The sequence below is a fragment of the Mus musculus genome, chromosome 2, assembly GCF_000001635.26.
Source record: "Mus musculus strain C57BL/6J chromosome 2, GRCm38.p6 C57BL/6J".
Lineage (NCBI taxonomy): Eukaryota > Metazoa > Chordata > Mammalia > Rodentia > Muridae > Mus > Mus musculus.
Genome location: NC_000068.7, coordinates 146,793,796 through 146,854,743, shown reverse-complemented (window position 1 = coordinate 146,854,743; position 60,948 = coordinate 146,793,796). Strand labels below are relative to the sequence as shown.

The 60,948-nt window shown below is 42.4% G+C and overlaps 2 long non-coding RNA genes across 11 annotated transcripts; one reads left to right on the top strand and one right to left on the bottom strand.

The window, feature by feature from the left end:
* Nucleotides 1-14,173: 14,173 nt before the first annotated feature.
* Nucleotides 14,174-27,532, top strand: Gm14114. Of its 6 annotated transcripts, none has more exons than XR_003953935.1 (5): nucleotides 14,174-14,394; nucleotides 14,590-14,700; nucleotides 15,117-15,262; nucleotides 17,556-17,642; nucleotides 26,382-27,532. It is a non-coding gene; the product is annotated as a predicted gene 14114 (long non-coding RNA). The 6 variants fall into 6 exon arrangements; XR_375065.4 differs by adding an exon at nucleotides 18,037-18,864 and having other exon boundaries at nucleotides 14,175-14,394; nucleotides 14,590-15,262; XR_003953936.1 differs by having other exon boundaries at nucleotides 14,590-15,262; nucleotides 17,196-17,642.
* Gm34978 lies at nucleotides 14,564-20,904 on the bottom strand. Of its 5 annotated transcripts, none has more exons than XR_003953939.1 (3): nucleotides 19,316-20,904; nucleotides 15,876-18,374; nucleotides 14,564-15,777 (listed from the first exon to the last, which is right to left on the bottom strand). It is a non-coding gene; the product is annotated as a predicted gene, 34978 (long non-coding RNA). The 5 variants fall into 5 exon arrangements; XR_003953940.1 differs by having other exon boundaries at nucleotides 19,398-20,904; XR_003953938.1 differs by having other exon boundaries at nucleotides 20,025-20,902.
* Nucleotides 27,533-60,948: the final 33,416 nt, after the last annotated feature.

Below are 60,948 nucleotides of genomic sequence, written 5' to 3'. Positions count from 1 at the left end.
AGTTCAGCAACAGTAAACCGTTCCTGAATGTGTAATGACCAAAACTCAATTGAAAAATCAAGGCATAATAAATCTAAGCTGCTTCTGACGGCATGTGTCCGTGTCTTGTCCCACTATAACATGCTCACTATACACTGCACATGTCCATTGCGCTCTGACTTATAGTACCATACTGGCATTAGGGGAAGCAACGAAATGGTCAAGTCAGCAACCCTAAATTATGATTTTGCCTATCCTTCCTTCCTCATACTGTCTGCCTAAATGCTGAAAGGTAGAATATATCCATGTAATCTCAGGACTCAAGGGGACAGGCAGGAGGATCTCTAATTCCAGGCGGGCCTGACCGACCTTGGCTTAAAAACAAAAACATGTGGACCAGACGATGGCCCAGCAAATGAAACATGCTTTCTTTGCAGGTATGGCAATCTGAGTTTGATTTGATTCCCAAGAGTTGTTCTCTAACCTCTACTTGTACACTCTAACACACATGCATACACACACACACACACACACAAACATGCACACGTGTGCGCTTCATTGAATTAAAATGTCATAAATCAGCATAATGGGCTATAAGCAAAATAGGGTCTCTGCTCCTGCCTTGACCAATATACCTTTTTAAGAACATGGAAATACAGTCCATGTTCCTAAATATGTGGAATTTAGTTCTCTGATTCTTTCCTAATCCACCCCCTAATTTTCCACCCTAATTAAATTAATAATTCCCTAATTTCAGGGTTGCATGATGAGACACACCTCACTCACAGTAGGGATCCATGTGCCCGGCCTTCTCCCCATTCGACCAATCCCATCTGTATCCATATGTTTGTCTCAGCCTCCTTTTGGCCTAAAGCTAAATACTAGTGATGGTTCCTTATAAGAACGGCCCAGGAAAGAGATCTTTGAAGACTCTGGAGAGCAGTCTGGGACCCTCTGAGTTGGAAATGCCTGGATTCTGGGTACCTGGGACTGTGTTCTAGGAGTTGTGTGTGAACTGCCATGGGCATCCACTCGACCTCACATTAAGTGGTCAGGAAGGGACAAGAGCAGGCCTGTAATATGCAGATCTAGTGCAGGACCCTCTTGCCCAGTTGTAAGGTTAGCACTGATATGGCTTTTAGTTACTCTGTCAACTCATTCTATCACACTGATGTAGTGCTAGTGTACTGAGGTTAATTTACAGCCTGTAGTGTGATGCCTAATCATCATCTGCTTCATTGGATTTGGAATCACCTAGGAGACTCATGCCTTGGTTGAGGGTATTTCCAGAGAGATTTAAAGGAAGACAAAGATCCATCCTGAATGTAGCCTGCAGCATCCCAGGGGCTGTAAGGTCCAGGTGGAATAGAGACCGAGTCAACAAGAGAGCGTCAGAATTCCCTGTTCCTTGTTTCCTGTGTCTACCCAGATGTGAGGAGTTTCAGCTACACACGTTTGCTATAGTGAACTCTGACATCCCTTTCCTACCATGGCAGACTGTTCCCTCTTAACCCACAAACCAGAACGAATCCACCTTAAGGTGCTTCTGTTAGCATTTGATCACAGCAGTGAGAAAAGCAACCTATACATATCTAACTAAAGTTTTACTACAGTACTTTGGTAAGTCCTTCAAGGCCTGTAGATGACCAGGCCCCAACCCCAACCCCCAGACTATTCTAATCTAAGTAAGGGCATGGCTTTTGAGAATATGTTGAGATTAAAATTTTACCTTTTAAAAAAATCATGTTCTTTAAAAAAAATTAAATTGAGCCTTGTGCATGTTAGGTATTCCACAAAGCTTTCTGTAGGATCCATCAAATCAAAGGACAATATGAAATGTTATGTTTAAAATGGCTCGAGTCAAAGCTGACCACCGCACAACACTTTTGCACCTGCATATGAGATCATTATGGTTTTTGTGTTTTTGTTTTTCCTTTATAAGCTGACATAAAAAGGCACTCAATGCCATGACTCCACCCCTGAATTCTGATGTATGATCCTGATCAATCAGTATTACCACATGCATTCAATAAACCATACCCATCTGACTCAGGTCAGCATTTGTGTGGTTTGGGGGATGACGCCTGGATCCCAACAGTTTTCTTAGATGTGTTTAATGTTTAAATAAGAAGAGTTTGAGTAAAGCAGATGGCCTCTGTTGGTTTATTTTCTATGCTATAACAAAGTGTATGAGGCTTGGAACTTTATAAATGAAAAGGGTTTATTAGCTTATATTTTGGAAGGCCATAAGACCAAGGTCAAATGACCCCTTGCTTGGGTCTCAGCGAGGGCCTAATAGCAGATGACATTAGAATGGTGAAGCAGCTATGACAGAGATCACATGGTGACACAGGAAGCCAGAAAGTTTTAGTAGTTTCAGGGTTCAGGCAATTTTAACAGCATCATACTCCAAGGAGAACAGCCTGAGGTCCCACAAGAGCTGTCAATCTGAAAGAAGCACCTACAGAGGCAATGTAATTACTCTGCATTGAGTGTCAACTGGGAAACATGTTACCATTTCAAGACCAAGACCATGATGAAGACTTAGCTCCCAGAACATGAACACTTGGGGGAGTACATTGAAATCATATCTAAGTCACAGCATCTCTGTATCTAGATGTGTCAGATCTACTCAAAGGACTTAGGAAATAAGACTGCTATCTCCTGTAGTCTGGCAAGCCAGTTTCCACCCTATTCCCCAAGTATTGCCTGGTTGTTCTGTTTCTCTGTAAACCTGGACTAATATGGAAAGGTATGGAATTGCTCAGAGACACTGAGACAGTAAGATATCGGTGGGCCAATAAAAGGACAGAGAATTCATGTTTGAAGTCCTGGTTTCAATTCTGGCAACATTAGTAAGTAAATAAATGAAAATGTCAATAAATAAATGTTCTTGTTTTGTTTCAAATCAGAAAAACCTACAACTACTAAAAGAGTGTCTAGGATACTTGAGCTACCAGAAAGCCAAATAAGAGCCAAAATACACTACAAGGGTAGTAGCAGAAGAATGAACTGTTAGAGGCATTCCTTAATGAGACGGACTCACTGTGTCTCGACATCCTTGTCCACCTACAACTAAGTCTTTGAATCATCGCCCCTGAGTTCTTCAGGACTGTGCCTCTGTAGGAGCCCTCTGACAGGCTAGCCCTAAAGCAACAAATCCTTGTACACTTTGCTCTCTGAGGAGCTGGACCATGGCTCTGTGCACCGGCAGGGACAGGTCTGCAGCCCTGAGTGTGTGAGGGGCAGATTATAGATGGTGACAACCCATGTGAATTGATCTTACAATGCCAAGATTCTCCTCAAAAATCATTTGGTGGATTTCATAATTGTTTGCCACTTGCATGCACTTCTCATCAGGGTTCAACAAGTACTCCTAACTACAAGGGTTGGGAACAAAGAGACACTCCAAGCTTCTCTCACGATGGTGCGATCACAGGCAGGTTGAAACTAAAGAGTTTTGCATAATAAACGCCATTTAATTTGATAGCTATGTGTTCATGTTAGGAGGCACCAGTGGAGAATGTTACACTCCTCATCATGTTCAATTATCCATGAGTCTTTGTAGAAATGTAGGCTTCATTTATTCTTGGGGCACCTCAATGGTGAAGCCATGGAGAACCGTTCTCCCTACTCCAAGTACTTACACTGTGTCCTTGAGAGTGGTTGAACAGAGGTTGAGAATTTTGACTCAGCACATCATTGATGTGCTAAACTGTTGCCTGCTCTTACAAAGTGTGTGCTTTGGGCAGAATGCTTATCTTTGCTGTGTCCCAAAGCTTCACTTATACAGGGGTGGCAGTATCAGTGCCCTCATCTCTCAAGGCTGTTGAGAAGATTAAATGTGGTAAAGTGTGTGCTATTTTATTTTATTTTCAACTGTGCCTGGTAGAGTTATTCCAATCAACACAAGCTGGCATTGTTTCTTTGGAAGGTGAGAAAACAGCCCTGCAGGAGGCAGAGTGGGGTCAAAAGGCTGGGCCTTGCTTATCTTATGTTACTGCACCAAGCAATGGCCTAGGTTTTTTGGTTTCGCTTTTTTGCTTTTTTTATGGAGGCTAGTTTGTAGGAGTTCCCATTTCTCATTATTGTATCAGAGGCAATAATCATGCAAATTCAGGTGTAAAAAATATATTGTGAAAAATACCCTCTCATCTCTGCCAGCAATCCTCCAGTTTCCTCTCCTGTTTTCTTAATGTGGTCTTCTTGAGCAACTGAAGCGTGTGTCTCTCTGTGTCTATAGGTGGATATGATACTACTTTAAATATATTTTTTAATTTAAGTCTTTTTTTTTTGAGGGTTGAGGGGACACATGCTACAGTATGCCTGTGGAAGTCAGATGACAACTTTTGGGTTCTTTCTTTCTACCACATGGGGTCCTGGCCATCAAGACCAGGTTATCAGTCTTGGTGGCAAGGTCCTTACCTTATGAGCCATCTGGACAGCTCCACTAACTACTTCTTACTCGCTGTTTTGTGTTTTGACCAGTGTGTCTTGGAGAGATATATAGGCATCTACATATTTACATCAAGATTTATTTTACCTTTTATTATCTTATGTGCATATGTGTGCACTGGGGTGTATGTGTGTGCACCATAGGCAGGTGCTTGAGGGGGGCCAAAAGAGGGTGTTGGATAGAACTGAAGTTGCCGATGGCTGTGAGCCACCTGATGTGGGTGCTAGGAGCTGAAGCCATGTCCTCTCTACAAGAGCAGCAAGTGCCATATCTGGAGGCCCATACCTCAAGATTTTAAATAGCTGTGAGGCATTACCTGTTGTGGGTACTACCTGACACAATTCATCTAATTAGCCCTCCTTTGATAAGATTATTTTTGTTTCATATACTGTGACAGTGATGTGCTGTTTAATGCAGTAACTTCTATTTTTTTAAATTCAACTTTGAAATGTCACCAGGGTCGACATCTTTATAAAATATCACAGACCCATCCATGATTTCACCACTCAAGAGGTCATTTTTCAGCCATGCTCAAGTGTATGTGACAATGTGATCATTGTGGCAGGAGCAAAAGTATTCTTTCTTAACGTTTATTTATTTATTTTCTGTATATGAGTACACTGCTGCTGTCTTCAAACACACCAGAAGAAGGCATCGGAACCCATGACCGATGGTTGTGAGCCACCATGTGGTTACTAGGAATTGAACTCAGGACCTCTGGAAGTGTCATCAGTGCTCTTAACTGCTGAGCCATCTCCACAGCCCTAACAAAAATGTTCTAAGGAGAGATATTTGTCTCTTTCCCTTTAGCACTCATACTATTAAATCATTGGACCCCAAGAAGTTGAAATTTCCCCACAAATCTTACACCGGGAGGAAGAAAAGGCTTAAGCCTGGTGCCAACCAGAGGGACAGCTCTGACATGTTAGACTGCCCTTCAGGAGAGACAATAATGGGTCAGTAATGGGCAGGACCACAGCTTGACGGGGACTACTTAGTTATACATACTACTTAGTTATACATACCTCTTGCCCTCTATCTGATCCTGAACCTTATGCCAGTGCCCCAAAGATGGACTTGAGGATGTCGGGTCTGTCCCACTTCCATGTGGCCACATGAAATAAGTCCCTTTCCTCCCCTTTCCCATTACCTGTCTTCTTCTTGAGCACAAGTCACCAAGCCTAGCTTGCTAAGGCTGCCAGGTCCCAAGATCTGACCCTAACAACTCCAGTAACACGAGCATGTATTCCAGGAAATGCTACTGACCAATACCTCTTGTTTTTTCTGAAACCTGTAGCATTATACCATGCATACAGATGTGCTCTACTGCTGAAAGCCCCTCCATTTCCATGGGATTGTTTTTAGCACCCGATACCATCTTTACTCCTCTATCTTTGAGATAGTATCCTTAAGTGGCTTTTGAGACCTAAACCCTAATCTTTTCTTGGATTGCCAACTGTTTGGGGCCACTGGAAGCCACTTACAGTGAGACACATAAGGCCCGACAAAGTTAGTGCTGCACTGTTAGTGTCAACCATAGATCTCTGAACATGGTGTCCTGGATGACCTGAATGCACCATTCCACTTAAGGGATGGCTAAAAGACATAATATAGAGTCTGAAGACCTGTGTTTCTGTGGTGGTTTGAATATGCTCAACCCATGGGGTGGTACTATTGGTAAGTGTGGCCTTGCTGGAGTAGGTGTGGTCTTGTTGGAGGCAGTGGTCACAGTGGGGTGGTCTTTGAGACCCTCTTTCTATCCATGTGGGAGACAGTCTTCTGTTTGCCTTCAGAACAAGGTATAGAACTCTCAGCTCCCCTAGCACCATGCCTGGACGCTGCCATGCTTCCAACCATAATAATAACGGACTGAACCTCAGAACCAGTAAGCCAGCCTCAAAGAAATGTCCTGTAAAAGGGTTGCCTTGGTCATGGTGTCTCTTTATAGCAATGGGAACCCTAACTAAGAGAGTTCCTATCTTAGCTTTACTATTAATCACAATTTTCCTAAATACCTGTTTTTATTTCAGATCTCCAAAATGTAGCCGAAGTGTTTGGGGGGCATGACTCATTTATTTAGGTGGAGGGCCCAGGAAGTAGTTGAGAGAGAAATGATGTGAAACCCAAGGGAAGACAGCAGATATTAGGAACCTTACTGGGCAAATGATCACTACAGGCAGCTATGGCTCAGCCTCTAAAGAACCTTGCAGGAACAAACAGAATCATCTTGACTGAAGATTGAGGAAGTAGGCTCTTGCTTCACCTTTTTGGGAAATCCAGGTCCTTTGCATGCTAAGCATTTGCTCTGTCGCTGAGCTACATACCCAACTGTAAGCAGGGTTTTCAGTCTACCTGCCCACCCTCCTTACTCACTGAGGGTCATTTGCTCCTGGGAAAATTTCTCAGCTATGGTCTTCTTATTTGTGTCCCTCCAAAGCTAACAGATTGAAATACAGTCTTCAGGACAGCACTGGATGTGGTAGTCCAGGTCTATAACCCCAGCACTCAAGAAACCAAGACAGAATTATTGCTCTGAGTATGAGGCTAGCCTGGGCTATGATTCAGTCACTAGCTATGTTCTTAAAATACAGGACCCCACGGTTAGTACTACAATGCCACAAGGTCTGCATTTCTTTTCCTAACACTCAGAGTTTATACTCTTGTTCAAGTGTCATAGGAGGCAGAGAAATAGAGGCTAACCCTTTATAATCTGCATTACATTTCCAGGGAAACAGTACTTGCCATGAAGGCCTCATGATCTGAGCTCAATCCCCAAAGCTTTCTTTAGAGAGACCAATTCCTGAAAGTTGTCGTCTGACCTCTGCATGAGTGCTGTGGTATGCATGCTTATACACACACACACACACACACAGAGAGAGAGAGAGAGAGAGAGAGAGAGAGAGAGAGAGAGAGAGAGAGAGAGAACAAAATTTAAAATATTAGGCTACAGATTTATGGGGAACACGAAAACCAAGCGATATCATTCCAGTTTCTCCTAACTTGCTGAGAACATGGGGGAATGAAGAGCAATGTACAAACCCAATTGTATTTTTATATAACAGGAAGAAGCAATCAGAGGTTGAAAGGTTTTAAATACCACTGTTTTAGCCAAGCTTCCATCTCCCTAACAGGTCCTGGAGAGAGCTTAGAAGGAGGACAGATGTCTCTTGGATCACAGTTTCCGTACAGCTTGCCTCATGGAAGCAAAGGAGAGTCCCTGTGTTAGTGGGATTCTTCCTTTAGCTTTAATTCCATTTTGGCATCCAGCCTATCCGGTGGTGCCACCCATATTCAAAGTGAATCTTTCTCCCTTAGCATCCATCGTGGGAACTGCTCTTGCAGGTAAGTCCAAAAGTATGCTTTACTAACCTTCTCAAGCCAATTATCTTGACAGTTAAAGCTGATCATCACAGCCAAATAGTGATGGCGCTCACATTTAATCCCAGAATTCAGGAGGCAGAGGCAGATAGAACTCTATGGCTTACAGGCCAGCCTAGGTCTACAGAGCAAGTTTCAGGACAGCCAGGACTGCACAGAGAAATCCTGTCTTGAAAAGACAAACAAAAACCAACCAAACCAGAACAAACCAAAACAAAAAACTGATCATCATACTAGTTACACTATGCTCTTATTTGAAAATCTCCCAAACTCATATTATCATTTAGCTCTTCAGGGTGACAGTGTTGAGGACTATACGACCTTTAACAGGTGACTGGCATTGGTAGACTCTCAACAGTGAGTGGGTTGTCATGAAATGAGACCACTCTGTGTTGTGAGTTGTCATAAAATGAGTCCACTCTGTGTTATCCTTTTCCCAACACACCTGCTTGACCTCTGCTTGTCCCCAGGTAGAATGAGGCCCTCATCAGACACAGCTGATTACTCTTAGATTGCCAGCATCCAGAACCACGAGACAAATAAAATTCTTCTGTTTATAAATAACTCAGTCTCTGTTATAACAACACAAGATAGGGTAAGATATGATAAGCATTTTAAAATATGAGCTATCTCAAGGATAAACCTGGTGTAAAATGTGAAAATCCTATATGCTGAAAACTGGGAGACCTGCTGAGAGAAGCTGAAGAATTTGTAAGTAGCCTGGTGGCACATGCCTTTAATCCCAGCACTTGGGAAGCAGAAGCAGAAGCAGAAGCAAACAGGCAGAGGCAGAGGCAGAGGCAGAGGCAGAGGCAGAGGCAGAGGCAGAGGCAGAGGCAGAGGCAGAGGCAGAGGCAGAGGCAGAGGCAGAGGCAGAGGCAGAGGCAGAGGCAGAGGCAGAGGCAGAGGCAGAGGCAGAGGCAGAGGCAGAGGCAGAGGCAGAGGCAGAGGCAGAGGCAGAGGCAGAGGCAGAGGCAGAGGCAGAGGCAGAGGCAGAGGCAGAGGCAGAGGCAGAGGCAGAGGCAGAGGCAGAGGCAGAGGCAGAGGCAGAGGCAGAGGCAGAGGCAGAGGCAGAGGCAGAGGCAGAGGCAGAGGCAGAGGCAGAGGCAGAGGCAGAGGCAGAGGCAGAGGCAGAGGCAGAGGCAGGTGGATTTCAGTGAGTTCAAGGCCAGCCTGGTCTAGAGAGTGAGTTCCAGAACAGCTAAGCCAAGGCTACACAGAGAAACCCTGTCTTGAAAAAAAAAGTATTTTTATTTTTGTAAGTTGAGAACAAGACTGGTGAGTACATTCAACATGGCAGAGGGAGCAGAAATCCCCAGGTTAAACGAAATAGTCAACGGAATCCCAGTAAAATTCCCAGCAGTTTTTTTTTTTTTTTTTTTTTGATAAAATACAGAGATCCAGAAAAGAAACAAACCGGGTGTGGTGGCACACGCCTTTAATCCCAGCACTCGGGAGGCAGAGGCAGGCGGATTTCTGAGTTCGAGACCAGCCTGGTCTACAAAGTGAGTTCCAGGACAGCCAGGGCTACACAGAGAAACCCTGTCTCGGAAAACCAAAAAAAAAAAAAAAAAAAAAAAAAAAAAGAAACAAAAACTCACCAAGACAAACTTTAAAAAAGAAAGAAATCAGACTATTTTCAAATTTATTATGGGGGCTAGAGAGATGGCCAGCAGGCAAAAGCACTGACTATTTTTGCAGAGGACTCCGGTTCCGTTCCCAAAACCCACGTGGAAGCTGGCTGTCATCTGTAACTGTCGTGTCTGACAGGACAAAGTCAGATTCTTCTCAACAGCCTTTATTGCAGGAACGCCTCAATGTTTCTAGGGGGACCCTGGGTGCCCAGGGAGCCCTGCTTATATGCACTCAGCCCCCATCTGCTCATGTCACCTCACCAGGCCATGTCACCAGGCCATGTCACCTCACCAGGCCCGCAGCTTCAGCCAATCAGGGCGGCAGGGGCATGTCTCCACCAAATATGGACTTGTTTATACCACCAGCATCATGGTGCACCTGCACAGCTCTCACAATGGTCGTGGCTTATTTTCAGGTGTATGAGGAAGTCAGGTGCAAGTCATAAGACTTAGCTGCAGTCCCGGGCGCCATCTTGGGACTGCTGCCACACCTGATCCTCACATGTAACTCCAGTTCTAAGGTATCCTGAGCCTTCTTGCCTCAGCAGACACATGGCGCACAAAACATGCAGGCAAAACACACATATGCAGAAAATAAAAATAAATATTTTTAAAAGGCTTATTGTGGGGTTTCTATAATTTATTGCTGTAATACCAGGTGTTCTCCACATCCAGGATTTGTACTGAGGAAGTTAATGGACACATGCTGGACACTGGAGGGAGGACTTTGGACGTGAGCAGCACGTGCTAATCTGTGCCAGCCTTGTGTTTGCCCTCCCATGGCTTCAAAAGATGTCACAGATCTGCTGAATTTCTGGCTTAAAATCAGAAATAATACTCTTTGCAGCTCTCTTCTTCAGACTAAAATGTATGAACTTAAAGCAAGAAGCGGAAGGAAGCTGAGCACAGTGGCACAGGCCTGTGATCCTAGTACTTGGGAGGATGAGGAAGTAGGAGGATCAGGAGTTAGGGCCATCCTTGGCTATGTAATGGGTTTGAGGCCAGCCTGAGCTACATGAGAATCCACCCCACCCCAAGAAAAAGAAAAGAAAAGAAAAGAAAAGAAAAGAAAAGAAAAGAAAAGAAAAGAAAAAAGAAAAAGTAGATGAAGTAAATGAGACAAAATAATTTTATACTCTGGAAGTACTGATACAGAATGAGGGAAACTCAGGCCAACTAGTTATTGAAAAGCATATAAAACATGTTCACTCTCTAGAAAATGCTAGGACAGTAACTCAGTGGTCTCTTATGTTTCAGTTCCTTCTCCCTCCTTCCTCCCTCCTTCCTCCCTCCTTCCCTTCCTTCCTCTGTCTACCTTCGTCTTTTCCCTTCTTCTTTCTTTCCTTCCTTCCTCCCTTCCTTTCTTCTTCCCACCCTCTCCCTCCCTCCTCCTTCCTTCTTCCCTCTCCCCTCCCTCCTTTCCTTTTCCTTTCTTCTTTCTCTAATACTGAGAACTGAAGTTAGGAACTCTCACATGCTAGCTAAGTTCTCTATCACTGAGCTACTACCCTAGCCTTTTATTTATTTATTTTTAATTAATTATGTTTTTAAATTTACATCCCAAATGTTGCCTCCTGACACTCACCGTTTAAAAATCTTTTTATCTTGAGACAAATTTTTGCTCAATGTCACAATTTTCCAAAAGCATCAACAAAAACTATCATAAAACCACAGAGTATTTTGAGGTTTATTTAAGCAACCTGATCACGAAACAAAATAAACTCACCTTAATTCAACAACTGTTTTGTTTAACTTTATAACCTCTTCAGGCCCTATTTATTAATAATTCAAAATCTTTCCATATTGTCTTATGTGGGTTTTATTCATTATTATTTACTTATTATTTTGTATTTTTCTTGTCTTGGCAAGAACAAAACACACATTATAAATTTAAGGATTGTGAAATCACTTGTAAATGATCCTTGGGAATCTGAGAACAATAATGTTTGGGGAGAGCTGAAAGTTAAGTGTAGGAAAAATCACTATGGTGACAGGAGATGGAGGTAAAGGGTGCAGGATGTGGTAGCCAACATCGTTTTCCTTCTGATTTCTGACAAAGGTTGGTCATTGGTTCTTGTGTTCAGCTAAATGGTTTTGCCCATGGCCCTTATCAGAGTTCTTATCAGATCAGAGAAGCAATCATTTTGTTTTATTTTGTTTGTTTGTTTTGATTTGGGTTTTTGTTTCTTTGAGACAAGTTTTCTCTGTGTAGCTTGGTTGTCCTAGAACTTACTCTGTAGATCCAAGCTTCTGCCTCCTATGTCCTGGGACTAAGGGCATGCATCACCACGCCATGCCAGAGAAGCAACCTTCAACACACACACACACACACACACACACACCTGGAGGTGGGGGCGAGAGGGGAAAGGGGGAGGGGAAGGAGGAGAGAGAGAGAGTCATCCCTCTGAATCTTTGGGTTTTACATTACATTATGGTTTAGCCAACTGAGAATAGAAGACTAGAAATCATTCATTCATTATTGTGTTTATTCCTACACGGGGGAGGTCAGAGGACAAACTTGTAGAGTGAGTTCTTTTCTTTTACCTCTACCTGAGTTCAGGGGATAGAGCTCAGGTTTCCAGGCTTGGGGAGCAAGTACCTTTATCTGCTGAATCTCTGTGTATTTTTGTAAAAATGTCACACCTTTGCTGGTGTGTTTAGTTGGGCCAACAAAAATGGCATCGGTATTGAACATGCATAGACTTGTTTTTCTTTTCCTCAACCCCCAAAGGAGTACAATGTAACAACTACTTAAATGCTTGCTACTTAAGTATTTAAGTACTTAAATGTATAAGTACATAAGTATATAAATACAACTACCTAACAGTTTTGCTAGTGCTGATTTACGATATAGGCCAGAAGCTGGGCTTGGAGTTACACTGGTGCATTTCTAGCACTCAGGTGTCAGGCAGGACAGTCACTGTAAGTTCAAGGCCAGCCTGGCCTACGTGACAAATTCCAAGTCAGTTAGAACCACATACTAAAGCCCTTTCTCACAAATAAATACACAGAATAAAGTATATGAGGAAGGCGTGTTCTGATTATATGTAAATATGATGACTATTCACACAGGAGTCGAACACCCATGGATTTTTTTCTTTGAGTCTTCGGATGGTCTAAGGATAAAGATCTAAGGGGTATTAAAGAATGATTGTGTGTGAGTACGCATATATATTTAGATGTGTTGGTGCCTGGGAATGCAAGGCTTGACAAATCTGAAACCTACAGGCCGTTAGGAACTCAGGTAGGAATTGATTTGAGGCACAACTAACTGTTCCAGGACATCTGCTTTTACTGGGACAGCGGTTAGCAGGTTGGCTGTGGCCACTCACATTAGTGAGGCTACTTACTTCCTGGTAGATTTTATGTTCTGAAAGAGGGTCAGAAAACAAAAGTGGTTGATGGAGAAAGTTTTCAAAACAGAACTGATTAAAATTTTACAACTAGGTTTCAGAAACTGAGTTAGGAAGTAAGAAATGTGAAGGCCTGCTTTGGCTGTAAATTAGGAACAAGCTCCATAAAGCCCCCGTATTTAGCTCATATTCCATAAACACACCTCTAGTATCCCAGGAGCAGTCGGTAATGTGTACAAAAGCAGCCATAGAAACTGGCATGGTGGTACAGACTTTTAATTCCAGGACCAGAGGGGTAGACAGATCATTAATTTTTGGCCAACCTGGGCTACTTAGTGAAGCCTTGCCTCAAAAAGTCAAAAACAAAGCAGAAAAAAAAATGGTAATATGAACAAATAAATGGAATCATTTTCCCCATGTTTAGGCTTCCAGTCAACTAAACTTTGTGTTTCTATTGTTTTGAAGGCATTTCATGTAGTGTAGTTCCTCAATCCACATTTCAGATGAGGACAGAACCAAGCCCTCTAATTCAGATTATGTTCAAAGTGTCCATGTTTAGAACAAAGTCTTCAGATACAGGCATTTGCCAACAGCCCTCTTTAACTCCTAGGATACAGAGTGATCTCTCGGTCCCTGACAACACATGTCCCTGTCATTTGGAACAGAAGCAACAGACACAGGCATGACTGCCTGGATAAAGAGAGTGAAGGTTTCTTTTCCCTCCATTGGCTTACAAAAAAAAAAAAAAAAAAAAAAACCTACCATATTATGTTTTCTCTCCTCCTGCACTAGGCTTTATGAATTTCAGCTAGCAGTGCATGTGTGTGTGTTCAGTTTTGATACCTATCTATCTCTTTGTGTGTTAGTGAGTAGGATAGAAAAAATGCAGACAACAGAGTAACAGAAAAGAAAATATCTTATGAATAGTCTTAGACACAGTTAATATTATTGATGATATTCTGTAATAAAGTGGAACCACAGGACCAGGGTTTGTATAGTTACTTGCTTAGTGAACTGGCCCCATGTGCCAGGAGAAAAATGAAATCTATTTTAGCTTCTAAGGATTTTGAGCATATCCTGGTTTGTTATTTGTTTTATCTTATATTTTTATTTATTGGTTTATTTTTTAAGTGGGTCTATTTTTTTCAAGGTCTTCTGTAGGTCACACTGACCTCCAGCTCGCTTTTCAACTAAGAGTGAGCTGGAACTCTTGATTCTTTGATCTCTACCTCCCAAGTGCTGGATTACAGGCAAGCACCACAGCATCTGGCCTATTTCATATTTTAAAAGAGAGTACAAGTTGGCTGGATCTAAGATTTGTGCAGAAAACTTTAACTACTACCTAGCTTCACTGTAGTCTCTGTCGACAGAGACTGGCCCCTCCTGGCCCTCCAGGCTCATTTTAGGGAAACTGGATATGAGAATTAGATTCCTTCTAAAACTGAATTTGACAATAGTTTAGAATATCTACATCGGTTGACAGATTGGTATTCCTTCCCAAGATAGGGATGGCTTCCTTTTTTTGTCTATTCTTTCTGCAGGCCTATGAGCCTAAATGCTGAGGGCTGGCTCCAGTGCTCTGCACCAAGATAAGGTTTGCTACACACTTGTTTCTTATATGTATAATTAAATTATAATGTAACATTGATTGGTTTGTTCATTTTAAAAGATCCAGCTAGTAAAAATAGAAAAAGGGGGAAGCATGAAAATAAAATAAGTTTATGGTTTACAAATAAACCCCCCAAATAGGTATTTAACAGCAAACATTTATTTTTTTTTTCTTTATTAGTACTTGTGGTGTGCAGAAAAACAGGACAGCCTCATTGCACTGGAGTTAAGAAAACCATCCTTGGAAATGTCTTCACCGACCTGGCTCCATCTGTATTTCACACTATCCACAGTGAGTAAAGAAGACACAGGGATTCGGTCAAATCCACCCTCCAGAAAAACTGCAGAAAAAGGATACTAGCAGTTGAAGTCGACTGTCGTCTATGTAATTCCCTCAATTAAAATCTAGATTTTAAGAAAATGGGAGATGTGTATGGGCTTCCAACAAACTCTCCGCTGAACTCTAAAGCTGGGACTACGCTTTCCCAAAAAAATTTTCCTAAGCAAGAGGTCCCATCAATCCGCGTGGGGCTTGCGTGTCTCTTAAGAGTGGTTAGAGAGCCCCCATCCCCCAAATCTAGACGCACCGGCGCTGGGTGAACCATTCTGGGCTGTCAAAACACAAGGCGCCGTGCTCAGTCTCAATAACTCCAGTGATGATTAATGAGCGGCTTGATCATTTAATATCTCATGTGATTAAATTATAAGGCGTGGGGGAAGGGAGCTCCGCACACTCCCGGCCGCGGTGGGGGACACGGACCAGCCAGCGGGTACCGGCAGCGCTCGAGCCTTACACTCCAGCTTCGAAGGTTGCCTGGAGAGGCTCCGCCACCGTGGGTCCGCGCCTTCCCAAGGTCAGTGGGTCTGCGGAGAGGGAGGGAGGAAGAACCCGGGTGGGGGAAGGGGTCGCTTTCCGAGAGGAGGTGAGGGGAGGGGAGGTGTGGACCCTGGGTAGCATCGGTCAACGCTGCCCACTCTTCTCATGGCAAAGTAGCTAGCTGGTCACAGGAAAACAGTCGCAGGCAGGGAACTGTCAGATCTTAAATCTCCTTCCCTCTGCCGCAGTCTAGGATGTTTCTGAGGCTAAAAACGCCCTTGGAAAGAAGGAACCGGGGGGCTTGGAGTTTGTGCGTCTCCACCCGGCCCCCGCCCCCACTCATCTTGACCTTGAATGGCTTTTCCTATACTCACCTGGTGACCGTCGGGTAGGACCACCCGAAGCCACTCTTCCAGAGGCCGCAGTTCCTGGCCCAATCTTGGGCTGACCTGTGTTCACGCCAGCCCAGGGTTCAACCTGGAAGGTGTGTGCAGCCGCCCCATCAAACCGATGTGCTGGAACTGCAGAAGCCTCAGCAAAACTAGGGGTTTCCTAGTTGTTTGGGGGAACGGAACCAGAACCGTGAGGAAACGGGTTCCTTTGCATTTTAAAAGGGGTTCAGCTGAGATTCGGGTGTGACCACCTCTTACCTCCCAAGAAGAGAGCTCAGGGCCGCGCAGAGTAAAAGCGCGGAGGCTGGACGCTCCGCAGAGGCTGTAGCTACACAGTTCTGCCTCCGGCGAGGCAGGTGGCTAGCGGCCTTTGCAGTTCAATAGGGCTAAGATTCCCCGCTGGGGACAGAAGCCTCAGAGGGGTCCTGAGAGGCAGCTGGTGGGACCCGGGGAACGCCACCTCTTATTTCACGACCCTATTTTTAGGCTTTACCATTTAGCCAGAGGTGAGCAGGCCCTCCTGGAGCAGACCCTAAGAAACTGCATCCCAGAGATATGTTGAGAGCCAAAGTAGAAGGATAAAAATCAAAATACCATGTCCAGAATTGCAGAAGGCCCCTAGCTAGGCTGAACTTTTAGCTCAGAAATGGTCACGGGTGGGGGTGGGGGCTCGAGAGCTAGGGGAACCGCGGGTGGAAACCAGGATGCCTCCTTTCTTTTAACCAGGAATAAAAGGGTAAGGGTCTGAGAATAGCGCGTTGGTGTTCGGTGCTTTGGGCTGTAGATGTGGCTATGCCTCCGTCAGAGAAATGATTGCAAGCTTCCTAAGGCAGCTACTTGGATAGAGAAAAATGACACCCTTCCCACCTAATTTCATTTGAAAATAGCACCACTATTTTCAAATAGTGGAGGGAAGAAAACCACTAATAACTAAGTATACCTGTAAATATGCCGTGATATAGAAAAATGTGCCATAAGCACGTATGTATATGTATGTATCTTATTGTGCATGCAAATGTATATATGACACATTATATATGCCCAAAGAAAATGAAAAGAAACCTACCCATCTAGAGCAGAAACAAACCCTATACACAGAGGTTTGGCCTGAAATGACTCCAAGTTAACAGATGTAAACTCACAAGAATTTCAGGATATTCTTCCTCCAGGGAGAAAAAAATTCTGAAGGGGGAGGAGGTGGTTGGTAGAAGGGAAAATTGTGAAGGGTGGGGAAGTGAAGGGGCCTGGAAGGTGAAGGGCCTGGAAGCTGCTTTGGTCCTTGGCCTTAAGTGTTGTGGCTTAAAACCTGGACAGACCTGCATTCTAAGGCTGCTCTTCTGTCCGGGGCTCAGGCTCTAAAGAGGCCACTCCCCTCAAGGTGTTAGAGAGGGTTTAAGGTCAAAGCTGTTGTCTCAGTAGATAAAGCAGAAGTTTGAAGAAAGGCAGGCCCAGAATATTGCCTTTGTGACTCTGGGGTACTGACATGCCCCAAGGCTAACATGTAGTTTCCGGTGGGACACTTTTGTTCCAGTAACTAAACCCATCCTTTCGTTTGTCTTTCATCTGTGCTTTACTCAGACACTGCTGGCCCCATATCGGGTTCTGCCAGAAACTGGCTTGGATCTACAGAGAATCAATTTTAAAGTCCTGTGTGAACCCTTCTCTTCCTACCATACACACCAAATTGCTGTCTGGTGCAGGCAACTCCTTATACAAGATCTAATGTGGGCTCCGAGGAGACCAGACAGGGAAAAGCCTAGAGAGTGTGTCTTGGAAAGAACTACTGTGTTCTCAATATTAACTTGGGATAAGGAGGTGGGAGCATGGCCAAACTGGGTTTTACTATCTTGGTTATCTGTTGGCTCAACAATGCGGCCAAGATACTAAGGATTCCTAAAGTTTCGAAAAGAGAGTCAGTTTTATTCTCTTATTCCCAAGATCACTTCAGTTTGATGATGTCGGAGATCTGCAGAATAGCATCCAAATCGGTGATGCAATCGGCCGCATTGTGCGCTAGACTTGTGGGTAAGCGATCTAGAGGGACCTTTTCTTCCTCCGGAGCCCGAGTTGCGTGCTTTGATTTCACCCCTCACTCTCCGCCCTGCCGCCCAGCATCATTTAGGCCAAGATCGGGTATAATGGGAAACACCATCAGCAGACAATTACCCTTTCAGAGGATTCACTTCTCCTCACAGACACTGTTATTTGAGAAATAGGATCATTTGATTTCATATTGCACTAAATAACACCCAGCCGGTTCAAATTGCCAGCTTCTTAAAAACCGCCCATTGGAATAAATTGCAGCGGCCTCTTTTGCTTTTCTGGCCAATACTGTGGGTACCGGGCAGAACTTGCAAAAATAACTATAAAGCCAACTCTGAGCAGTCTCCATCGTGTTTCCCTCTCCCAACTTTGACAGGGCTCAATCACTTGACTTTGGAATTAAAATGCACAGCTTTGGTCGCCCCAGGAAGCGCTTCGAACCACAGGTGCATAAGCATTCATCAGAGAAAGACAGTGCGGGGCAGAAGACATAGAGTTCTCTGTCCAGCTAGGTCGCCTTGAAGAGTTAGTGTGCTCGAGGACTGCTACAGGTCTGGGCTTCACTAGCGGTGTCTCGCCCTTCCGGTCCCAGGTCTCTCCTCCTCAGAGCCTTGTCACTACCGCCACCGCCAGCAAAACTTCACGCTCTCCAGCAAGGCTTTTTCTTCTCTAGCGGCTAGAGCCAGTCTGGGATCCACGACCCCAAGGGTCCACCTAGACAGCCAAAGGAGAAAGCTGCATTGGGGCATCAGGCCCTAGTGGAATGGGAAGGAGGAGAAGACTAGAAGCGAGCAGAGAACATTAGTTCACTGAACACGCACCACCATAGACATTTTAGAAAAAAAAAATTTAAGCCCTCTGAAGTTGACCGTTTTGCTCTGGTTTAATTGACGCTGTTCAACTGAGTGACAATTGTTCTGCGGATGGGGCCATCCATCCCCACCCCCGCACTCAAAAAAAAAAATAGTCTTTGCTTCTTGGTTCCTTCATGCCAAGGGGCAAAGTGTGTTTAAGACAGTTTTGGCAAACATGTCCTTTGGAGCTTTGCTTTGTTAGATTTGTGTTTATGTACTTCGGGGAAGGTGGATTAGATTCTTCCTCTCCAAGATAAACTGAAGGCGGGATCCTGGTGCCTTTCCCTGGCGCACCCCCATTGCTGGCAGGAGCAAGAAGGAATCTTTTGGTGGGCCAGTTATACTAGGAGGTTAGTGACCTACTGGGGAGCTTTCCCCTTTTGGTGGGTCTGGGAGGAGCAAGGGAGAAGGGAGCTATGGGTCTGGGCCTTTTGGTAAGGTTCCAAGAGCCTCAAATTCCTCTGTATTGGGCTGGCGCTTGGGGCAGAGTCGGTGGAGTCTGGGAAGACATGGGCTGTCCAGCTACTATGGGTTGTTGGGGAAGCAGAGGATTTCACTGGGCATTTGGCCTCGTTCTGAGAACCCTTAGCCTCCGAGCTCCATAGGACAGCTTTTCTTCCTCATCAATAAAAGTCTATCCAAGAGCCCCAGTGTACCACCACCCCCCACCCCCAATACAAATCTGGGCTGTGAGCCTTGGATGCTGTCCTCTGGAACTGAGGAGAAAAACGTAGGACTCGACTTCCCAAACCTCCAGATCTGGCCTTGCGTATCCGGATCCAGGGCAAGTCTGGGACTGACCTCTGCATCCCTCTGGCGCCAGCTCCAGGCGGTCCTTAACACTAAGGCGATCGTGCAGTCCCTGGCGCCGCACTTAGCTCACCTCGAGAGCCTCCAGGCGGGTCATCCTCAATTGGAGTGCCCCCTTTCAACTCCCCACCTCTTCCGGGTGGACTGCAGACCCCCCCCCGCACCCCTCTTTCTGCCAAGTGCTAAGGCCACAAGGGCAGCTTTTCTAAGAGGTTGGAACCAAGCGGTTAAATTCCGCGGTTCAGGAAAAGCGGTCTTAAGGCGATCCAAAGTTCACTGCCTGTGCAAACCGAACCTCAGAGTTTCTGGTTGAAGAGCCGTGCGCCCTAGCAACGGACTTGGGGCCGCTGCAGAGGCTGCTGAGTAGTAGACTACGCTCCAGGAGCCACCGAGGGGACTCCCCGGAGGATGTGGGAGGACCTTTCCCTTCTCACAAGCCTTGACACTCTTCTCCCCGGCCGGAGTCGGGAGAGTGTAAATTAGGGCGGACCTCCAACATCAGCTGGGGAAGTCATGCCCGCCCGGGCTAGGCCTAGAAGCCTAGGTGGGACAGCTGTTACAGCTCCTGTCGCTTTGGGGAGTGGCTAAGTAGGTCAGCCACTTTGCCCACTATTACCGCCCCCCACGGTCGCTCGCGTGTCAGTGCCGGTCCCCGCGCCACCCTCGCTAGCGCGTTGTCCCTTCAGGTCGCCGCGTTTACCAGCGCGTTTTGTTCCGCAGTTGGATTCCAAGCTGAGGGGCTGTAACCGTGCTCTCCTCCGACGGACGCTAATCAAGTAATTTCCCCATCCCAGTCCCATCAAATTGCTCTTTAGCTGTTGAACCACGGAGTTTTGCTCGTCTTTTCACATGCTAATCACGCCCATTCAACGGCTCTCGGTGGGGCTGTTTGTCGCGGGATAAATCTCCTTGTTTGCCCGCTGCATGATTAATTGATATTGTTGTCTGGCTTTTGTGGGGACCGCCAGGAGCTGAAAGGCGACGCGTTGTGGCTGCGCCGGGGGCCGCTGGAGACATCTTCGGGCTGCGGAGGTCCCCGCAAGGTCGGGCCAGGGCTGATGACATTATGCGCCCGATTTGGTTTTCCTTATTAGAACGATGATGAAAGACTTGGAGACCCCAGTCTTTACAGCTCACCACCCGGGCGCAGAAAGCACACAGCATTTAAGCCACAAGCGCAGACAAAGCCCTGGCATTTGCTCAATTCAGGGAAATGAGTTGGGTGTCCAAACAGGAGACAATTACATCTTCTTTCGGCCCACCCGGGATTTCAGTGGAGCTGAATGTGGAAATACCAAGTAGAGGTTTGGATTTTCAAACAAAGATTTTTTTTAAAAATTGTTTTTTGATTGAGGACGCTAAAGATGAGAAAAACAGTTAAAGAACCAGCAAAGGGAGCCATCGCTGCTGCAAACAGCGGTCCAGCAGACGCCTTGCAAAGGCGCCTAGGCACTGGACACTGCTTGTCAATTTGCAGAAGTGCGCTGTTCTGCTAACCGGCTTGCTAGCCACCACCAAAGTCCGCCCAAATGAGGACTAAGGCCCCAGTCACCCTGCAAATTCCCATTTTATTTAACGGCATCGTTCCCTACTCGATGCTGTATTTTTCTGTAGTGCAACCAAACCTCCAAATTCCTTTGCCCTTCTCCCGCCCCCCCCCCGGCCCCCGCACCCCTCTTCTGCACCCTGGGGTTTTATCCTCCACGGACATCCCTAAAACTAGGAGATTCAATTAAACAATTCCAGTTACGCAGAGCTCCTACGGTCTGCTTATTGCAAATATTTCCTTTTTCGAGTTCTTAAAAGAAAAAAAAAGGCAAAGCAAAGAAAAGAAACTGTCGCCTTCGCTTTCACTGCGCGCGGGGTAATTGATAGGCGCCATCAGAGGTCAGAATTTGCATAAGAATTAAGAGCAGTAAATTAATTTAATATTCCGTGCACATCTCCAATTATTCCTGGAGACCTTTGTCTCCGCGGCTGCCAGAGAGGGGATTCAGCTGCTCTTCAACCAAACAACATCTGTGCGGTTAATAATTTGATAAACAGCTCATACAAATAGTTTCTGAATTATCTGGCTGCCCAATGACTATTCAGTTTGGAAACGTTTTGGCAGGGTCTCCCTGAGTCCTCTGAGGGTCTCGGGCTCCCGCCCTGACATCAGCAGAAGACAATGTGTAAAATAAGTCATTATCATTGAGTAATAATCCTAACCCTTAAAAAAAAAAGCCACAGCCTGGGTGTACAGGGTTAGAGCAGGTCATCTGTTAGAGATTTCGCCTGTGATGAATAAACAGGCTGGGGCTGGGCAGAATGTAGAGCACACTGTGTATAGGAAAGCCTTGGGGTGCTGAGGAGAGTGCAGAGATGTGCAGCTAGACCTCAGAGAAGAGTCTTGTGGAATGATGAACTAGAAGAAAACCAAGGTGTGGGAGAGGAGCCGATGGAGATGAAGTTTTCACTATGTTGCTTCTGTATCTTTCATTTTTCTCTCTACACATGTGTTATTTTAAAACAAATAATGCACACAAAAAGTCACAGGCCCAGAGAGTAGGTAAGCTATGTTGGCCCCTGTGGGCTTTGACTCATTTGTTTCTATGCTCCTCTTGGAACATACCTCCTCCTTTCCACCATGACTCACCCACCAGTGTCCTGAAAACAGCTTCTCACAAAGCTCAGGTGAGAACAAGGCAGATGGAGAGGGCCCCCCAAAAGCTTTAAGTTGGCCCAAATAGAGAACCAGCCATTATAAGATGATGCTGTCCTATCTCAAACGCAGTCCCAATTTAGACACAAACCCCTCACTGTTACTGTCTGTAACACACCGAAGATGTCATGACTGTCATTGTGCTCTTTTATCTTCCTGCCGCCCTCAGCAAAGCCTCTTCCTGACAGAAAGTCTAGAAAGGAACCATTTGATCTTGAATGAGACTCAGACTGCTCTAATTCTTGCAACCTGTGCATTGCAGCTGTTTACAACATATATGCGTTTATCCTGGAATTGTTCTGCAGTGACTTCAATGTAACAGGGGTTCCACAAGAGTCTTTATCTCTGTCTATACATTTCCAGGCGTTTGATGTACACACCTCATACAGTCAGTATTTGACTTTCTATTTCCCACATTGCTCACAATCTAAGCACTTGAAGGCACTGAAAACTACCCAGAAGTTCCGAGGAGTGTGGAGCCAGTAATATGATAGTAATGAGCCCCTGGTAGCACTGAGCTTGAAAGGCAGGCAAACCCTTCAGGCTCTAGGTCTAAACACACAACATTACAATGAATACAATGCTTGCCTGGGCTCAATTGAAGGATTCCGTTTCCAGAAAACAAGTCATCATGTCATTCGAATAGGACAATAGTATTTCTACTAGGCACATCCATTTCTATTTTTAACATTTTCTTCTTGCATTTCATTAAGTTTCTTTCACAGAACTGTAGATACAGTGGGGCCTTGAAGGCTTTTATATGCATACAAATCGTCTCTGTTATTGATTGGGAGGATATCTGTATATTATTACTACTACTACTACTACTACTACTACTACTACTACTACTACTACTACTACTACTACTACTACTTTATTCAGACTTCTTTAGTCACTCCAAATGACTTGAAAACATTTATCTTCTTAAATGGAGCATTATCAATTCTTTGGGGAGACATTCTAATTTTAAACACCGACATATTCAATTGCTTAATCTCCAGCTCTGATGTTACTTGTTTTCATGCTTAAACTCTACCCCTTTAGGTTCTTTTACACTCTATATTTATCTTCCCTAAATGTTTGACTTTTTTTTTTCTTTAAAGCAGCAAGGGCAGAAAGGAGGTTAGTAAATAAGAAGGCAGATGACATTACATTTTTGACTCCGTGAGAAAAGACACAAATCATGAAAAGTTGAGATTCTTCTCTTACTCTGTTCAGACAAGCTTTCTGCACACTATTCACGTTAGTAAGTTTGGAAAGGTTGCCTTTATGAATGCTCGGCTCTTTGGTGAGGAAACGTATTGCCAATGCAGTCTACTACGTCAGGCATATCTTTGGAAGGAGGTTTGAGCATAACCAGAAATTGGTCCATTGTGTTTGTGAAGGTAGCCACCTTCTTGTGTGGAGTTCAAATAAGAAGTAACCCTTCCTCTTCATGCTCATGAGCACTTCAAAATATTCGGGGCCATTGTAATGATCATTTGGTGATATAAAGGATAAAAGTCTTAGGGTCCACTATGGCTCAGCAGCAGGTAAAGGCACTTGTCACGAGCTTGCCAATCTGAATTCCAATTCTCTAGCCACATGCGGTAGAAAGAGAGAACTGACTCCCACAAATTGTCCTCTGACCTCCATACAAATGCCATGGCACGTGTGGTGTCTTTTTTTCTCTAGATGAATGAATGAATATAGTTTTAAATTTAAGAACCTCCCCCCAACACAGAAACTTTGATAATTTCTCACTAAAGTTGAAAAATAAAACACATACCTATGTCTTGGGGAAAATTTAAATGCCAAGAGATAGAATGAGGATTTAAAGATTCAGTGTGTTCTTTATTAAAATAAAGAATTTTTCCCCCTTCCAGGCTGGGAAGCAAACCGAAGCTCTTTAAGATCATCCGACTAGGATGTTTTCTTTTCTTGAAAGGAACAATTAGTGCATAGCCACAAAAGTCTTCCTATAAACAAATTCTTCTGACTTATTTACTTCGGTTGATCTGAACAAATACATTCTTTTACATATGTGGTCAACTTAATACTTAAAATTTATACACACACACACACATATGTATATAAAGGAATATGAAAAAAGGATAGCTTCCTCAACATGGCATTTGAGACTTTCTATAGCACGGCTGGAATCAAAGTGAAGCACAAAGGAAAAGTTGTGGGCAGAAAAGCTAATGGTTCCTCTTGTGTCTTCACTTAGCTGCAGGCAGTTGAGTAATTGCCTAATTTCCAATGTCACAGACAATAGTCTGCCACTTTTCATCAATTTATTTTCTTCTTGTATTATATACATGGCTGTCCATCTGAACTGCGTTTCTTCACCTCCTTTGCAGCTGTATATGGCCCCTGGGACTACATTCTCACCAAAGGGACACAAGCAGATTGGTGTGCAGACTCTCTTCCTTCTTGCTGTCTGGGACCATGCTAATGGAAGCTCTGGGGTCCCACGATGTCCTCCTGGATCAGAATCATCTCTCTTACTGGGGAGAAATGAATTTCTATTTTAATTTAAAACTTTCATAGTTTCATTCAATTTTTTAATGGCATTTATCTGAAGCAATCTTCCTAGCTTTGATTTTCTTAACTATGGAATGAGAATATGATAGTTTGGACTTCTTCAAAAGCAAGCAGTGTTTTAAAGGATGGTCCCAGAAAACACCATTAGTTGAGAGATGGGAAGAAAGGCAACTTTCTGGTATCAGGGAAGGGGAATTCCACCACAGTATGTTCTAAAGTAAATTATTATAGTGGGCGACTAGAATGCAATTCTTTGGAAGAGCTAGGGAGACTGTGAGCCTGTATGAATTGGAGTATTCACGCTCTGGCCACTCTGTTATTAGCTGAAGGTTATTCTTTGTGTGTATGACTTTCCAAACACTCTGTTCTATTACATAGGCAAAGTTAGCTTCTGAAGGGAAAACCAAGGTGCTGGTGGTTTGGACATTAAACTGGTACACGCTGATGTATAAAAGAGAAGTAACTATAGACAGGACACTGGGTAGCACTTACCAGAGGAGTTTAAAATAGGTGGCCTTAAGATATACTTCCTGTATTAAAAAGTTATTAGGGTTCAATATTAATATGTATTCTTCTAGCTGATATCTGAAATGCCTACTCCAGCTGAATTGGTTTACAAACTTAAGAGTTTCTCAAGTATCATATGCATTTGTTCTTATTTTCCTTCTGTCTTTTCATGGGGAAATCAGTTACTTACTCTTGGATTCCCTTCATTAATGCTGAATCATTTATCTATTGCTCTTTAAGCAACCACCCTGGGACTTTACAGCTTAAAGCAACACTTTCTGTGGGTCAGAAGTCCAGGCAGAGATTGCTGGGCACTTATTCATGGAGGCTCAGCATTTATGGAGAAATTCTAAGATGACTGCTCATCCCCTAGAACCTACATTCACATGACCTCTCATCATTCTATGGCCTAACACCTGCACAACAGTTGGACTGTAAGAGAAAGACTGTGGACAATACTGGTCTATTAAAAGCTGAGACATTCTAGGATCCAGGAAATGTCCTTCTGGTCTCATTCTATAGGTCAAAACAGTCACAAAAGTCGGACTAGGTTCAATGGAAATTGGCTCCTCTCCCTGATGATAGGAGTGTTGTTAGATGGGAGGAACTTGGGTACTGTCCATCCTGCCCACAAAACCCTCTTTCCACGTATTCCAATCCCCAGGACACATTTCTATCCTCCATCATGTAGGAAGCCATTCCCACCATGCTAGCCCATAAGGGTCTTCTACTCTATTGTTAGAGCATTTATCAGCTGTACTTATTAAATTTTCCTTAATTACTTATTGTCTTGTGAAATTCTTTGTGGCAGCTTATTGTTGGATCTTCCAGGACAGAAAATAGAAGATGGAGTTCCAAGATCCTCTCGAACAGTTTGGAGCAGGTGGTGGATTCTTAGTTCATGCTCATGCCCACACGAAGGACAGAGCCGTGAAGGCCAGGCAGAGAGAGTGACCAACATATATGCTCTTATATTAACACCTAGAGTAGTAAAACTCATTACTAGTGTCTTATTCTAGAGTATTCAACTATACATTCTGAAAATTAATATTTTTAAAAAATCCTCCTAGCATACATGAGACCTGCCTGGATAACACCCATACATCTACACTCAGAAATTCTTGTGAATGTAATGAGTCACCTGGAATGCCCAAACAGCTTTCTCTTCCCAGATGCTAGAAGCTCCACCATAATGTTCTAGCCTCCTGGTTAAGCAATAACTGCTGGTGATAAAATTGGTACAGGAAGGGTATAAATTTGAATATCTGTGTCTTGGTGTAAAGTAACTGATGAGAACAATGTTTCTTTTTTCTCTTACAGAAGAAAGCACAGCAGAATGAGTTTTCTGGACGATCAGAGGTTCCTGGTGCTGAGGAATGGAGACATGAGAATGAGGTATTCCCACGGACGGATCATCTCCCTTCACTTCAGCCAGGCTTGTGGGCCAGGAGACAGACCAAATTATGTGTTATCCTGGGCAGTAGGAAGTAGCACACATGTCCATGCAAAGCAGAGAGACATGAAAACATGGAACCAAGGGAAAATTTCAGAACAAATAGAAAAAGTTTGTATGGCTTGGTAGTCAGTTGATGGATAGTCCTCAAGTCTCTGGACTCTAGTCTCCGAGGCTGTGACTCTACTCTTAATCCTTAGGTTTCCAAAGGCAGAAGAAGCCTGTGGGAGAATGGGCCATCATGTCCCTATGTCCCTCAGATACACACAGGTTCTCTCTCTCTCTCTCTCTCTCTCTCTCTCTCTCTCTCTCTCTCTCTCTCTCTCTTTCTCTCTCTCTCCCCTCTGTCCTTCCTCCGCCTCCCTCTTCTTTCTTCTCTCTCCTCCCTTCCTTCCTTTTCTTCCTCCTCCTTATTCTTTGCTCCTTCTTTTGGTACAATCACCAAAAGAAGCTCTGTAGACAATTGGAATGACCAGAAGACTGACAAGACTTCCTCAGTTGATCCTACTGACCAGGGTGGGGAGTGTTTATGTAACTTCTTCAACATGTTCTTTCTGCAAATCTTACCCCCCACCCCACCTCCTAAGTAACTGGCTTGAATGATCATTTCATATCAAAAGATTACTGTATCATCTAAAGACTTCTTGCCTCAGCTGTCCCCCTGGCTATGGGTATCAGGCGAGTCCAGGAGGTTTCTTCACGCTCATTGCCATGGTTAGCACCATTTCGTGTACTGATAACTGGCGTGCAGAAACTGTGTTCTTTGGGGGTTCTTGGAGGTTTGTAGTGGCTATTCTCTGCTCCAAGGAGGTAGAATAGAACACATGGATCACACCTAGGTTTAAATTGCTCTGTCAGTAGCTGCATGATTGTGGGCACATTGGAATACCTCTTTTAGATATATGAAGACATTTCCTCATCTGTAAAGTGAGGGTAGCCACACTCAACTCACAGGATTGTTGGGAGTAGTATATAAGTAAGTACACACTGATTCTAATAAATAACTTTTAAAACAAGAGTCTTTTTGTCATTTGTTCTCTGATCATTTCACTATGTCACCATGATGCACACTCTGCATATACAGGTCCCACCAGTAGACTTACACGTAAGTACCTGAGACACATAAAGATAGAAAAGAATGCCAGAGTAGGTAGACTTCTGTCCCTCCTGTTAATTGAGGAGAAACTTCTGGTGCCAACTTGGGGGAGAGTCATAAAGCGGAGGAAGCACCAACCATAACAGACAGGGATTCTGCTGTAAAACACGTGAGCTGGTATAAAACTCGAAGATGTACCTTTTGTCTAGAACATCCACTACCAAATTACATATGGACTAAGCATTCTTCTTCTACGTCATCACCCTCTAAGATTATAGAGGAAACCCTTCCCAGTGGATAACCCTTGCTTTTGAGTCACCAATGTGCTGTCCCCTTTGAGAGCTACTCATACTGATGCTTCCTCCCCGCTGGGAACTTCTGTAAACACTCCTTGTTCCATTATTATCCTGATGAGTGACCAAACTCCTCCACACACTCATCCCTCCAAAAAGAAGCCTCAAGTAACCCTCCTAACATCTTCTCCTCAGGCTGTTTGTCAGTTGATGGCACTACAGAATTTGCAGTGTGCTTACAACATCAGTGGAGCAAACATCTCTCCACTGACTCCAATTTACCTGAAGCACTCTGATGAGGGTGCCTTTGTTTGTCCTTTTCAATTAGTCATTTGTCAGAAAGCCAGGACCAGGAGATTTCAGGAAGGACAAAAGGAGCCCTATCTCTTTACAAAACTCCTTTCAAAAAAAAAAAAATGAAGAGGAGGGAAAGTGCCTGGAGAAAATTAATTTTAAAAAGATAAATAACACACTTATCTGGAAAATTGCAAGAACTGAAAATTGCACTCAGATCTTCAAGCTTCTGGAGGGTGTATGTATTCTTGGGTGTCATTTCCATCATTACGGAGCGTGTCCACTTCCAAGGGTGGGTCTTTCCCAGAGAAATCGAGGCATTTGGAATTTGGTTTTCTGTGTGCTATTATGAAAAGCTCACAAAGGGCAGATCTGGACAGCAGTCAGGAACATAAGAGCAGCAGCCCCTTAATGCTACTGGCTTGAGGTGGTATAAGCATTTGGCAGTCCTTAAATCCCTAGCATTCGTAAAATTGAAAGAAAGTTGTTGCTTCAACGCACAGTTATGAAGTTTTGCCCACAGTCACTAACAAGGGAAGGGGAATCAGGTATCCTTGCTGAATGCACCATTTAGAAGCTTTTATGACTTTATCTCTACTTTTTGGGGGACGGGGAGGGGGAAGGGTTTGCACAATCTCTTTTTTTTTTATTTATTTATTTATTTTCCATTTTTTATTAGGTATTTAACTCATTTACATTTCCAATGCTATACCAAAAGTCCCCCATATCCACCCACCCCCACTCCCCTGCCCACCCACTCCCCCTTTTTGGCCCTGGTATTCCCCTGTACTGGGGCATATAAAGTTTGCAAGTCCAATGGGCCTCTCTTTCCAGTGATGGCCGACTAGGCCATCTTTTGATATATATGCAGCTAGAGTCAAGAGCTCCGGGGTACTGGTTAGCTCATAATGTTGTTCCACCTATAGGGTTGCAGATCCCTTTAGCTCCTTGGCTACTTTCTCTAGCTCCTCCATTGGGAGCCCTATGATCCATCCATTAGCTGACTGTGAGCATCCACTTCTGTGTTTGCTGGGCCCCGGCATAGTCTCACAAGAGACAGCTACATCTGGGTCCTTTCAATAAAATCTTGCTAGTGTATGCAATGGTGTCAGCGTTTGGATGATGATTATGGGGTGGATCCCTGGCTATGGCAGCCTCTACATGGTCCATCCTTTCATCTCAGCTCCAAACTCCGTCTCTGTAACTCCTTCCATGGGTGTTTTGTTCCCAAATCTAAGGAGGGGCATAGTGTCCACACTTCAGTCTTCATTCTCCTTGAGTTTCATGTGTTTAGCAAATTATATCTTATATCTTGGGTATCCTAGGTTTGGGGCTAATATCCACTTATCAGTGAATACATATTGTGTGAGTTTCTTTGTGAATGTGTTACCTCACTCAGGATGATGCCCTCCAGGTCCATCCATTTGGCTAGGAATTTCATAAATTCATTCTTTTTAATAGCTGAGTAGTACTCCATTGTGTAGATGTACCACATTTTCTGTATCCATTCCTCTGTTGAGGGGCATCTAGGTTCTTTCCAGCTTCTGGCTATTATAAATAAGGCTGCTATGAACATAGTGGAGCATGTGTCCTTCTTACCTGTTGGGGCATCTTCTGGATATATGCCCAGGAGAGGTATTGCTGGGTCCTCCGGTAGTACTATGTCCAGTTTTCTGAGGAACCGCCAGACTGATTTCCAGAGTGGTTGTACAAGCCTGCACTCCCACCAACAATGGAGGAGTGTTCCTCTTTCTTTACTGAGTTTTTAATCGAGTTGCTTTTCCACTCTTCCTTTTATGGAGCGGCAGAAGTGTCTGTAATGAAAGATTAAAATGGTCCCATGCAGTGGTTCGCAGTGGCTCTGCCCAAATAAAATATGACAGCTCTCTCATAGGGCCTGTATGTAAGCAGAGGCAGCTTGGGGGGGGGGGGATGCGTTAAACTCTCTGCTGTGCATACTGATTGCAGATTGTAAGGGTTTCCTGAATGCCATAAAAAAGGGTAGAGGGGTGTGTGGGGGAGGGGAAGGGGGGAGAGAGAGAGAGAGAAAGAGAGAGAGAGAGAGAGAGAGAGAGAGAGAGAGAGAGAGAGAGAGAGAGAGAGAGAATTTCTTTTCCTCAAATTACTGTGGTCCTAACATACAGCAAGAAATTGAGCAAAGATGTTTATATTTCCTGTAGCTGAAGTAACACACACACACACACACACACACACACACACACACACACAGACAGACTAATGGCTACTTTCCCAAAGAGTGGTGGAAAGAAGTAGTAAATGGGACTGTGTTGATGCCAGGAGAAGACCCGGGCAAAGATCAAGATACCCAGCAACATATCGGATAACACATAATTGGCGGGTCACAGCCAAATGAGTGTAGTCACGCATCTCCGGGCAGGCCTTTGCTGGCGATAAAGACACTTGTAAACAATTCAGTCCCAGAACATGGCAATAATATGTTGATCCGGCGTGTAATGAGGTGTTCCTGGAATCAATAAGCAGTCATGGAGAGCAGGGAGCAAGGGCAGCGGCTGGCTTTTTGATGACCTTTTTCTCGCCACCAAGGACCCCATCTCCCCTGAAGAGGACTTTTCTCATTTTGCAGCAAGCTCCAAGTGTCAGAACTTCCATTCGCAGCCAGCAAATGAACAGCCAGGCCCTGCATGCTAATGAAGTCCAGGCTATTTTGCACCTTTTCATCCGCACATTATGCTCTTGACTCTGGAGAAGGTGGGAATTAGGCCGGACCCCGGTGTCAGACTGCCTGATGGCTCGGCTCCGGAAAACTGGTAATTGAAGCTGATGACTGATGCGAGGGAGGCCTGAATTTGGAAATAAACAGTTTCAAGCACTGCATGTCATTTCTAGAGAGACTGCTGAGAGAATGGAAATGAGCTCCTTTTCTTGAATCTAATGCAGTTTCTCAGCGGGAAAAACAACGTCTTTTAGACAACAATGCCAGTCATTAAGATTTAAATGTTCTGCCGATAATAGACGTACTGGCCTTGGTGTTCACAAACAGCACTTATGTAAATGTCTTTCAACACCCAGATCTACACTTAATCCACACCCAAGAAGATAACTGGGTGGGAAAGCGGAAGCAAATGCAACTACAAGTCTATAAATATCTTTCATAAGTGGAGAGAGAGAGAAACAAACAAAAATGTCACATTGCTTTGCCTGTCAGAGCTGATGGAAGCAGCAACCCCCTTGTTGAAACAATGGAAGGGCAGAAAGACACCCAGAAGCTACACTTCACCAGATTATCTTCTCAATGTTGTATTTTAATGGCATCCAAAGCCTTTCATGAAGAAAAGCCTGATGTTCTCCAACTATCTATCGAGAGCGCTCATGCTATGGGCTCTCCAAGTTTAAGGTAGCAAACACTTGAATCTGGACTCCTTTGCTTGTAATTTTGAGAAAGAAATTCTCTCACCAATGAGCTCTCTTCAGATCACCAAGAATATCACAAAACCCAGGGCCAAACATGGCGAATCATTGTGGTCTGTCTTATCCTTCAGCTGAGATGGATTGGACATTGCTGTATGCAACAGGAAAGGCTTGTAACTTAAATACAGGCTTGTGCGTTTTAAGAGGTCTTAAAAATCATCTTTACTAGACATGCCACCAGCCCAGTTCCTCCTGTGCAGGTAAAACACCTTCAGGGAAAAAATTATGAGGCCTGAGAAGAGGAGAGCAAGGACGCTGTTATTCATGGTGGCAGCCTGTCAGTGATTAATGAATAACCATCCCTTGCCTTTTTCTCACTTCCCTTCCCTACCAGAAGTGAGGTTTTGATATTTCAGGCCTTTTTCAATTTAAGAGTGACATACAGGATTCTCACATGCAGGCCCTGGTTTGTTAGAGACATCAAGGATCTGAGTACAACTTGAGCTGGCTTGGGTGTCATTGTCACTTCAGTTTAAAGGTAGCAAACCTATCTCACAAAGGATCAACACTGAATTATTTCAACATTTCAAAAATACAGGTAAGTAATGCATTTCTAATAGCATACTTGCAGATGCCGGATGGATCAATGAATATTCAGCAATTCTTTGCATAAAGTATATAAACCTCAAGAAGAAATAGGTTAAGTATTAAACAGGCATGCATGCACATGTGTATACATGTGCACACACACACACACACACAGTCACCTGCCCTTCTCTAGGACAATGGTGCTCTATTCTGAGATTATTTTCATGTCTCAGAGGATCTCCAAATCATAATGGTAGAAAAGAAGGAAAAAATTGGGGTCACCAAAATCTGATAGTGATAACTATGGGCTCTCTGAACATAGTGGGAATACATACACTAGGAATTCAATATTCATACAATGAGTCCTTCCATGTTCTTTTAGGAAAAGCTTGTGTGCACTTCATCACTGACTGGCTTCTCACTGTAAGCTTATGGCACAAAGGCCGATTTTCTTACACTGAAGAAAAAGAAGGCAGGGAGAAATTATGTGATTTCTTTCTTTCTTTCTTTCTTTCTTTCTTTCTTTCTTTCTTTCTTTCTTTCTTTCTTTCTTTCTTTCTTTCTTTCTAAAGATGTATTTATTTATTTTATGTGTATATGAGTACACTGTAGCTGAACAGATGGTTGTGGGCCTTCATGTGGTTTTGGGAATTGAATTTTCTGCTTGCTCTGGTCGGCCCTGTTCGCTCAGGCCCAAAGATTTATTATTATACATAAGTACACTGTAACTTGTTTTCAGACGCACCAGAAGAGGGTGTCAGATCTCATTACGGGTGGTTGTGAGCCACCATGTGGTTGCTGGGATTTGAACTCAGGACTGTCGGAAGAACAGTCAGTGCTCTTACCCGCTGAGCTACCTTTCTTTCTTTGAGTGTGCTTGCTTTCTTTCTTTTTCTTTCTTTCTTTCTTTCTTTCTTTCTTTCTTTCTTTCTTTCTTTCTTTCTTTCTTTCTTTCTTTCTTCCTTCCTTCCTTCCTTCCTTCCTTCCTTCCTTCCTTCCTTCCTTCCTTCCTTCCTTTCTTTCTTTCTTTCTTTCTTTCTTTCTTCCTTTCTTTCTTTCTAAGATCAACAGCAACAATCATGGTGAAACCAAGATCAGAAGTCTGTGTGGGTAAAACCACAGCTGTTCTGATTTTTGAAGGGCAACGGCCATGTCCTGCCTGGAGGACAGAGTCCCACATCAAAATTCTTTCCTAGAAAAAGAGATCACTCAATATATTTAAAGGGATAAGTCCATGGTCTTGTCTTTGTTCAAAGTCCTGGTTCCATCATCATATCAATGATCATAGAAGAGCAGAGTGGCCTTGCTCATAGAACAAAAATTATCAGAGTCATCACCTAGGGTGGAAAATATAGTCGCTATGATGTCTGTGTCCCAGGTTTCTTTTGTATTTTTAGTCCACCTGGTTTCCATCATTCCAGTCCAATCTCAGGTTCACCTCAAGGTCGCTTTGGGGTTACACAGTGGCTGCTGCAACCTTGGTCTTCTCATCTGAATGCAGAAGAAGGAAGGATATAAAGGCAAAAGAGCTGGGAACACCACTCCTTCACAGGAGTTTTAAGAGACACGTCCAGCCTTGGCTTTGTACCTATAACTAATTTCCGTCTACAGAAAAGCTGGGAAGTGTGGATTTGAGCCTTGGCATGTTATTACCAGAATGAGGAATTATTTTGCTAAGAAGAGAACAACAGATATTGTGAAATTAATTTTTAAGAAGAGTTTGTCTCTACTCACATTAATGGGGCTCTACCACATGTTCCCCACCATGATATTGCCTTGCCCCAGAGCCAAGCTATAGGGCCAACTGACTGTGGATTGAAGGCACCAAAACTGTGAATCCAAAGTGACCTTTTCTCGTTCTAAGCCAATTAACAGTAAACTGGCTGACACAGGTTATAAAAATAAAAATAAATTGGTTCACAAAATGTGCTTATTGGCAGGTCTTAGCATGTAAATGTTACTCTATGGCAACCCAGGAAATGAAGTATGAAAGTACGTTCACCTTACTAAAGACTGGAAAGACGGAAATAAAACACCTTTCAGGATCCCATGTCTCTTCCAAACGACAGCAGTGACAATGAACAATGATCGTGGCCAGCAAGGCTGCAGGGAAATGGGCACTTTCAAAAACGATTAGTGCGATATAATGAAGACAGTGATCTTAGGGGACAAATTGGCAAGAATCCTTCTCGGAATTCACCTTAGGTAAAATATCTATGAAGAGTCCTGTCTGTCAATACTGTATAACAAAGGTGACGGTGGAGGAACTGGCCATAGCCTAAAGGAAGGCCACACTAAACTGGCACATCTCTGTCATGGATCTCTATGTAGCAGATTAGAAAGAGGAAGAGTCAACGGCATGGAGACAAGGAGAGAAAGGGGAAATAGGCCAAGAATTTGTTTAATAAAAGCAAGTTGCAAAATTACATGTAGGGTACAATGTGTGTTTGTATATGTCTCTACTGTGTGTGTGTATACTACATGTATGTGTATATATATGTATTATTTGTACTATATATGTACATAATACCTGTATGTATAGTATTATACATGTATATATGTATACATATATGTAATGTGTAGATATATGTAGTATATATAGGTACACACACACATATATATACATATATAGGTATATATACATATGTATAATATATATGTATATACACATACATGCATATATTCATATATACTACACACATTTATACATACTATATATGCCACATATATACGTGTATACTACATATATCTACATATATACTCATATACATATACACACACACATACATATATATCACAAATAGAGGTTTGTCTAGGCAAATTTGTACTGTACTTTTTGAGCAACTGTTCTGGAAAGGTATGTACCAAACAAATCACAATTCACTCTGGGCCCAGGAGAAGGGGAATGTCCAAGGACTTTTGTTTTCTGGCTTGTCTGTAATACTATTGGGAGGTAGTTTGATATTAAAAAATATTTTAAAAAATTAAACTGACAAAACAAAGGCACATGTTAATGTGGTGCAGGTGATATTTTGATACATGTATACACTGTAGAACATTTAAGTTAGGTTGAGCATACTCCTCCTCCTTTCTGTTGAGAAGGCTAGGCTGACTCCATGACAAATAGGCAGTTCAGGAGACTAGGCCTAAGAACTGGTCAAGTCCAGGCAAGCCCAGGGAAGTCAGTTACTAGAAAGGAAACAAAACAAAACAAAACAAAACAACCCAGGCTTCAGGCAGCTAGTCAGAAAGTGCCCTGCTATCAGAAGCTGCCTTGCCACCTGGCCTGAAGCAAGGGCAATGGGTCAGCAACAGTTTCCAGCCCCCAGGCCCCGTAAAGGTACTAGAATGTCCCTAGAGATGGAGGACGGTAAAGGTCACCTACCCTGGAATTCCCTTAATGTGCTTTAAATCAGGCCTGCGAGCTCACTTCGTTGTCTCCATCTTAGAATGGGAGACCCCAGCATGCTGGACTTCTGCAGAATAAACACTCTTTGCTTTTATATACTATTTGAGTCTGGTGTATCATTCTTTGGCAAATCATTGACCCTTATATTGTATGTCAAAAATATTCAAAATCCTTCCTTTTAGGTTTTTGAAATATATATTTTACTATGGGAAACTCATCCGTAGAGAGAAAGCTCAATTAGAGATTCCAGCTGACTACCTCAACTTCTCCAATCCGTGTCTGTAGGATACTGTGAGCACCTAATTTCACTATATCAACTCTAGCTACTGTTACTTCTTCTTTTATTTTGAATCCTAGCCTGAGGGTCCAGTTGACTACCGGTGTAGGGTTTCCCCACTTGATTTCTGCTGGATGTTTTGTTATCTGTCCCACCCCACCCCCCATTCCTATGGCTTGCTATAAGTGGAATAAACCCAATTGCTCACATCAAAAGTACAGCCATCCCAGATCATTCTCTAGAGTGTACAGAATACCTTGGAAGATAGAGCAATGCACTCTGAAGAGAGGCAGTATTAAAACTGGCAATATGTTTTTCCAGAGAAGCATTGGAATGGTTTACTTGTGGTCACTTTAATAGACTGGGGTTTTCTAAACTAGGGTTTTCTAAGTCTGACGCAAACATTCTGTGTGTATGTTACTCATGAGGGCTAACCTCCATATTATCCTTGTGGTACTTTGTGGTACTTTGTGGCCATGTTGATCAGCTGCACATATGAAGACATGGAAACTCATGGTTCCTATAAGCAATAAAGTCCTTACCTCTGACAGGAGTCCTCTATGAGCAACCATGAGATTGAGGCAAGCTAAAATCACAGATTCTATAATTTACCTTATGAACAAATATAAAAAATACAAATAGTAAGTATACCATTGACTCTTCAGAAAATGGACTGAGCAAGCCAGTGAGTAGTGCTCTTCTGTGCTCTCTGCTTCAGTTTCTGCCTCTAGCTTCTTGTCTTGGCTTCACTCAAAGATGGACTGTAACCTGTCAGCACAAATAAATCCTTTCTTTCCCACATTGCCTTTGGTCATGATGTCTTATCACAATAATAGAAAGCAAATAGGGACAGAAAGTAGTACCAGAAAGTAGAATCTTGCTGTGATAGACCTGACTATGTTGGTTTTGGGAGGGATTGTGGAAGGATTTGGCTATTGAGCAGTGGGAATTTGAAAGATAAAAATGTTGATGGAGGGGCTAGAGAGAGAGCTCAGCAGTTAAGAGCACTGACTACTCTTCCAGAGGTCCTGAGTTCAATTCCCAGCAATCATGGTGACTCTCAACCATCTGTAATGGGATCCAGTGCCCTCTTCTGGTGTGCCTGAAGACAACGGCAGTATACCCACATACATGAAATTTAAAAAAAAAATTGTTGATGGAAATTCAGATGAATTTCCTGGCTTGTGAAGTTTCAGAGGGAATCAAAGACCCTGTTAGGGTTTCTTGTGTGATAGTTGGCATTAGCAAATCTGTGGAAGTGAAACCTACTTGTGATTCCCTGTGACAATGGATGCTGGTTAGCTGAGACTTAAAACAACAACAACAACAATAACAAAAAACTGTGATTAAAAAGAGACCAACATCATTGAGACGAACTATTCTGGGAAGTGTGCCATTTCCTGAATATGTTGATGTAGAAATCTGACTGGGCTAACAGGGATATAGATCTATAAGGGATATAGATCTATAAGGGATATAGATCTATAAGCGATATAGATCTATAAGCTGGGGTCAGGTGGGCTATGCTTATTCTGATGGAGTGGTACCAGCTATCCCTGCGTGTTCAGGAATCTCATTGCATTTATCATGTACAACACAGGATGGAGCTTAGCCAATCTCAGTAGTTGCTCTCTGTGGGAGTACAGTTGCAGGCTAAAGTCACCTGGGAGCAGAAAGCTGCAGTGACTAGTTTTGCACATGCCAGTCAAGTCTTTGTAAATACTCTTGAACCAGAGGAAGGCTTTGCCAATTTCCTGAGTCTCATCCGGTGTGCTGCCTGGTTTTATGTCAATCTGACACAAGCTAGAGTCATCTGAAAAGAAGGAACCCCAACTGTGAAAATGTTTCTGTAATTTCGGGCTATAAACAAGCCTGTAAGGTATTTTCTTAATTAGTGATTGAAGGAGGAGGACCCAGCCCATTGTGAATAGTGCTATCCCTAGTCCTGGGTTCTATAAGAAATTTGGCTGAGTAAGCCATGAGGAGCAAGCCAGTAAGTAGCACCCCTTCCTTGGCCTCTGCATCAGTTCCTGCCTCCAGGTTCTTGCTCTACTTGAGTTCTTGTCCTCACTACTTTTGATAATGAATTCTGTGGTAGTTTAAATAAGAATGGCCCCCACAGATGCATATTTGAATGCTTAGGGAGTGGTATTAGGAGGTGTGATCTTGTTGGAGGAAGTATGTCACTTGAGGATGGACTTTGAGGTTTCAAATGGTCAAGCTAGGCCTAATGTCTTTCTCTGTCTTCCTGCTGCCTGCCAATCCAGATGAAGAGCTCTCAGCTCCTTTGCCATCACCAGGTCTGCCTCTCCAATACCATGCTTCCTATCATGACAATAATCACTGAACCTGTAAGCCAGCCCCAATGAAATGTTTTCCTTTATAAGAGTTTCTGTGGTCATGATGTGTCTTCAGAGCAGAAGAAACTCTAAGACAAACTGATATATGGAGCTGTGAATGAAATAAACTTTTTCCTCTCCAAGTAGCTTTTGGTCATAGTGTTTCATCACAGCAATAGTAACCCTGACTAAGACACCGGAAGAAGGCTTTGCCATATGCTTGGGGCACTGGTATTGCTGACATGGCTGAGTCTATGTTAACAATACACATCCATTCAGGACTTCCTTTATCCTTAGACATCTACTCAGGACTTCTTTCATCCTTTACGCATCTACTCAGGCTTCTTCCATTGCCCATAGGAAGTATTTCCTTAGGGTCAGCACACAGAAGCTGTGGTTGGGTTCGTGGTGTTGGTGGTGGGTGCAAAGTCACACATCAATCTGGCTGCAGAACTTGTCAAACATTGTTCAAGAGTATCTCACAGGACACTGGTTTTGAAGGTTTGAGGGCTCATGGAAAGCACCCGAGGCTTGGCACGGTGTGAACAATGTTGTTCAAACACAACCAAATGTTTTACAATTTATCCATCAGCAAAGTCACTGGGTCTTTTCTTAATTGTTAATTAATGTAGATGGCCTAGCTCACTGTGGCTAGTGCTATCCCTTGGCAGGTGGGCCTGAGTTGTATTTTTAAAGTAGCTAAACGAGCCAGATGTATATGGGCATTACTTCTATTGGTGAGGACAGAGTAGCTCCCCCCTCTTAATACTTGGTGATACAGTTTCAGCATGAATTTTATAGGAATAATGCATTAGTTTCTTTTCTGTTGCTGTAATAAAAATACCTTAGCACAAGCAAGCCAATAAGTTCCTCTAGAGTTTCTGCCTCAGTTCCTGCCTCCAGGATCCTGCCTTGGCTACTCTTGATGGTGGAGTATAACCTATAAGCTAAAGTAAGTCTTTTCTCCCCAAGTTGCTTCTTGTCATGACTTCATCACAGCAACAGAGAAGCAAACCGGGACAATATTATTACTATTAGTGTGTGTGTGTGTGTGTGTGTGTGTGTGTGTGTGTATGTATGTGTGTGTATAATTGTGGAAGCTTTGACTACGAACACTTTAAAACCAATGATATAGTGACCCTTTATGCGTCCAGAACCCAGTTTCAACTGCCGATTTCTGACATTAAACTATAATTCCAACTTAGTCACTAAAGAGCGAGTGTCTTAGTCTTGGCAGACAGATTGCGGCAGCAGGGCACAGTATCTGTTCCCCATATGAGAAACATTGTAATGATTGACATTTCTGCGGTTTGAGCGTTTGCTTCTGTGTTTGTTTAAATGAGAAATGTCCCCTCCCCCATGCTCAGGAACACTTGGTCCCCAGTCAGTGGTGCTGTTTAGTTATGCTGCCTGTAGGTGGTAGAAGTCTGTCACTGGAGATGATTTTTGAGGATTCATAGGCTGCCCTCACATCCTGTTCTTTCTTTGTGTCTACTTCTTGTGTGTGGATAAAAAGATGTGACTAGCTAGCTTTCTGATCCTGCTGCCATGCGCTCCCCGCCATGATAGACTCTGTCTCTCTGGAACTGTAAGCCAAAAGAAACTCTTTCTTTCCTAAGTTGCTTATGTCTTTAAAAAAAAAAATCAAAGAAAGTAAAAGTTACTTTATACAGTGTTCCTTCGGAATTCATGCTGAAGCGTATTCCCAGGGGGTCTCCTAAGAGGTGGGGATCTTGGGGGCGGCAGAGAGTGATTAAAGCACGAGGGCTCTGTCCTTATGAATGGAAGTAATGTCTATATAAGGTAACTGCACAGACTTTCATGATTCATCTCCTACCCTCCACACTATTTATTAAAAACATTTTCCTTTCCTCTTTGGATTATTTTGGCATCTTTGTTGAATGCTAACTGACTATACATTTGTGGGGTCTACACTTGACACTGGCTTATGTTATATTGGTTTATGCCTGTGTGTTTGAAGCAACACTATGCTGTCTTCACGAGCATAGTTTCACAGTAAGTCTTAAAACATGTTGTTCTATTTTTCTCTTGTTATTTTTTTTCTAATTTGGGTCCTTTATATTTCCATCTATATTAAGAATCAGGTTGTTGATTTCTAAATAAAGCTGCTGGAACTTGGATTAGAATTATGTTGAGTAAATCCGTATGGGGAGAATTTCCATCTTTACAATATTGAGCCTTCTAAGCACTAAAAATGATCTCTCCCTTATTTTATTTTCAGTTTTTCAAACAGTACAGTACTGTAAATGTGACACAACTCTGGTGCACTCATATCTGGGTACTGGATGTTTTTGATGCTACTGCAAATGACATTTCAAAATTTCTTTTTCTGGGGAAGGGAAGATGACACAGTGGATAAAGCTCTTGCTTTGCAAGTAGGAGGGCCAGTGTCTGAATTCTTCCCACTTACGTAGGTCTGGCAGCCAGCTTGTCATCCCTCAGCACTAAAGCAGAGACAGAGGATCCCCAGAGCAAGCTGACAAGATAGATTAGCTCAATCCGTGATCTCTGAGTTCAATGAGAGACCCCAACTCAAATATACAAGGTAGAGAGAAATCCAAGAAGACACCAGATGTCATCTTCTGTCTACATACACACAGGCACGAATATATATGTACACATACCTGTACACACATGTGCCCACATACACATAACTATGCATACACATATTTACACCATGGACACACACACACACACACACACACAGACAGACACAATCTTTTTCCACCTATTTGTTTATGGTATACAGAAATAAAATTATCTTTGTACATCGAACTTTCATAATGGCCTTATTCCATTTGTTCTCATTATAAGTATCTTTGGATTGTTCACACTACAGTACATCATTTGTGTGTAGAGACAAAATTTATCCTTTTATGTGTTGATGATCTTGCTTATTTGGTCTGGCTTTTTTGTCTTGCCATTTATTTCTTTTCAGTGCTAGCTGCTTCTTGAAGGTCTCTCATCTTAGTGTCCAGAGTCCCTAACTATGGATCCTGCCTGTTTTCTTGTATTTTGTCTCTAGTGTTTCACAGTTGTTTAGAATGTGCCTTTGCCTTTCACTTAGGTGATAGGATGTCAGCCATTCATCCAAACAGAAAGACTATACAGAATGAGGACCGTGCTACAGGAGAGAAGATGGAGATTCAGGATTTGGACCCACTGATTTGAGATGCCCATTTTTTAAATGGCTCAGGTCATTGGTAGAGAAGTGACACCAGAGAGGACAGGCAGGTCTTTTTAACCACCAACATATATTGCCTCTAATCTCTACTTAATATGATTGCTCTCTGGTTCTTAATTTTTTTCGCCCATTTCTCTACTAAACTTGATACACTAGATGAGGCCTTGGCTCTTCATCTTCCCTTTATCAGTAGGCCTTTTGTGCCTTTTCTTCTGGAAGCCATTACCAGCTTTCCATTTAGTCTTTTCCACTAAACAGATGTTGCAGTGACTACACATTTGGGAAATCTCTCGCTTTCTGCACGTGGAGCCAGACACTAGTGTGTCACTTCTCTGACTGTAAATATTTTTTTCCTTTTTTGAATCTGGATGCATTTTTTCCACCATTGATTCGACCTGAACCACGTCGATTAAAGATAGAAAAATAAAATCCATATGGAAATCCTTGTGTGTGAAATGGAAGCCTCATCAAATATTAAAACACACACACACACACACACACACACACACACACACACACACACACACACACACTTTCAACACCTGAGTCTCTCTTTTATCCCAGTAACAAGGGCGAGAAACTCTTTGAAATCCTCCCTGAATTCCATGTAAATGACCATGCCAGTTAGGTAGCAAGTGATCTTCAAAGCCAGTGTCCTTCCAATAAATGTTTGCCCTGATTTCATTATTCCTAAAGGCTCACGGATGCCAGAAAGAACAAAGAGATGAGGGGGGAAAGTATCTCTTTGATTGCCCCCCTTGGTGTGTATTTTAGAATGCAGACATGATATTGGACCAGTTCTCTGGTCATTTAGGGACTTCCTGGCATAAGAATGGGAACTTTCACATGTGCTGGTGGGTGGGGTAAAGACAAGCTGCCTTATAGAGTCAGATGTCCCCATGTCCTTTCTCCTGTTTGTTCTTTACACCATTGGGGGATTAAGCTGTTTGAGAAGAGGTTCAAAGTTAGGGATTTAATCTCCAGAACCACAAACAAAAACCAGGAACAGACAGACAGACAGACAGACAGACAAAAAAACAAACAAGAACTGCACAAAGGAGTTGGAAAGAGTCAGTAGTTATTCTGACCTAATATCGACAATTGTTTGAACTTTGAACCTTTAATCCTTGGTGCTGTGATGTTCATTGCTTTCATTTCTAATGTGGCTTTTCAGTTTTAAATTTTATTTTGTAATATAAGAAATGTATCCCCAAAGTAGTCCTCTGAAACTCTGGAATTTGATTTCTACAAGCCTTCAGACTCCTTTTTGTCACAGCAAAGACTGTACCCCAAAGATGTTCCAGAACCAAAGATCCTACTGGGCCTTCCTGGGCTCACCATACTGCAGAACAAGAAACTGGAGATGTTGTTCACTTATTCAATGTATATTAATGGAATAAAGGATATCAGCTGCCTTACCCAGGGACTTCCTAGCAGCCTGAGAGGAGGTAACTCAGATGGGGTGGTGTCGGGGAGGCAAACTAAGCTAGTTTTTTTTTTCGGGGGGGGGGAGATGGTGGCAGTAGGAGAATACCAGGATAACAGTATTAGCTTTTTCATTATGGAGAAAAAAAATTCTGACCTTTAAATTCTGATATTTAAAAAAATTATTATTAAGAAAACTATTATTAAGAAAATGATTATTAAGATAGCTTGACTACATAACAAGTTATAAGAAAATTAATAATATATTAATACCCAGGGAGCAATGGTCTGGTTACTTTAATATAACTACAGAGAGCCCAAAAGAAGCCAGAACCTTAATTGTTTTGGCAAGAGAAAGCTATAACTTAGTTTGTGCACTGGCTCAACTCTGGTGAATACTGGTAGGATAAGTTACCTCGATTCTGTCCAGTAGACACGTGGAAAGAAGCACACACATAGCTCACTAATTTTTTGTCCTACCGTCAACTCCCCAAAAGAAACAGGTAAAATCAATTCTATAAACATAGATCAGTTATCCCAATAGATTTAAAACAAACTTGTTGAGATGTTTTAGCTTTTTTTCTTCTTTTTCTTGTTCTGTCGCTGAATGCTAATAATATATATTCAACACTGACAACCTAGCTTAAGTTAGACATTGCAATTTCAGTGATTGAAATGACATTTAACCTTATCCAAACAACACATAAGCAGTAACATATTTTATACACCTTTGGTTTTAAATCTCACATTAATTAAAATGGGAAAAAATTAAAAAACCAGTTCTTCACTCCCAGCGGCCATGCATGTTTGGCAGTTGCATGTGGCTGCTAGCAGTTTCCCCCAAACGCTGTTTCCAGTGTGGCCCTAATCAAGCCTCTCTCCAATCCTTCAGCGAGAACTTCTTATGTTGGACCATGTCCAGCTATGGCGTTGAATTACATTCTTGCCGAATTCATGCTGAAGCCCAACGCTCGGCAGCGCACAATGGGGCTGTGTTTGGAGAAGGGCAAAAAATGAATGGTGCGCTTCTTCAGAGAGGGGATTTGGACACACAGACTCCAGAGGTGCTCGTACACAAAGAAAAGCCAGAGTGACAAGAAGGCTGGCCACTTGTGGCCCCGGGAGGGAGGGCAAACCACAGCCTTCTGCTGCATACACTACCTAGTCTACTGAACCGAGCTGTGACAACGTAGCGAATAAGAAAGTAAGCCAGCTGTGTGGAAGGTAAAAAGTTCATGTAAGCACTCTACTATTCAGAAGTAGAACTTTCATTTAGCCACTGGCTTCGGAGTTTGATATCCCATAGACTCCGTAAGCTTGGCTTTCAAAACACATTTTAAGAAAACAGGTCCAGGGCTGGTGAGATGGCTCAGTTGGTAAGAGTACCCGACTGCTCTTCCTGAAGGTCTGGAGTTCAAATCCCAACAACCACATGGTGGCTCACAACCATCCATAAGGAGATCTGACTCCCTCTTCTGGAGTGTCTGAAGACAGCTACGGTGTACTTATATATAATAAATAAATAAATCTTAAAAAAAGAAAAGAAAACAGGTCCAGAGGTTGCCCTTTTTTGGTTTGTTCCTTTAAATGGCCTTGGACTCATCCCTTTTCTGCTAGGATGCTGTGTGGGTTTTCCATTTGGAAGCTTGTGGGTGAGTGAGACGGCCCCCCAAAATAACAAAACACACAGCTTTGAGGTTCAAGGTGAGGTGCCTGCACCTATCAGGTGGAGTCCCTTGCCTTCGTCCACCACAGCTCAGTCTCTTCGTGATTGCCAAAGTTTGTTAATAACATTTGAGCCTATGCTAATACAATCAGAAAAATTATGCAGCCGGCCTGTTTCCTCCCGGAGAGAGCAGGGTGATCAGCCATTAGTGATTCACACTGATGAGCCTCTACTAATTGCGCAGAATGTAATTAGTGATTATATAATATTTGAGCTCTTGCAACTGTCATTAATGTCCACAATTCACCAGAGATGGGCCCTGCTGAATGGAGTATGATTGTTGCATGCTAAATCTAGTTAATCTGAGGTATGGTAATCAACACCGGGTGCACTTTAGGCAGTGCTTAAAAGCACTGGTGACCTCAGGAGGGGAAAAAAAAATCCCACCCCTGCCATCTACCAAAGACTGAACTGAATACAATAGAGACCTCTTTCAAAAGAGGAATTTAATAATGAAATTGCCTGGAAAATTCAAGGGCAGGGTTATTGCATGGCTTTAACCCCTTTAGATTTTTTATTTTTGTAACAGATACGGTGATCAAAATGTTGTATTGGTGCTGACATTAATTATGATACATTAGATTGCTGATTCAGGTTGTGTTGTGTGTTAAAAGTACTGATGGTTTCATCACGTGGCTAAGAACTGGATTAAGAAATAGCTCTTGAGGGGCAGGGGAAGTACTCAGCATTTAGGAGCCCATACTCCTCTTACAGAACCGAAGCTCAGTTCTCAGCACCTTTACCAAGCAGCACATCTTGGGTGTGGTTCTCTGGTAGAGAGCAAATAAGCATAGATGTGTGAAGACCTGAGTCTGCTACTCCACGCAGGGAAAGAAAGGGAGAAGAAACAGCATTCTTCTTCCGAAGAGGAAGGAGGAGGATTGTCAAGATGGTGTATGGGGTGAGGGTGCTTTTTTTTATCAAACCTGACACGCAATCCACAGGGTAGAAGGAGAGAACAAATTACCACACGTCATCCTCTGACCGCCACATGGGTGTTGTAGCATGCCTGTAAAACACACACACACACACACACACACACACACACATGAGTGCGAAGAGTTTAAATGCTCCTCAAAAGGGCCATGTGCTAAAGATGTGCTCTTCAGTGTGGCACTAGTAGGAGATAGTGAAACATTCAAGAGATCCAAAGAAAGTCTTTGGTCATTAAAGGCCATGTCTTTACAGGGGATAAACTCCAGCCCTTGTTTCTTCCTCTATTTTTTTTTCCAATCTCAGTTATGAATGCCTTTGCTTCTATTCCCAACCAGGATGCGCTGCCCCAGGCTCAAAAGCAGCAGAGTCAATTGATGACAGACTGAGATCTCTAAACCTACGAGCCAGAACAGTTTATGCTTGTAAGTTATCTCAGCTCTTAGGTGTAGTGAGATATGGTGCAGAGGGTGATCTATGGCAGACACACTTTCAGTTTTGAATTAGCGAGTTTATTAAGTCCATAGAAAGCAAAATTAAATGGATAAGTACCAGGCAGCAGACAGATAGAGGCAGGAAATGTACAGGGAGACATCGTCAACTCAAGAGTTCACAACGTCTGGCAGAGATGACTGGAGTAGACTGACAGAGAACAAACGATAGTAAATTGAGGGACTTACAAATGCCCAGAAGAAACTCACTGGGGAAACAGAGGCAGACAGATGGAGTTCCCAACTGAGCCTTTTCTCATGGATGAGCTTTTCATGGCTGAACTTCTGACTTTGTGTTTCCATGGAAGGTATTTTACACTATGTGATAAACAACAGCAACCTTTATTGGAAATGGTTTCTCTTCTTGCTGTCAACAAGGGCAATGTGCTGACTCATGGGAGATTTTCTGTTCTCTCCCCTCCCTGTCAGTCAGGGAGACCAGGACATTTTTGGGCAAGGGTCTTGGAGGATACTTGATGTAAGAACACTTGAGTCTGGTGTACATGTTTCCCTCTCCCTCTCCCTCCCCCTCCCCCTCCCCTCCCTCTCCCCCTCCCTCTCCCCTGTCCCCCCTCCCCCTCCCTCTCCCCCCTCCCCCTCCCCGCCCCTGCCTCTGTGTTGTGAACAAATTCAATTCCAGAGGGATCGTCTCAGTGAGCTCAAACTAAAACAGCATGTACCACTTTACTGATAGAGGGTACATTACATAGTACACAGTACACAGTACACAGTACACAGTACACACACACACACACACACACACACACACACACACACACACACATTCTTTTAGAGGGCCTCCAGCATCTCTAAATACCATTTGTGCCTGGTATTCAGTGGTAACAAGCGCATGGATGCTGTCTTTTCTGGCTTTTCTACATCTCCATTTCACTTTCTGACTCCCTTACTGCTCAAATTCATGGCCTGCATAAACCATCTAACCTCAAGCCCCTGTTCCAGGTTCTGTTTCTGTCTTTCCATCCCATCTCAATACCCTCTCACCATAAAGGCGGTATTACAACCTACAAAGACATCTAAGATCTGCTTACACAGTTAGCAAACTCCAAGTGGTCCCCTCTTTAATATGTGTTTGCTACTAATGTGTTCATATACACTGAAATCTTTGTATTAACTGCAATCTGTGTAGGAAGTTGCAGAACCAATCAACATCTGGGGAATTCCAATGTAAAATCTGTGCTGGTTTGTAAATTTCCAAGGCCTGAGCCTTGGAAATAGGGCTCTATTTTTCAAAAGATAATCAGGTAAGTATAGACCCTGAGGAAAACAGCTTGTGATTGAGGTTTTCTCCTTCCATGTGGGGCTTTTATGTAAAAACAGAAAATATCTTGCTTTCTAAGGTGTATCTTAGTGGCAGTTTTACCAGGTCAAGTTTCTCCAGGTATGGGTGTTTAGACTCTGGGAAAGTTCTGTTGGACAGAAATGATAACAGGGATTTGTACGACCATGCACTCTGTGATAGACTATGGTCCAAGCTTTCTGCTTTAAGAATTATCACAGTCTCCAGTTACAAATGAGGAAACATAGCTTTAAAAAGCTAGGTAGACGGTTACCTAAGAACACCTGTAAAAGTATCTTTTATTTGCCTGGTGTAATTTTTGTCTCAGAGACTTATTCTCTCCATCTGTTAACCCAGGCCTAATCCTGGAAGCTTCTAGACTCCATAAGTCTTATCCAGGCATAGAATGTTTTTAGCTACTGAGATTTGCTGCTGAGTAAGGGCACCCCTTCCTAGTTCTTTCTGATCTCTGGCTGGCTGGTACACTCAGCTGTTCTGGGTCAAACTCCTCTCCAAGCTGACTGATTCAATCTGGCTTCTCTCTGCTTCTACTGAATTGTGCTGGTTGACCTCATAATAACTTTCTGGCTCTTTCTCATTCTCTGACTTGTCCTGTCTTCACCTGTGTCTAGTTTGTTCTCTTTCTGCAACCTGTCCAGGTAAAACTGCCTCCTCTCCTCTGCACTGCTTTCTTAAGGGGTCTCTTTCTCTCTGTTCTCATGAGAGTTGGGCAAATCATAGTCTGCCATTTCTTTCTCTGATTCGTCACTTTGTCTGCCACACAATTAGACATCACTTTCAAACATAGGTGCGTCCTTCTACAAACTAACTGTACCTTCATTGTTTGGGATTAAAGGTGTGTACTAAGGGCTGAGCCACACCACAACTAGAAACAGTCCTCCCTCCCCTAAGTAAATAACACAATCTCAGGGTTCACAGTGTGATCAAATATCCTACAACTAATACCTGACCTGGAAATGATGATGAGGAGAGCTTGCTGTGATCTGACTTGCTCAGAGGCCTACCATTGGTTTTTGGGCTGAAAAATCAAAGCTATCAGCATCCCTTGCTGCTGTTTCTCCTTCATGGCTAGCCTGAGGAAAGGGATGATAGAAAGCAGCAAACCATTGTATTTGCCCAGGCCCTCTCATATACATTGCTCTCCCAAAACCACTACTGATAGGCTGCTCTCAGGACTTTTTTTTTTGTTTATCACATAGTTGGTCAGTAGAAGTTCTTAGAATTTTTATCTTTGCAGGACACCTCTTAGAGGGTTATAAAAATGGTGGCACTTCATCTTGCTGTGGACATGTTGCAAAAGGACCTGTACTGAACCCATATGCACCCCCGACCCCACCAGCCTCAAGCAAAATTACATCCTCAGAGAATTTGTTTTGACACTGCACCTTTTGTATTTTTTCCTACCCTTCCACAAATCTTTAAATGATGCAGACACAATACCTCATTGGTGGGAGTCCTTCTGGAGACCTGAACCTAACACAGAACCTAGGAAAATATCTATTAATTCTTGAAGCCAGTCACTCAGAAAAAACAAACTACAAGACAAACGTATTTTAGTAAGTATGAACAAGGTTAACCATTGTTTGAATACAATTTGTCTACAGTTGGAAACCATTTACATATCTTAGTTAATTGATTAACTCAACAAATGATGATACTTTCATTTAGTGGAATATAAAACCATAAAAATGAAGACACTCCACTTTCAACCAGCAAGAATTTAGCTCAATCTATTTGATTGAAAGAGAAAAAAATGAAAAAAAAAAGTGGAAAACGGAAGGTACAGAATAAGACGGCAAACAAACTCTTAAGACATTGGTATTTGCTATAAATTTATGTACCTTAAAAGCACAGAACATAGATGAGTGAGATAGTTTAGCAGGTAAAGGCACCTGCCACCAAACTTGATGACATAAGCTTGATCCTTCGGACCCATATGATGTAAGGAGTGAACTGACTTCTTCAGACTATCTTGTGACACCACATATGTGCTGTAGCAGGCATATCTATACATAAAATAAACAAACAAACAAATAAATAAATAAATTTAAAAGCACAGAATCTGACTGAATTTGAAAACCAAATAACGTTCATAAATATTCTTTGTCTTCCTTCCTTCCTTCCTTCCTTCCTTCCTTCCTTCCTTCCTTCCTTCCTCCCTCCCTCCCTCCCTCCCTCCCTCCCCCTCTCCTCCCTCCCTTTTTTCCTCCCTCCCTCCCTCCCTCCTCCCTCCCTCCCTCCTTTCTTCCTTCCTTCCTTTCTTTCTTTCTTTCTTTCTTTCTTTCTTTCTTTCTTTCTTTCTTTCTTTCTTTCTTTCTTTCTTTCTTTCTTTCCTTCCTTCCTTCCTTCCTTCCTTCCTTTTTGGAACAGGCTCTCACTATATAGATCAGGCTGGCATGGAACTCACAGAGACCTGCCAGCCACTGCCTCCTAAGTGCTGGGATTTGAAAGGAACGTATCACCATACCTAAACACTCTTAAAAGAGAAAAAATGTTTAAATATAGTAGGATGGAAAAAGTTGGACTTTATAAGGCAAACTTGAACTCAAAGAAAGCTGAAAGCAATCTTTATATTCACCCAAATAAAATGAAAAGCAAAAATATGTTTTGTTTTTATTAATAATTATATAAAATGTTATTTAACTGCAAAAGTCACACCAGAACAAAAACTATACATTTATCTCAGTTACCCATGGTCTCTCCTTAACCCAAAGCTGACTGAACAGGACAATGATCAGGAAGACTACATAATCTATTGTTTTTGAAGAGTTTTAAACAATCCTTTAATAAATCTATTACATGAAGTAGATTAAAAGTAAGCACAGACATAAATGTTTGAAGAAAAAAAAACTTCAAATAACCTTGAACTCATAGATATCTACAGAAATGAAACAAAGAGACAGAGATAGACAAGCAAGCATAGACTAAGAGAGTCACATTCATTGTGGAGGATATTCTCACTGGGTATAGAATTCTGACAAGCAGCTTTTTTTTCCTTCAGTACTTTATCTTCAAAGAAGCAAGAAATACTTATGAGAACATTGTTTTGCCATCTCACTTCTCTCCAAATAACCAATAGCCATAATTTCTCAATGAAATTAACAAGTGAACACTACATTATTCAATGTGTTACTAAATTAAACATATATTGCCAATTCTTAAGCTTGGGAGAGAGATGACCATTAATGAAAGGAATACTTATATTTCTTCTTCCAAGAGTTGTTGGTTCTCTTTTTGAGTCTTGATGTTGCTGACTTGTAGGCTTAGTTTTAGAAATGCTGAACTAAGTTGGAGGTATTGCTCACTGGTAGACAATTTGCCTAGCATATATAAAGACTGAAAAAAGAGAGCACTTAGGTAGAATGACTCCTTTATTTTATGTGCAGAACTGCTGTCTCAGGGTTGGGGGCAAAGAAGATATAAATGCTAGAAGCCTCATTTTAGGGTCCCTTATTGACCCTATAGCCATGGAGGAATATTTATAACCTAATGATAATGATACCATACTTTGTGAAATGTGTGGCTCATAAATAAACACAGCACCCAGAAGCATCTTCTTTTAGCTTTTAAACTCATTAATTAGGTGCTAGGGATATAGTTCAGTGGTGTAACATGTATAAAACCTTGGTCTAGAACCCTATCAGCATTAGAAAACAAATATATTAATTAGGAGACAAGAAAGTTTAGTGTGGTAGGCAGTTTTCTATTACCATAACAGAATACCTGAGACAGTCTACTTAAAAATAGGAAAGGGGGACCCCCAGCCCACTGCTGATATTCAGACAGCCCCCACCTGCCACCATATGCTGGCAGGTGGGGCAGAGGACACCCTGAGGCTCAGGAGCCACAAAGATGAGCAAGTAAGGAGTGGAGAGATGGGAGAGAAGCAGAAGTAGAATTGTGTGTGCATGATGAAGAGAGGTGGAACTGGAGACACTATGGTAGTGAGGAACAGCCTCATGTGAACCTGAGGCCATGGTGAGGTTCAGCTCATACTGCCACTAAGAACCATGTTGTATTCTGTGGTACTGTAGCAGCAGGGGTCTGTCAATCTCCATGGCCCATGTTACCACCAAAGGATATGCAGATGTCCCTGTTCTGGGCTGTTGCCTGGGGCCACCTTGATGTCAGAGTTCCACAGATCTGGCCCCACCCCTTATTGGTGAATGGTCCCCACCCCTTGCAGGCTTCAGTACTCTGAAGAGCTGCCCCTTACCTTGCCTGGGCAGTACTGTAGAGCTGGCCCTGGTGACATAAGCACTGGAGAGCTGGGCATAAGAGCATGAGTCCTGCCTCTTGCCAGTTGTGACACTGAGGTGAGCTGGCCCTGGTGGTGTGGGTAAGGGAGAGCCAGTCTAGTTTCATGGTGTCTGCCACAAGCAGGAGCACTGGCCCTGCCCCTCACCTGGGCAAGGCAGGAGAGCTGGCAGGATAAACAACACAGATATCACCCAGGCCCAGATCCAGGGTTTGGCGTTTGTCCACTCTAACTCTACAACATCTACCCCATCTCTAAACTGATGTCCAAGAGGAGTCTTGGTGAAAATCCAGTATTGATAGTATAGCAGAAGCCAGAGGCCTAGAACTAGACTCATTGCAACAAACAATTGCTAATAAAGCTGTTTGCGCAAAAATGTATACTGTGGGACACACTGTGACACACTGCAACTCCATAATGGAACTTATTTACTTATTATTTTCATTTTTTGTTTTCTTTTGGGCAGTGGGTCCATATGGAGAAATGAAGAGATGAGTGGGATTGGGGGACTGGGGTATTTGATGTGATGTTCTCTCTCTCTCTCTCTCTCTCTCTCTCTCTTTTTTTTTTAGACAGGGTTTCTCTGTATAGCCCTGGCTGTCCTGGAACTCACTTTGTAGACCAGGCTGGCCTCGAACTCAGAAATCTGCCTGCCTCTGCCTCCCAAGTGCTGGGATTAAAGGTGTGCGCCACCACACCCGGCGTGATATTCATTATTAAATTAATCAATATTTTAAAAAAGAGAGAGAAAAGAGATTTTAGGCTTACAGGTTTGGAGGTTTTAATCCATTGCTGCCTCACCCTATATTAAAGGTTCTACTACCTCCTACAATTGCAAGGACTGGAGACCACACCTCTAGACTTCCAGGCCATTGGAAGACAGTCTAGACACAAATCATAGCAGTCAATAACAAGGGAGTCAACTCAGAACTTTCAGAAAAACAGAGCAGGTAAGTTCTAAGGAAGCAATGAGTGAAGAGCATGTGGTCATGAAATAGAGAAATACAGCTGGTCATCAAAGAAAACTTCCCTTTAAAAAGAATAATATGCACTGAAAAGATTAGGAATATAAGTAATCTTTGACCCCTGCAAATAAAAGAGAGCAAAGAGCAGTAGACACACAGAGTATTTAAAATGAAAAGGAATTGTTTTGCATATATATCCACATTCCATGAGATGGCTTAATTTATGAAAATCCCTAGCATCCCACACTTACTGCAAGAAGAGACAACTCCAAAGTGGTTTCTTACCAATAGTAAGGCAAAACATTTAAATTAATCCCAAAGAAAATAGGAGAAAGGAAATAGTAAAGACAACACCAGAAATTAAATACAAAAGAAAATCAACCACTTAAACAGTTAATTCAATGAAAAAAAATGATAAAAATCTTTAAACTTCTAACAAGATTTACCAAGAAGAGAAATAAAAAATGCTGCCCCTTATTCAAAATAAGCATTTGAAGGAACTTTACCTCCTACCTTTCTGCACCATTTTGTCATCTACTGCCCAGACCACTGTGTCTCTTAGCAATCATCTGAGAAACTTCTATTTGGAGTAGATGGTGATTAACACAGAGATCCACAACTTGCCAAAGTGCAGAGAATGAGAGTGCAGAATGTTCAGTTCTAAAGGGAACACATATACTCCCCACTCCTCAAGACTCAGGAATCATTGCAGAAGAGAAGGATAAAAAGTGTAAGAACCAAGGAGGTGGGTGAGGACTAGGAAACATCTGGCCACAGCAGGGAACTCATGTTGATCACCACAACATGCACAAAACCTGTGCAAGTCCAAGTTAGACCAAATCCCAACATGGAGAGGGGAGTTTGGAATATATAATCCTATACCTAGCCATGGATGGAATGGCGGCTGCTGGGAATAACAGTGATAGTTTTCTCTAAGGATCTTAAGAATTCTGGGATAAGGTGATTACTCTCCCGTGGAAAAGCACATGCCCAAGAATATCTAGGCAGCACAAATAGGTCTTGAAGTAATAAAAAAAGGAAAAGGACACAAAATCGTGTAGGGCAGGTATGGAGTTGGCTCTGGGAAGAGTTGAAGGAATAAATATGATCAAAACATGTATAGAACTCAAAGCTCCCAAAAAACTAATAAAAACAAGCAAAATGATATTACTAGAGAGACTTTAAAAAGATCAGAAGCAGATATTTTGAACAACTTATGAAAATGAATACACGAAGAAACAAAGAATTTAAATATTTTTAAATGGAATTAATGACTCCACTCCCTGGGGCTACAACCCAGTCTGCCTTCCAGGAGGCCTACTACCAGGACATCCAGGACAATCAGGTGAGATACCCAAACCCCAATCTCCCACCTGCTGGGATCCCTGCAAGCCTAGCAACCAGGACCCCCCCACCCCCACCCCCATCCCTTCTGTGCTCCATTTTCTTCTGGGCTACACTTCTACCTGCAATCTTGGATCCACACTCCATTCCCCAGGCCACAGGAACTTTCTGTTTCTTTGGAGGCCTGGTGCAACCCTAGACAACCAGAGGCATGCTGCCATTAGGGACTACCAGCTCTACCTGTATTTGCAGAAGCCTGCTACAATCAAGGACTAATAGGCTAGTTAAAACCAGAGACAACCAGATGGCTAAAGGATAGCAAAAGAACAGAATCAACAGAAGCCAGGGTAATATGGCACTATCAGAACTCAGCTCTCCTACTACAGCAAGCCCTGGATATCCTAACACACTTGAAGGACAAGACAATGACCTTACATTGCATCTTATGAAGATGACAGAGGCCTTTGAAGAGGAAATACATAATTTTCTTGAGGAAATATGGAAAATACAATCAAACAAATAGAAACCTTTAAAAGGAAATAAATAAATAAATAAATAAATAAATAAATAAATATAAAGAAATACAGGAAAATACAACTAAATTGGTGAAAGAAATGCATAAAACTGTACAAGACCTGAAAATAGAAATAGAAGCAATAAAGACATCACAAAAAGAGGCAACTCTGGAGATGGAAAACCTAGGAAAGAGAACAGAACAACAGATACAAGCATCACCAACAAAATAGAAGAGCTGGCAGAAAGAATCCTAGGGGTAGAAAAAAATAGAAGAAACTGATACATCAGTCAAAGAAAATGCCAACTCTAAAACATTTCTTACACAAAACACCCGGGAAATTTGAGACACTATGAAAAGGCCAAACCTAAGAATGATAGGAATAGAAGAAGAAGATCCCCAGATTAAAGGCCCAGAAAAAACCTTCAATAAAATCATAGAAGAAAATTTCCCTAACCTAAAGGAAGAGATGGCTATAAATGTGCAAGAAGCTTACAAAACAGCAAATAGATTGGGCTATAAAACAAAATCCTCCAGCCACATAATAATCAAAGCACTAAATATACAGAACAAAGAAAGAATATTTAAAGCTGCAAGGTAAAAAGGCCAAGCAAGTAACATATAAAGGCAGACCTATCAGAATTACACCTGGCTTCTCCACAGGGACCCTAAAAGAAAGAAAGGCCTGGACTGATACAGATGCCTTCCAGATCCTAAAAGACCACAGACACCAGCCAAGACTACTACACCAGGAAAAACTTTCAATCACCATAGATGGAAAAATCAAGAGAATTCATGATAAAATCAAATTTAAACAATATCTTTACTCATTCAAACCTACAAAGGATACTAGAAGGACAATTCCAACACAAAGAAGTTAACAATTATAAGAAATTAATAATTTCACAGCAAAACCAAAGGAAGAGAATCACACACACAAAGAATACCAACATCAAAATAACAGGAAGTCACAATCATTGATCATTAACATTAACTAGTGGACTCAATTTCTCCATAAAAAGACACAGGCTAACAGAGTAGATGGGTAAACGGGATCCACCATTCTTTGCAAACAGACCCAAGAAACAATCTGAAGTAGCCATTCTAATATCTAATAAAATAGACTTTCAATCGAAAGTAATCAAAGAGATGGGAAAGGACACTTCACATTCATCAAAGGAAAAATCCACCAACATGACATCTCAATTCTGAACATTTATGCCCCAAATGCAAGGACATTCACATTTGTAAAAAAAAAAAATTACTAAAGTTTAAATCATTCAATAGAACCTTAATAGAGGCCTCAACATCACACTCTTATCACTGAATGGGCCATTTCAACAGAAGCTAAACAGAGATATAATAAATCAAATGGACCAAACAGATATCTATAGAATATTTCATCCAAACACAAAAGAATATACTCTCTTCTCAGTACCTCATGAAACCTTCTCCAAAATTGACCATGTACTTGTCCACAAAGCAAGCCTCAACAGATACAAGTAAATTGAAATAACCCCTTGCATCTTATCAGGTCACCATGGATTAAAACTGGACTTTAACAACAACTGAAATAGCAGAATGCCTACAAACTCATGTAAACTGCATAACTCTCTACTGAGTGACCACTGGCTCAAAGGAGAAATAAAGAAAGAAATGAAAGACTTTCTAGAATTCAATGAAAATGAAGGCCCAACATACCCAAACTTATGGGATACAATCAAAGCAGTACTAAGTGCCTTCATAAAGAAACCATTGAAATCTCATACTAACAATTTAAAAATACACCTGAGAGATCTAGAAAAAAAAGAAGCAAACACACCCAAGAGAAGTAGATGGCAGGAAATGATCAAACTCAGTACTGAAATCAATCAATTAGAAACAAAGAGAAAAATACAAAGAATCAACAAAACCAAGAGCTGGATCTTTGAGAAAATCAACAAGACAGACAAACTGTTAGCCAAACTAACTATAAAGGGCAGAGAGACAGTATCCAAACTAATAAAATCAGAAATGAAAAGGGAGACATAACTATAGATGCTGAGGAAATTAAAAACATTAGTGTTTACTTCAAAAGCCTGTAATCAAAAAATTTGAAAATCTAATTGAAATGGATGCTTTTCTAAATAGATGCCACTTACCAAAGTTAAATAAAGATCAGGTAAACTATTTAAATAGTCCCATATCCCCCAAGGAAATAGAAGCAGTCTTTAAAAGTCTCCCAGTAACTACCACAACAACAAAGCCCAGGGAAAGATGGTTTTAGCACAGAATTATATCAGACTTTCAAAGAAGGGATAGTACCAGTACTTCTCAAACTATTCCACAAGATAGAAACAGAAAGAATATTGCCAAACGCATCCTACAAGGCTATAGTTACTGTGAAACCTAAACCACACAAAGACTGAACAAAGAAAGAGAATTTCAGACCAATCTCCCTTATGAACATTGATGCAAAAATATTCAATAAAATACTTGCAAACCAAATTCAGGACCATCATATACCATGATCACTAGGCTTCATTCTAGGAATGCAGAGGTGGTTAAATTCATGAAAATCCATCAGTGTAGTTCACCATATAGACAAACTGAAAGAATAAAAATCACATTATCATTAGATGCTGGAAAAGCCTTTTACAAAATCCAACATCCCTTCATTGTTCAAGTCTTGAAGAGATCAAGGATACACGACACATACCTAAACACAATAAAGGTAAAAATATGGTTAGTCAATAGCCAAATTAAATGGAAAGAAAATTAAAGCAATTTTACTAACATCAGGGATAAGGCAATTCTGTCCACTCTCTATGCATCTCTTCAGTATAGTACTTGAAATTTTAGCTAAAGCAAAAAGACAGATAAAGGACACCAATTTGGAAAGGAAGAAGTCAATGTATCATCGCCATTCTCAGATATGATAGCATACATAAGAGACCCCAAAACCCTACCAAAGAACTCCTACAGCTAATAAATACCTTCAGCAAAGTAGCTGGATACAAAAATAACTTAAAAAAAATCAGTAGTCCTCCTTTATACGAATGATAAATGGGCTGAGAAAGAATCTAGGGAAACAATACCCTTCACAAAAGGCACAAATAATATAAAATAGCTTGGTGTGACTCTAACCAAGCAAGTGAAAAATCTGTATGACAAGAGCTTCAAGTCTCTGGAGCTTCAAGTCTCTGAACAAAGAAACTGAAGAAGATATTTGAAGTTGGAAAGATCTTCCATGCTCATGGATTAACAGAAAAAAAAATGGCCATTTTACAAAAGCCATCTTCAGCTTCAATGAAATTTCCATCAAAATTCCAACACTTTTTTTAACAGACTTCTAAAGAACACTTCTCAGCTTCATATGGAAAAACAAAAAACCCAGCAGGATAGCTAAATGAATCATATAAAACAAAACAAACAAAACAAAACAAAACAAAACAAAAGCTTCTAAAGGTATCACTATCCCTGCTTTCAAGCTGTACTACAGAGCAATAGTAATAAAAACAGTATGGATTGGTATAGAAGCAGATAGACTGATCAATGGAATCGCATCCAAGACCCAGAAATAAACCCACAAACCTATCCACACTTGATTTTCGACAAAGAAGCCCAAGCCATATGTTATGGTTTGAATACGCTTGGTCCAGAGAGTGGCACTATTGGAAGGTGTGGCCCTGTTGGAGTAGGTGTGGCCTTATTGGAGTAGGTGTTTCACTGTGGGTATGGGCTTTAAGACCCTCATTAGCCAGAATTCTGCTAGCAGCCTTCAAATGAAGATGTAGAACTCTCAGCTCCTCCTGCATCATGACTGCCTAGATGCAGACATGTTCTTGCCTTGATGATAATGGACTTAACCTCTGAACCTGTAAGCCAGCCTCAATTAAATGTTGTCCTTATAAGAATTTCCTTGGTTATGGTGTCTGTTCACAGCAGTAAAACCCTAATTAAGACACCATTCAATGAAAAAAGAAGTATCTTCGACAAACTATGCTGGTCTAACTGGATGTCTACATGTAGAGGAATGAAAATAGATTCATATTTTTCACCCTGCACAAAACTGAATTCCAATTGAATCAAAGACCTCAACACAAAACCAGATATACTAAATTTAATACAAGAAAACATGGGAAATAGCCAGAACACATTGGCACAGGGGAAAATTTCCTGAACATGACACCAATGGTCCAGACTCTAAGATCAACAATTGATAAATGGGACCTCATGAAACTAAAAAGCTTCTGTAAGGCAAAGGACACTGTCAATAAGACAAAATAGCAGCCTACTTTTTGGGAAAAGATCTTTACCAATCCTACATCTCACAGAGAGCTAATATCAAAATATATAAAAGACAGCAAGTCAAATAACCCAATTAAAAAATAGGGTACAGAGCTAAACAAAATTCTGAGCAAAGGAATCTCCAATGGCCAAGAATCACTTAAAGAAATATTCAATGATCCTTAGTCATCAGGGGAATGCAAGTCAAAACAACCCTGAGAATCCATATCATACCCATCATCATGGCTAAGTTAAAAAAAAAAACTCAAGAGACAGCACATGATGGCAAGGATGTGGACAAAGGGAACACCCCTCCATTGCTGGAGGGAGTGCTTGTACAACCACTCTGGAAATCAGTCTGGCTGTTTCTCAGAAAACTGAGACTAGTTCTACCTCAAGACCCAGCTATACCACTCCTAGGCATATAACCAAAAAATGTTCCACCATGCCACAAGGACATGTGTCCCCTATGTTCATAGCAGCTTTACTCATAATAGCTAGAAACTGGAAACAACCCAGACATCCCTCAACTGAAGAATGAATACAGATATTGTGGCTCATCTACACAATGGAATACTACTCAGCTATTAAAAACAAGAATATCATGAATTTCACAGGCAAACGGACTGAACTAGAAAATATCATCCTGAGTGAGGTAACCCAGACCCAAAAGGACATGCATGGTATGTACTTACTGATTAGTGTATATTAGGCAAAAAGTTCAGGATACTCACACTCCACTCCATAAACCCAAAGAAGCTAAACAATAAGGAAGGTCTAAGAAAGGATGCTTGAATCTCATTTCAAAGGGGGAATAAAATAGTCATAGGAAGCAGATGGGGGGAAGGAACTGGGTTGGAGACAGGATGCAGTGACATGTTCAGGATCAAGTATGGGGAGATACAGGAGAGAGGGCTAGAGGGCCAGGAGAATGAATGGAAATCAGTGGCTGGTGGGAGTTTGTGGATGGAAGCCTTCTTGGACTTGCCAGAGACCTGGGATAGAATATCCCAGGAGTTTATGGGGTTGACTTTAGCTGAGACTCCTACCAGTGGAGGGTATGGAACCTGAAAAGGCCACCTCCTATAGCCAGGCAGGACTCCCAGTGGAGGGAATAAGGACACCAACTCACCTACATACTTTCCACCTAATATTTGTCCTGTCTACAAGAAATGCAGAGACAAAGATGGAGCAGAGACTGAGGGAATGGTCAACCAATAACTGGCCCAATTTCAGACACTAATCCCTGACACTATTAATGTTACCCTGTTATGCATGCAGACAGGAGCATAACATAACTGTCCTCTGAGAGGCTCTACCCAGCAGCTAACTGAAACAGATGCAGATATCCATAGCCAAACATTGGATGTATCTTGGAGATTCTTATGGAAAAGTTGGGGAAAGGATAGAGGGTCCTAGAGGGGATAGGAACTCCACAGGAAGACTAACTGGGACATTTGGGGACTCTCAGAGACTGAACTACCAACCAAAGAGCTAGACATGGGCTAGACATAGACCCTTTACATATGTAGCAGCTGTGCAGCTTGGTCTTCATTTGGGTCCCCCAACAACTGGAGCAGGGGCTTCCTAAAGCCTGCCTGTGGATCCTGTTCCTCTAACTGAGCTGCCTTGTCTGGCCTCAGTGTGAGAGGATAAGCCTAGCCCTGCAGACTTGATGTGCCAGGGTAGTGGGATGAGGGGAGGGTTCACCTCTCAGAGAAGAAGGGGAGGAGGGGATGGGGGAAGGGACTGTATGTGTGTGGGGGAACCAGGAGGAGGGGGAATAGTGATCAGGATGTAAAGTGAGTAAATAAATAAATTAATGGAAAAATGGAATTCATGATTTGATTTTCAACACAGGGTCTCATTTGTGCCAGCCTGGCCTTGAATTCACTATACAGCCAAAGACTACCTTGAACTCCTGTTTCCACTCCCTCCACCCTGAGAGTGCTGGGATGACAGGTGTATGTATCTTACCCAGTTTATACTGTGCTCAGGATTGAATACCAGGCTTTGTGAATGAAAGGCAATTACTCTCCCAGCTAAACTACAAGCTCATGTTTGAAAATTTACCAGTAAGCATCAGGAGAGATGGCTTCATTGTTGAAATCTTCCAACATTTAAAGAGCATCTAACACTAAACTTACATAAACTCAGAGAAGAGAAAGGGAAACAGTTCCCACATCTGGTCTGTGAAGCCAGAATAAGATAACACAGCACTCTCACAAGAAGAGACTGTACCAAGACAAGATATCTTGTAGACATGAAAACATTTTTCATTATTAGCAAAGCCAAATTCA